Raw genomic sequence first — 72089 nt, forward strand, 5'->3', positions numbered from 1 at the left:
GTGCCCATCATCTGTAGAAGAGCACTGCTGACCGTGGAAGTACAGCAAGGCGAGACAACGGATTCGGCACAGACCAACTCAGTTGAACGAGTCGTACTCAGTCCAGTGGCAGTGTCGGAGAGAAGACATCGACTTAGCGTGCGCAGCTATCGTCTGGCAACCCAAAGATAATTCTCTTCCGCTGGCCAGTTACAGAGTTATTTTTGTGGTTCCCCAAGGCGCCCGGCTTGCATGGATGGTTGACACGTTGCATAGTTATCGGCACTTCCACTCACACCTACATCTATATGCATAGTCCAAAAGCCTCCGTACGGTACGTGGCGAAGGGAACCACGTACCACTAATAGTTATGATCTTTCCTGTGCCACTCGCAAACAGAGCGAGGGAGAAACGACTGTATAAAGGGGTCCGCACGAGCCCTAATTTCTCACACCTTATATTTCTTACCCTTACGCGAAACGTGTGTTTGCGGCAGTGGAATCGTTCTGCAGTCGGCCTCCAATATCTGTTCTCTAAACTTCCGCAAGAGCGCATCGCGAAAACAGCGTCGTCTTCCTTCGAAGGAGTTCAGGAAGCACTTTCGCAATGTCTGCGTGCTGATGGAACTTACCAGTAACAAATCTAGCAGAATATCTCTGAACTACTTCGATGTATTTCTTCAGCCCGAACTGATGAGGATCCCAAACACTGGAATAGTACTTGAGAGTGGGTCCACTAGCGTTTTACGTATATTCCTGCCCCTTTATGGAGTTACCCTTTCCCAAAATTCTTCTTATTAAACTAAGTCGACAATTTACCTTCTCTACTACCTACCTGACGTCCTCATTCTATTTCACATCGCTTTGCGATGTTGGGCCTAGATATTTCAACAAAGTGGCTGTGTCACTCCACACGCTGCTAATGCTGTATTCGAACGTTAAAAATAGTTTTTCCTGCTCATTTTTCTGCATTTGGAGAAAACTGCCGTTCATCACACAAACAGGTGTGTAAATCATCTTGCATCCTCCTAGAGTCACCTAGCCACGACATCTTCCCGTACTACACTACTGGCCATTAAAATTGCTACACCAAGAAGAAATGCAGATGATAAACGGGTATTCATTGGACAAATATATTATACTAGAACTGACATGTGATTACATTTTCACGCAATTTGGGTGCATAGATCCGGAGAAATCAGTACCCAGAACAACCACCTCTGGCCGTAATAACGGCCTTGATACGCCTGGGCATTGAGTCAAACAGAGCTTGGATAGCGTGGACAGGTACAGCTGCCCATGCAGCTTCAACACGATACCACAGTTCATCAAGAGTAGTGACTGGCATATTGTGCCGAGCCAGTTGCTCGGTCATCATTGACCAGACGTTTTCAATTGGTGAGAGATCTGGAGAATGTGCTGGCCAGGGCAGCAGTCGAACATTTTCTGTATCCAGAAAGGCCCGTGCAGGACCTACAACATGCGGTCGTGCATAATCCTGCTGAAATGTAGGGTTCCGAAGGGATCGAATGAAGGGTAGAGCCACGGGTCATAACACATCTGAAACGTAACATCCACTCTTCAAGGTGCCGTCAATTCGAACAAGAGGCGAGCGAGACGTGTAACCACTGGCAAACCATACCATCACGCCGGGTCATACGCCAGTGTGGCGATGACGAATACACGCTTCCAATGTGCGTTCACCGCGATATCGCCAAACACGGATACGACCATCATGATGCTGTAAACAGAACCTGGATTCATCCGAGAAAATGACATTTTGCCATTCGTGCACCCAGGCTCGTCGTTGAGTACACCATCGCAGGCGCTCCTGTCTGTGAAGCAGCGTCAAGGGTAACCGCAGCCATGGTCTCCGAGCTGATAGTCCATGCTGCTGCAAACGTCGTCGAACTGTTCGTGCAGACGGTTGTTGTCTTGCAAGCGTCCCCATCTGTTGACTCAGGGATCGAGACGTGGCTGCACGATCCGTTACAGCCATGCGGATAAGATGCCTGTCATCTCGACTGCTAGTGATACGAGGCCGTTGAGATGCAGCACGGCGTTCCTTATTACCCTCCTGAACCCACCGATTCTCCTAACAGTCACTGGATCACGACCAACGCGAGCAGCAATGTCGCGATACGATAAACCGCAATCGCGATCGGCTACAATCCGACCTTTATCAAAGTCGGAAACCTGATGGTATGCATTTCTCCTCCTTACACGAGGCATCACGACAACGTTTCACCAGGCAATGCCGGTCAATTGCTGTTTATGTATGAGAAATCGGTTGGAGACTTTCCTCACGTCAGCACATTGTAGGTGTCGCCTGCGGCGCCAACCTTGTGTGAATGCTCTGAAAAGCTAATCATTTGCATATTACAGCGTCTTCTTCCTGTCGGTTAAATTTCGCGTCTGTAGCACGTCATCTTCGGGTGTATTAATTTTAATGGCCAGTAGTGCATATGTAAATGGAAGGGGTACCATTACAGTCACCTGCAGCGGGACGTTAAGCGAAATCAGCGGCGACGACCGAAAATGTGTACCGGACCGGGATTCTAACCCGGGATCTCCTACTTACTAGGCAGGTGTGGTAATCACTGCGGCATTCTGGGCACAACGTTGTCGTCACTACACGAACTATGTCGGTACGCCTCATGGCCAATCCACCCTCCTACCGAGCGCCACTTATCCGCTTCTTTGTCTGTTTATACTCCCGTCTTGGATATTCACAGGAGGTCGGACGTCTTTCGTGCATTCGCACTGAAGGAAGTGGATCCATTTCCCAGCCAGGTTCTTCAATTATATGAATGTTCTTTCATATAACCTTCCCGTACCCCACAGCGTCACCACCAAATAGCCATAAATTGCTGCTCAGCTTGCCCATCAGGTCATGTACGTATGTAGAGAATACGAGCGCTCCTATCGCTCTTCCCTGGGCACTTCTGACGATACCATTGTCTCTAATAAACACACGCCGTCGAGGACCACGTACTGAATTCTACTACTTAAAAACCCTTAAAATCACTCACATCTTTGGGTAGCTAAACAGTTTGCTACGACTTTCAGCAGTCTGCAGTGGAGCCACGTCTCAAATGTTTTCCGAAAATCTAGTAATACGGAATCTGCCCCTTGCGCCCCATCCAGGGCTCGCAGGATATCATATGAGAAATGAGCAAGCTGAGTTTCTTACGAGTGATGGTTTCTAAATTTGTGCTGATTAGCCACGTATTTGTTTTCAACTCTTTCACTTGCTTCTCTTCGCCACGGACGTCTATTTCTGCGTCCACCATGCGAGGGTCTGTACGACAGTCAAACGACGGTGTGTTTGTGCAATCCTCTTGCTCGAATGATTTCTTAAACGTGAAACTGAAGACTTCAGCTATCCTTTTGGTGTTCTGTTGCCACCCAAGACTGATCAACGAATGACCGGATAGAGAGGCCTTCAATTCGCTTAGTGATTTTACGTAGGAGCAGAATTTTCTCAGCTTCTTGGCAAGATCTTTCGATGAGGTATGACGGTGGATGTTGTTGTATGTTCTGGTAATTGACCTTTTTAAGGGCACACTAATTTCTGCTAACTAACTTCCATCTGTCAACATCTGTGCGTTCTTTTTCTGAACCAGGAGCCCAACAAACCCTGTTTCCTCGGCATTTTCCGAATTTGATTATTAAACCACAGGGTGTCCTTCCCATCCTTAAACTGCTTATTTGGTACATACGTCTACAGAGCGCATAATCTGTCAGATCAGAGCTAAATGATTCCCATTCATTGTATAAATGGGATTCTAACAACCGATTATTTGCTTTTTCTAGCACAAATGCTCCCCTAGCCTTCTTGATGGTTTTATTGTCTTTAGTAAATATAGCTCCAACCTGGGTTCATTAGCGTCGGACAGCAGCTGGACTATGGAATGTAATAAAACTGTAGCAACAGCAGGTACATTAATAGTGTTTTATTAGGCAACCGGTACCGACGTTACAGTCACGTCGGCCTATAGTTCCGTAGGTATCTGAACTTCTTGAGTATGTGTGCTGTTCCACATCTACAGCGACTGTTGCTGTAGAATGAAAGTTCATTCTCAATCTCCATACATGAGTAAAACTGAAAGCATGTAGCTTTACGTTTCATTATTAATAACATTGTAAATTACAGTACTTCATGTCGATTTTCCTGCAGCAATGCTCGTTTTGCAGTAGAGCTTTTTTTTTTTTTTTTTTGACATATTAAAACCACTGTGGTACTTTTAGCGTTGTAGATAGTCGAACTCTATTCAGTAAACATCACACAAAATTCTCGTATAACATAATTAGCCATGGATAAAAGTTTTAAGTTTGCATAGCTTCCATTGCTCAGATGAAACTATGTCTTCAACAAATCTAATTACTAACTGCACTCTTCAGCATAATAGGTTCTTGCGGTTCGTTATTTTTTTACTGCAGTTCCTACCAGATTAATTGAATAGATCGAGATATAAGGAATGTTTCTGACGTGACATATTACTGCGCCGCACACGCTAACACCGCAAATTCTTCCTCACTATCTTCTGCATGCCGAAGGCGACAACTCGTAACGAGGAACTCCTGCAAACTTCTTGCAGCTACCCCAGGTCAACAGCAACAGGTTTGCTTACCTCGTGTCCTGTAAAGCTGTCTCGATGACGCCACTGGTTTTCATCTTCGTCGGTCACTGATTCTAACACGAATACAATAAATTGCGAGTGATACTGTGGCACGTGGATAGTTCAGTGAAAGTCTCGAAGAGAAGGGATGCCACCTTACTGTTTAATGAAAATAAGGGAAAGAGGGTCTTTTGAGCCCATCTAACCACAGTACCTGATTATGAGTTCGCGAAATATAATCTTCCCTTAACGAGCACAATTGCAAGTATGCTTACATCAGAAACTCCACACAACTTTAATGACCACAGGATGTCGCACGCACGTGACACTGCACAAAACGTTTTCGGAGGCCGAAAAATATTTGCACTCAACTTGAAGAACATAAAATATTAACTCGCGGTAAGTACATGATGTCGGCCTCAATATTTATTTTTAGTCATCAGTCTTCTGTTTGGTTTGATGTGAGCCTACCACGAATTCCTTATCTACGCCAAACTTTTCAACTCAGAGTAGCACTTTCGACCTACGCCATCAGTTATTAGCTGTATATATTCCAATCTCTGTCTTCTCCTACCGGTTTTTCCCTCTACAGCTCCCTCTAGTACCGTGGTAGTTATTCCCTTATGTCTTAACAGATGTCCTATGATCTTGATCAGTGTTTTCTCTATATTCCTTTCCTTGCCAATTAGGTGGAGAACCTCCTCGTTCCTTATCAGTTCACCTGATTTTCAACATTATTCTGTAGCACCACATCTCAAATGATTCTACTCTCTTCTGTTCCGGTTTTTCACTACCATGCAATGCTGTGCTCCACACGTACAGCCTCAGAAATATTTACCTCTAACTAAGGCCTAGGTTTGATACTACTAGATTTCCCGTGCACAGGAGCGCCATTTAGACTGTGCTAGTCTGCTTTTAATGTCCTCCTTGTTTCGTCCGTCATGGGTTATTTTGCCGCCTAGGAAGTAGAATTCTTTAACTTCATCTACTTCGTGACGACCAGTTCTGACGTTAAGTCTCTAGGCATTCTCATTTCTCCTACTTCTCATTATGTTCGTCTTTCTTCGTTTTATTCTCAAATTATTTCATTCTGAATTTTAAACTCACTCTTCAACCTTTCTTCTATTTCCGTCACTACATCATCTTTGTTCAAACTGCATGGTAGCAACGAAAGGCCACATTCCTGCCTTACGCCATTTCATTTACGAGCATTTCATTTTCTGTGTTCCATTCTTCTTGTTCCGTCTTGGTTTTAGTACATATTATATAGGAGCCGTTATTCTCTATAGCTCACCCCCATTTTTCTCAGAAATTCTGATCTTGCACCATTTCACATTGTCGAACGCTTTTTCCAGGCCGACAAACCTTGCGAACGTATCGTGATTTTTCTTCAGTCTTGCTTCCATTATCAACCACAACGTGAATACTGTCTTTCTGGTGCCTTTACCTTGCCTAAAGCCTAACTGCTCGTCATCTAGCACATCCCCAATTTTCTTTTCCATTCTCCCGCATTTTACTCTTGTGAGCAACTGGGACGCATGAACTGTGAGCTGATTATGCGATAATTCTGGTACTGTTCGGCTCTTGGAATGCTAGAAACTGTGCGGAGAATTTTTTTGAAATATGTGTCTTGGTTTCAAAATTTTTTTATCTATTTATTGGCAATGACGCTCACCCTTCTGGGGCATCTTCAGATTGATTTAGTGGTCTAAAACAACATTAAAACTGGAGGATAGGAAAATTAAGACGCAAAGTTTCAGGCTTGTAGCCGTCTGTACAACTGATAATATCTGTGAACTTATGTAAGAAGTGATATGAGGCCAACATCCGTCCACCAGGATAGGGCACTGAGATAAAAATTACAAGGAAACATCGTCCTATCATCATTAGGGAAACACAGCAAACGATAGATACAGCAAACGTGGCATTGCTAGTAAACAGATAAAACAATTTGCAGCCATGACTCCTTTATTTCAAGAAGTTCATAAGCGGTTGCTGTGCCAGGTGTCCAGCGTGGAATGGGATTAATTTTACTGGATGATTTTCTCGAAAGTCTGATGGTATATCGCCAGTCTCATACGTTCTTCGCACCAACATCAATAGTCGTTTTGTTGCCACTTCTTACAATTATTTTAGAAATTACGATGGAATATTGTCTATTCCTTCCTCCTTATTTGATATTAAGTCGTCTAAGACTCTATTGAATTCTGATACTAGATCCCCTGTCTCTTCCATATCGTATCCTGTTTGTTCTTCTATCGTGTCATCAGACAAGATCTACCATTCACAGAGGTCTTCAGTGTCGTATTTCCACGTATCTGCTCTCTCCTCTGCATTAACAGGGGAATTTGCACTGTTTTCTTAACGTTACCGCCCCTTGCTTTTAATTTCACCTAAGGTTGTTTCGACTTTTCTACACCCTGAGTCAGTCCTTCTGACAACTATTTCTTTTCCTATTTCTTCACATTTTTCATTCAGCCATTTCGCCTTAGCTTCCATGCACGTACTGTTTATTTAATTCCTAAGTATTTCTGTGATCTTGAAATTCCCTGAACATTTTTGTACTTCCCTCTTTCCTCGATCAGCTTAAGTGTTTCTTTTCTTACCTATGGTTTCCTCGCAGTTACCATCTTTGTGCCCATATTTTTCTCCCCAGCTACAGTAATTCCCCATTTTAGCAATGTCCATTTCTCTTCAAATGAACTATTTACTGAGATATTCATTGCCGCAGTATCTGCAGGCTCAGAGAACTTCAAGCGTATTTCTTCGTTCCTTAGCACTTCCGTATCCCATTTGTTTGCACATTGATTCTTCCTGACTAATCTCTTAAACTTCAGTCTGCTCTTCATCATTACTAAATTGTAATCCAAGTCTACATCTGCTTGGGGTATGCCTTACAATCCAGTACCTGATTTCGGAAACTCTACCTGACCATGACGTAATCTAACTGGAATCTTCCTGTTTCTCCCGACCTTTTCCAAATGAACCTCCTGCTTTTGTTATTCTCGAACAGAGCATTCGCTGTTACTAGCTACCACGACTATTAGATTTCCATCTTCCTTCACGTACTGAATTATCAGATGCATATCATCGTATTCTCCATTTCTACACCTTCGGCTTGCGGCTTCGGCGTGTATACTTGAATTCTTGCTCTTGGTATCCATATGCTGTCGGTTCTGATGAGAACAGTGCTATCACGGAACCGTTCATAGTAACTCACTCCTTGCCCTCACTTCCTATTCACAAGGAATCCTACTGTCGTGATATCATTTTCTGCTGTTGATGGTATTACCCTATATTCATCTGACAGTAAATCCTTCACTTCTTTCCATTTAACTTCACTAACTGACACTGTACCTAGCTTGGGCTTTCGCATTTCGCGTTTCAGATTTTCTAGCTTCCGTACCACGTTCAAAATTATTATGTAACACAATCATACACTCGCATCAAGCAGACTAATTGATGTTGGGGCGAAAGTTAGTTCTAGACGAGTATTTAGCTAGCGCCTGCCTGCTCAGAGGACGTCTCTGGGTTTTTGGCTTGGTTAGCCAATTATTGATACCATCATATAAAATTTTAACCAAAATGAGAGCTTAATTTTGAAGCTACTGAAATCATGGTTATAGATCTGGCAGACCAGATAACGTCGACATTTAAAAAGTTAATTAACAGTGTGAAGTGTTTCCCAGCAAGCCTTGCAGTGTGAGTCCTCTGTACATTCTAGTACAGCATAGCTCTTACCCGCACCTCCAATTTCACGCTCTGTCACCATCTGCCATTTTGTGGGATAGGGACTGTCAGTGATCTCATATGCTACACTATATGATGAAATATACACTGAAGAGCCAGATAAACTGGTACACATTAATAATATCATGTAGGGCCCCCGCGAGCACGCAGCACGACGTGGCATGGACTCTACTAATGTTTGAGGTAGTGCTGGAGGGAACCGACAATATTAATTTTGCAGGGCTGTCCATAAATCCATCAGACAACGAGGGGTTGGAGATCTCTTCTCAACAGAATGTTGCAAGGCGTCCCAGATTGGGGAGACATGGCTTAGGCACAGCCTGGGGGATGTTTACAGAATGAGATTTTCACTCTGCAGCGGAGTGTGCGCTGATATGTAACTTTCTGGCAGATTAAAACTGTGTGGCGGATCGAGACTCGAACTCGGGACCTTTGCCTTTCGCGGGCAAGTGCTCTACCAACTGAGCTACCCAAGCACGACTCACGCCCCGTCCTCACAGCGAGTTCGAGTCTCGGTCCGCCACACAGTTTTAATCTGCCAGGAAGTTTCATATCAGCGCACACTCCGCTGCAGAGTGAAAATCTCATTCTGTAAACATCCCCCAGGCTGTGCCTAAGCCATGTCTCCGCAATATCCTTTCTTTCAGGAGTGCTAGTTCTGCAAGGTTCGCAGGTGAGCTTCTGTAAAGTTTGGAAGGTAGGAGACGAGGTACTGACAGAAGTAAAGCTGTGAGGACGGGGCGTGAGTCATGCTTGGGTAGCTCAGTTGGTAGAACACTTTCCCGTGAAAGGCAAAGGTCCCGAGTTCGAGTCTCGGTCCGGCACACAGTTTTAATCTGCCAGGAAGTTTCATGTTCAATAGTGTTTGTGTCTGGGGAGTTTGGTGGCCAGCAGAAGTGTTTAAACTCAGAAGAGTGTTCTTGGAGCCTCTCTGTAGAAATTCTGGACGTGTGGGGTGTCGCATTGCTCTGCTGGGCTTGCCCAAGTCCGGCGGAATGCACTATAGACAAGAATGGATGCCGACGATCAGTTAGAGCTTAGACGTATCAGGGATAGCATGTAACTCCAACTGCATGCGCCCCTCATCCTTACCGAGCCTTCACCAGCTTGAACAGTCCCCTGCTGAAATGCAGCGATTATGGATTCAGGAGATTGTCTCCATTTCCGTATACGTCCATCCGCTCGGTACAATTTGAAACGAGACTAGTCCGACCAGGCAACATGTTTCCAGTCATCAACAGTCCAGTGTCGTTGTTGACGGGCCCAGGCGAGGCGTAAAGCTTTGTGTCGTGCAATCTTCAAGGCTACACGAGTGGACCTGCTGCTTCGAAAGCCCACACTGATGACGTATCGCTGAATAGTTCGCACGCTAACACTTGTTGATGTCCCGCATAGAAATGTGCAGCGATTTGCGGAAGCGTTGCATATCTGTAACGTTGAACGTTTCACTTCAGTCGTCGTTGGTCCCGTTCTTGCACGTTCTTTTTTCGGCCGCAGCGATGTCGGAGATTTGACGTTTTACTGGATTCCTGATATTCGCGGTACATTCCTGAAATGGTCGTACGGGAAAATCCCCATTTCGTCGCTACCTCGGAGGTGATGTGTCCCATCACTCGTGCGTCGACTATAACACCACGTTCAAACTCACTCAAATCTTGATAACCTGCCATTGTAGCAGCACTAACTGATACAACAACTGCGCCAGACACTTGTCTTGTACAGGTGTTGCTGACCACAGCGCCGTATTCTGCCTGTTTATATATCTCTGTATTTGAATGCACGTACCTAACCAGTTTCTTTGGCACTTCACCGTAATAAAATGTTGGTTGACATGGCTCACAAAAGCTACAAGGTATTAGTCAGTATTAGGTACGGCAAGTGAGCTTCAGGTCGTCGCTGCCTGGACGTCGTTTTATGGCCAGAGCTCTACAGCGATGCATTTACCACCCACAATTATGTGAAATGTTTTGCTCGTTAAAGCGTTCCCTACACAGCTCTGAAATTAAAGTTCTCAGATAGTTCTTCTCCACTTATCAGCGGAAGACCTTAGGAAATGTAATGCATTACGTTGATATTCTCGACATGTTGTGCAACATAGTATTCATCCAAGGAATATTACTGAACTGAAATTATATGTCCAGAGTATTTACGTTTATTACTTGAACTTAGATTTCAAACTTTTCTCTTCAGTTTAGAGGAAACATTCCACTTAAAATTACGTTGTGCATCAGTTATAGTTATTTTATTGCTTATTAACAAATCTGAATATTGGTATACAGATATTTTGTTCGTAATTGCTTTAACAGTTTGTGTACTATATGGTTTTGTCATACTCAAAAGAAAACTTCAGGAGGACATACATTCTTTGTATGTAATGTGCTATATCGAGTTCAAAGTTCCATCTGTTGTGTCACTGTCTGTTCCGTCATGACAGTGCGCCGTGAATCAGCACTTCTTTTGTTTGAAGTAACCTATTCTAGATTCTACAGCCACCATCAGTAACTGGTGAGAAGCGCACTTGGCAGTCGCTGGGGCAGTTAGCATTACCCAGCAGTTTTAGAAAGACAGAAGGGACTTCATGCAAAAGTGTTGTCAGTTGGTTGTCGGACTCACCTGTGTATGCCAGCCGAGTGGACCTGCTGGATAATACATCTTCCAATGGTCTGGGAGGGACAGCTGCCCAGCTTATGTTCGATGGACACATTGTCAGAGTAAGCTCGTGGGACAGCCTGAAGGCTCAATTGCACGATGCAGTTGGACACCGTGTGTAAACGGGATGTGAATATTTTAAATAGATTTCATGCCAGTAGAGAGTACCTTCATTAGCTTTTTGTCTTATGTAGAGCAGATTCCATTGCAGATTACATCCTGTCTTTGTGTACAGTATGTTCAAGAGTGCTTGACTAATACAGCTCGAACAGGTATGTATGGTGCTATCTTTTAACGACAGGAGGGTGTTACCAGCGTAGTGACTGGACTCGTGCAACTGTTGTAATCTGTAGGCACCGGAACATCGTTTGTGAGCTCTTAGTGAACCTTGTGTGGCTCTTTCAGTTGTATCAGTTTACACTGAGACTGTGTGACGTTTCGTTTTGTGATATTGTCTACCACTGCCCCCAACCCAATATATATATATTGCATGTTGCGCATATATATATATATATATATATATATATATATATATATATATATATGTGTGTGTGTGTGTGTGTGTGTGTCTGTGTGTGTGTGTGTGTGTGTGTGTGTGTGTGTGTGTGTGTGTGTGCGTGCATGCAGTGATCTAGTGTAGATCTAATACAGTGGGTCACAGCAAGATAGTGTTACAAGCATATATGTGTATAACAGTGTATGCTAAATTATAAATAATATAAACTCTTTTAGAATGGTGGAAGATTGTATGATATTTGCTTGCTGAAAGGGCACTGTGCGGAAACTGGTATTCATGGTCGTGGTGAGAGTACCTATTAAGATTTTGGGGGATTATTTAATATGCTTTCAAACTGTGTCCAATTCGCTGTAAGCAAGTGCCAACACTATAGTCAATGTGTGTGGGTGATCACTAATTGTATGGCAAGACATAAATACTGTTTTCTTTGTAGATGAGCATATTACTGGCATTTAAATTGTAATTAACTTGTGTACTACCTGGTTACACGATGCAGTGGTCTGATGCAAATTGTATACTGATCAGGGGACCAAACAGAACAGATTGTGCTGTTATGTAAACGTCAGCTACTGCTTATTTGTCAGAATATCTACATCTACATCTACATGATTACTCTGCAATTCACATTCAAGTGCTTGGCAGAGGGTTTATCGAACCATAATCATACTATCTCTCTACCATTCCACTCCCGAACAGCGCGCGGGAAAAACGAACACCTAAACCATTCTGTTCGAGCTCTGATTTCTCTTATTTTATTTTGATGATCATTTCTATCTATATAGGTTGGGCTCAACAAAATATTTTCGCATTCGGAAGAGAAAGTTGGTGATTGCAATTTCGTTAATAGATTTCGCCGCGACGAAAAACCTCTTTGCTTTAATGACTTCCATCCCAACTCGCGTATCATATCTGCCACACTCTCTCCCCTGTTACGTGATAATACAAAACGAGCTGCCCTTTTTTGCACCCTTTCGATGTCCTCCGTCAGTCCCACCTGGTAAGGATTCCCCACCGCACAGCAATATTCTAACAGAGGACGAACGAGTGTAGTGTAAGCTGTCTCTTTAGTGGACTTGTTGCATCTTTTAAGTGTCCTACCAATGAAACGCAACCTTTGGCTCGCCTTCCCCACCATATTATCAACGTGGTCTTTCCAACTGACGTTGTTCGTAATTTTAACACCCAGGTACTTAGTTGAATTGACAGCATTGAGAATTGTACTATTTATCGAGTAATCGAATTCCAATGGATTTCATTTGGAACTCTTGTGGATCACATCACACTTTTCGTTATTTAGCGTCAACTGCCACCTGCCACACCATACAGCAATCTTTTATAAATCGCTTTGCAACTGATACTGGTCTTAGGACGACCTTACTAGTCGGTAAATTACAGCATCGTCTGCGAACAACCTAAGAGAACTGCTCAGATTGTCACCCAGGTCATTTATATAGATCAGGAACAGCAGAGGTCCCAGGACGCTTCCCTGGGGAACACCTGATATCATTTTAGTTTTACTCGATGATTTGCTGTCTATTACCACGAACTGCGACCTTCCTGACAGGAAATCACGAATCCAGTCGCACACCTGAGTCGATACCCCATAGGCCCGCAGCTTGATTAGAAGTCGCTTGTGAGGAACGGTGTCAAAAGCTTTCCGGAAATCTAGAAATACGGAATCAACTTGAGATCCCCTGTCGATAGCGGCCATTACTTCGTGCGAATAAAGAGCTAGCTGCGTTGCACAAGAACGATGTTTTCTGAAACCATGCTGATCAATAGATCGTTCCCTTCGAGGTGATTCATAATGTTTGAATGCAGTATATGCTCCATAGCCCTACTGCAAACCGACGTCAATGATACAGGTCTTTAGTTCGATGGATTACTCCTACTACCCTTCTTAAACACTGGTGCGACCTGCGCAATTTTCCAATCTGTAGGTACAGATCTATCGGTGAGCGAGCGGTTGTATATGATTGCTAAGTAGGGAGCTATTGTATCAGCGTAATCTGAAAGGAGCCTAATCGGTATACAATCTCGACCTGAAGACTTGCCCGTATCAAGCGATTTGAGTTGCTTCGCAACCCCTAAGGTATCTACTTCTGAGAGACTCATGCCAGCAGCTGTTCGTGTTTCAAATTCTGGAATATTCCATTCGTCTTCCCTGGTGAAGGAATTTCGGAAAACTGCGTTCAATAAGTCGGCTTTAGCGGCACAGTCGTCGGTAACAGTACCATCGGCATTGCGCAGCGAAGGTATTGACTGTGACTTGCCGCTTGTGTACTTTACATACGACCAGAATTTCTTCGGACTTACTACCAAAACAGTTTGTTTGACCGACCTGTGTTTAATGTATACACTACGATTAACTGTGTTTTAAAACTTTTTGTGTCCTATTCTCCAAGATTGTTAAGTTAAATCAAATGTGTAAAATTTAATCTCACAGATTATTAAAATAACATTTGTGTACACTGTCACTCAGAGCTTATTGTACTTAAAGCCTGCTCCACACCATCCAGTGATACAATGGTGGTTGAAGATTTTAATAAATTATATATGTTGATTATTATTATCATTCCTTTATGCATTTGGATATTCCTTATTTGTCAGTGTTATGGCAAAGCTTAGGAAATGGATCCAGCAAGCTATATGACCTAACGTTTGTTCTTTGTAATTCCATTATCCTGAGTCTATTGGGTAACTACTGATACTTACTTTACCTTGACTTTGAATATGGTTCAGGGAAACACAGTATGAGTGACATCAATGAATGTTATCACATAATGTGATGGATTCTAGTAAGTAATGGTTAATGAAGTATGTAATTTTGCTGTAGTTTGTACTCATATTTACAATTTTTTTACTATGTGATGATAAGACTTACCGGTGAATTTAATTACATGTTAAATACTATCTGTTATTACTTTATATACGCTTTTCCATTTTTATAATGAAATATTATACTTCTTTTCTCATCATCTGGAAATAGCTATTCTCTTCTTTTCGAGGAAGACTTTACCACACTGAAAACACTCACCATCTCTGCAAGATAAGACATAGTAATACCACCAACTTTATTGAATCTTTTGAGATGTCAGTTATTCATTCACAGTCGTATTTTTTATTTTATTGTTTCAGTCAACAGTTTTATAATATTGCGATTGTGTTACATTTAACATGGGAGATAATTTTGTTCACTTACTAGCATTATGACGTGTATTTTAAAATTATACTAATGTTAAATTGCTTAATGAGAGAAAAATCTCCAAATTATAGTTTCTGCAGTAAACACATACAGTGAAGTTAGTAACAAATGATTATTTTTATGGACAATAATAGAAGTTCTGGTAAAGTTACTGAGAAAACATGTCCTAGTAAGATTCATTAAGAAGCATCTCATTCATATTCATAAAGTAACTATAAAACTGGGAAAACTGATGTTGAAGTCAAACCACACATTGTGAGAATGGAAAGCCGAAAATGAAGTAAACTATGTAGGTGTTCACATGATCATGTTGTGGTAAAGATGAACATACAGAAGTAACAATATTTCTGTTCATCTACAATGAATTGATGGGTAGTAAAAATTACTGTCCTAATTTCATGATGTCTTAGATGTTCATGAGAACAGAGATTTATAGTACAATGTAGAGATGTTTCAGGAATAATTGTATGTGAAGGCTCTAGAAAGATGATGATAGTGCTCATGAAGATAATGATGTTTATACTTATAGTGTTATATGGAAAATACTGTGAGAGACCATGAGGGGGGGGTGGTAAGGATCTAAAGTCATGAAATGAAGTGTAGCAAATTAATTATGTTGTGTGGAATATAATTATATATATGTATTTACAATTTTTATGAGCAAGTAAATGTGTTATCATTGAAAAAATATATATGGTACTTTAACTGTGGTTCTGATGGTATGTCTCGTATACAGTTGCATTGCATGGAAGAATTATGATAAATACACTGTCGTCAACGTGTGAGGTGCTATATTGTTGAAAACTATTTGGAAACACCACAAAAATAATAAGATGTTGACGGGTATTAACTGACACCATAAAATGCTGTAGAAACTCATCCTGTCAAACATAATGAATAATTTTAAGTGAATTAACATCTGGCGTTCTACGGATCGGAGCGTGGAATGTCAGATCCCTTAATCGGGCAGGTAGGTTAGAAAATTTAAAAAGGGAAATGGATAGGTTGAAGTTAGATATAGTGGGAATTAGTGAAGTTCGGTGGCAGGAGGAACAAGACTTCTGGTCAGGTGACTACAGGGTTATAAACACAAAATCAAATAGGGGTAATGCAGGAGTAGGTTTAATAATGAATAGGAAAATAGGAATGCGGGTAAGCTACTAAAAACAGCATAGTGAACGCATTATTGTGGCCAAGATAGATACGAAGCCCACGCCTACTACAGTAGTACAAGTTTATATGCCAACTAGCTCAGCAGATGACGAAGAAATTGAAGAAATGTATGATGAAATAAAAGAAATTATTCAGATTGTGAAGGGAGACGAAAATTTAATAGTCATGGTTGACTGGAATTCGAGTGTAGGAAAAGGGAGAGAAGGAAACATAGTAGGTGAATATGGATTGGGGGACAGAAATGAAAGAGGAAGCCGCCTGGTCGAATTTTGCACAGAGCACAACATAATCATAACTAACACTTGGTTTAAGAATCATGAAAGAAGGTTGTATACATGGAAGAACCCTGGAGATACCAAAAGGTATCAGATAGATTATATAATGGTAAGACAGAGATTTAGGAACCAGGTTTTAAATTGTAAGACATTTCCAGGGGCAGATGTGGACTCTGACCACAATCTATTGGTTATGACCTGTAGATTAAAACTGAAGAAACTGCAAAAAGGTGGGAATTTAGGGAGATGGGACCTGGATAAACTAAAAGAACCAGAGGTTGTACAGAGATTCAGGGAGAGCATAAGGGAGCAATTGACAGGAATGGGGGAAATAAATACAGTAGAAGAAGAATGGGTAGCTTTGAGGGATGAAGTAGTGAAGGCAGCAGAGGATCAAGTAGGTAAAAAGACGAGGGCTAGTAGAAATCCTTGGGTAACAGAAGAAATATTGAATTTAATTGATGAAAGGAGAAAATATAAAAATGCAGTAAGTGAAACAGGCAAAAAGGAATACAAACGTCTCAAAAATGAGATCGACAGGAAGTGCAAAATGGCTAAGCAGGGATGGCTAGAGGACAAATGTAAGGATGTAGAGGCCTATCTCACTAGGGGTAAGATAGATACCGCCTACAGGAAAATTAAAGAGACCTTTGGAGATAAGAGAACGACTTGTATCAATATCAAGAGCTCAGATGGAAACCCAGTTCTAAGCAAAGAAGGGAAAGCAGAAAGGTGGAAGGAGTATATAGAGGGTCTATACAAGGGCGATGTACTTGAGGACAATATTATGGAAATGGAAGAGGATGTAGATGAAGATGAAATGGGAGATATGATACTGCGTGAAGAGTTTGACAGAGCACTGAAAGACCTGAGTCGAAACAAGGCCCCCGGAGTAGACAATATTCCATTGGAACTACTGACGGCCGTGGGAGAGCCAGTCCTGACAAAACTCTACCATCTGGTGAGCAAGATGTATGAAACAGGCGAAATACCCTCAGACTTCAAGAAGAATATAATAATTCCAATCCCAAAGAAAGCAGGTGTTGACAGATGTGAAAATTACCGAACTATCAGCTTAATAAGTCACAGCTGCAAAATACTAACACGAATTCTTTACAGACGAATGGAAAAACTAGTAGAAGCCAACCTCGGGGAAGATCACTTTGGATTCCGTAGAAACACTGGAACACGTGAGGCAATACTGACCTTACGACTTATCTTAGAAGAAAGATTAAGGAAAGGCAAACCTACGTTTCTAGCATTTGTAGACTTAGAGACAGCTTTTGACAGTGTTGACTGGAATACTCTCTTTCAAATTCTAAAGGTGGCAGGGGTAAAATACAGGGAGCGAAAGGCTATTTACAATTTGTACAGAAACCAGATGGCAGTTATAAGAGTCGAGGGACATGAAAGGGAAGCAGTGGTTGGGAAGGGAGTAAGACAGGGTTGTAGCCTCTCCCCGATGTTGTTCAATCTGTATATTGAGCAAGCAGTAAAGGAAACAAAAGAAAAATTCGGAGTAGGTATTAAAATTCATGGAGAAGAAATAAAAACTTTGAGGTTCGCCGATGACATTGTAATTCTGTCAGAGACAGCAAAGGACTTGGAAGAGCAGTTGAATGGAATGGACAGTGTCTTGAAAGGAGGATATAAGATGAACATCAACAAAAGCAAAACAAGGATAATGGAATGTAGTCTAATTAAGTCAGGTGATGCTGAAGGAATTAGATTAGGAAATGAGGCACTTAAAGTAGTAAAGGAGTTTTGCTATTTGGGGAGCAAAATAACTGATGATGGTCGAAGTAGAGAGGATATAAAATGTAGGCTGGCAATGGCAAGGAAAGCGTTTCTGAAGAAGAGAAATTTGTTAACATCCAGTATTGATTTAAGTGTTAGGAAGTCATTTCTGAAAGTATTTGTATGGAGTGTAGCCATGTATGGAAGTGAAACATGGACGATAAATAGTTTGGACAAGAAGAGAATAGAAGCTTTCGAAATGTGGTGCTACAGAAGAATGCTGAAGATTAGATGGGTAGATCACATAACAAATGAGGAAGTATTGAATAGGATTGGGGAGAAGAGAAGATTGTGGCACAACTTGACCAGAAGAAGGGATCGGTTGGTAGGACATGTTCTGAGGCATCAAGGGATCACCAATTTAGTATTGGAGGGCAGCATGGAGGGTAAAAATCGTAGAGGGAGACCAAGAGATGAATACCCTAAGCAGATTCAGAAGGATGTAGGTTGCAGTAGGTACTGGGAGATGAAAAAGCTTGCACAGGATAGAGTAGCATGGAGAGCTGCATCAAACCAGTCTCAGGACTGAAGACCACAACAACAACAACATCTTATTATTTTGTGGTGTTTCCAAATTGTTTTCAACAATATAGCACCTCACATGTTTACGACAGTGTATTTATCATAATTCTTCCATGCAATACAACTGTATACGAGACATACCATCAGAACCACAGTTAAAGTACCATATATATTTTTTCTATTTTGTCATGTAACAGGAAAACCCATTTTCTTTATTGATATTGACCCTCACCACACCTGATGCTGTGTTCTTCATTATAGTCATATGTATTTATCATACATGAACAGATTACATATATTGAAAAACACACTTAAATGATTACAAGTCATATTCTCTACTGTTTCAGTGCACTGTCACTATTATTTACTTATTCACTGGTAAAAACTTATACAGTATTTTATGGTAGTGTTTTCTTGAATGTATATGGAACTAACCTGCACTTGAAGTTGTTTGGTTGTTATTTGAAAATGCTATAACATAGCTTAATGAGATCTATTGCTTGATGTAGGTACTTAGAGACTATGATTAATCACCTAACTTCATACATGAAACTATTTTTAGTTAATAATTAGTGATAATGATTTCTGTCTCGTTGTCAATCTGTTAAGAAATTTTGCCGCATATTATTTGACAGGTTCATCTATCAATATCAGTTTTTCAGTTTCAGTTAATTGTTTTATTTTGTTTCTATTTTGTCATGTAACAGGAAAACCCATTCCTGTTTACTAAAGCTGGCAATGTATTTTGCAGAAAAAGTTTATGGTAACACAGTAAGGTGAAACTACTTCCTTTATGTTTGAACAGATGGTCACTCCAATGAGGTTATAATAAAAGACTGAAGTGCAGAGTAAAGACTGAAACCGTTGGTAAAGCATTGTGAGTCAGTACAAAAAAAATACAACAGTTGTAATCCACGAATTTCAGAAATTTTCTCTTTTTTGTTAAGAAATTATTAATGTTGGCTTGTTCTATCACTGTGCTAGCAGATTCACAAACATATATGTTTATTTTGTAATTCTGTTGTAATCAAGTCTGATATGCATTTTCAACCCTCCAATACTATGGGTATCGATAGTTTCATTTATAAATAGGAAAGATTGCATGAAATAACTTCACTATAATTGATAACTATTTATATTTTATGTGATGTTGGTAATTTTGATGTTTGAAATAAGAATCCACAGATTTTAGTAAGCATTAATAAGTGTATATGAACTAACTGGCACAATGACTTTGGTAATGATGAAAATAATTTTCTTCATACCTTATCTTTTCCCTTCTTTTTGTTGGTACTTGGTGGAAGTGTTGCATAAAGAAATCAAGTCATGTTTGAGATGCTGTAGATAGCAGTAGTATTTGATTGGAATTTTTATTTCAAAGGAACCAACAGATCTTACATAATGTCAATTTGATATTTAAAGAGTTCAAAACATATTTAATTTCGTAGCTAGTTATTTATCAGACATCATCTGACATCCTCGAATCTGTGGAATTTCTTTGTACAAGGAAGACCTGCAGATATTATAGCTCTGAATAGAATATAATATAATAATGCTAACTTCAAGTTAATCAGTTAAGTAAAAAGTTGTATTTTGGTAGAGTCATCACACCTTCAATGACACTTCCTTCAGTATAACGTTACTCAAGTGGTATGCTACATCCTTCATTTTTTACTGTCTACAGCTTTTTGCATGGCCGGACTCGTGTCCTAAAAATCTATCCACTGTGCTTGTTAATGTACTCCACATAATCCTCTCTTCACCGATTCCACAAAATAAATTCTCACTTCGTAGCTTATCAGTTCACCTAATTTTAAACATCCTCCTGCAGAACATTTTAAACGTTTATATTCTCTCCAATTCCGGTTTTCATGCAGCTCATGTCTCACTACTGGATAGTCCTGTGCTCCTAAGGCACACATACTCGAAATTTCTTTTCCAAATTAAGAGCTATGCTTGATACTAATAGACTTCTTTAGATCAGGAATGCCCCACCTGCCTTTGCTAGTCTGCCCTTTATATCCTCCCAAGTTTGTATGTGTTAGTTTACGTTATTTTGCTCTTAAGGTGGCGAAATTCCTTCGCTTCAACTACTTAATGGTTTACAAGTTTGATGTTTAGTTTATTGCTAATCTAATTTCTAGTACAAGTCATTACTTTCTTCGCTATACCGTCTACCTACACTCCATTGAGTCGTAGTGTGTGTTTACTAGACTTCCATGTAACAGGTCCTATAATTCTTCCTTAATTTCACTGAGGATAGAAATATTGTCAGCGAATCTTATCGTTGATATTCTTTCACTCTGAATTCTTCGATGTACAGACTGGATCAGGGGGGCAAGACTTTATCCCTGTCTCACATCCTTTTCAGTCTGAGCACATCGAAATTTTTTTTCTCTTAGTTACTGTATCTTTGCTTATAGTTTACGCCTATTATTATGAGAATTTCGGACATCTTCCATCATTTTACACTGTTGGACGCTTGTCATACGTTAGTAGTACTCAATTGCTTTTACTTACTGCCAACTTTCGTATCACTGTTAGCAGTAAGATTTTCTATCCATCCGCTAGTTCCACAGTAATGGTGATTCAGAAAGTAGAGAAGTACCTTTAAGTTATGGAATTTATAGAGCAGAGATGTAGCAAGTTAAAGTATACAATAATAATTACTGACCAAATAATTTCCGTCAAAAGTTTATGGCAACCTAATGAAAATATCCTTAATCCCCTCGCCTACCACCCACCATGAAAGCTGGAAAGTCCAATAGTAGACGGTAGGGACCAGGTTGACTACCACTGTCGTATGTCGGTAAACCGTAAGAAACTAACTGTATTTCTTACTTCTTACGTCAGTTATTAAGATCTATGTGAGAACTGGCTGTCTCTGGTGCCTTTGTCTTTCCTGAAGCTAAACTTGTCGTCTTCTAATAGATCTTCAGTTTCCTTTCCCATTCTTCAGTATGTTACTCTCTTCAGAAACGTCATGTGATTTACTGTTAAGCTGACTTTTCGATAGTTCTCGCACATATCTACCCGCACTATACTAAGAATTTTGGGGAATATGTTTTCTGGAAGTCCGATGATATGTCTCGTTACTCATACATTCTGCAAATCATATTAAATAGTCGTTTATTTGCAGCTTCCACAATGTTTTTAGAAACTGCGAAGCCTTCCACATCTCTGTTAAGCTAAGAATATTTGACACTGGTTCACTTTGGTGTCGGCACAACGAAGCTGACTCCCTATACCGGTAGTTTTCGGCCAACATGGCTGATGACTTTTATTAAAAACCTATATACTCAGACAACTTAGAAAATGGAGTCTCCCTCCACCTTTTGGTCACATCTTACACGCCTAACGAAATTGCCCTCCTGGAAATTTGTCCTAAAGTTTCTCCAGGATGCTCAAGTAATTCTTCTGAAAAGTAAAATCTCGTCTTAGTAGAAGATGAGGTGCTCCATGGAAAATAAATAAATTCTTCATGTAAACGAATGAAATAAACACTTCATGGAAACAAAAATAGTAAATGTCATCACGTGAGGAAATAATACAACAAATTTCTCTTCTGGATGACAACAGAAACAAAAAAAAATTATCAACTCTCCTTGGGAAAAAGGCACATTAAAAAATCATGGAAAAAAGCGGAGTACAAAGACTGTTCAGACCATGGGGGCTCATAGGTACCACAAAACTTCCTCTCAGTCAACTCTACTTCATAGCTCGGCTTCAGATTTCCTTTCTCTTATCAGAAATATTCCCGTATGATTCTGTCCATCCTTGTCAAGTTTTTACCGATACTGGGCAACGCCATGTCTTCCAACAACAAAACGTCCTTGCAGAGGATTGCCGAAGCTAATGAAAAACCCTTAGAAAAGAGAGACAAGAGTTGCAGTGAGTTAGATACCTCTAAATTTTGCCTGGAAGATGGCCCAAGGCTTGGATGACTCTTCTTTCACGCCTGAAGAAGCGTGGCAACAAGAATGGTCTCACTGGCATCCTTACAGTCACGTCAATATCCACAAACCTGATGCTTCCCTTTTTCCATCTCTACCAAACGAAAGAGCGCACGCTGTGGTATCAGAAGAATGGCTTCTGCTCTATACCATTTGGGTTGGCTAATGTCTCCCGTTCGAAACCTGTCTGAAGTGCAAACTATCGTGAGTGCGGTAAGGAACTGTTGTCAAGTTAGATGGAGGAGGTAATTCAGATATCCCCTGCGGCATTCATATTGACGAATTACTCATTCGCTAGGGAAATACTGACTGGCATGATAAGTTGTCCTAGTTCACTATACTTAATTTTGTATTTTTCATTTGTGTCTACATCATTTGTTGGAATAGATAATTAACGTAAAGTCTTAAGCGAGATAAATGAGGAGGCGGCATATTTTACACTTACATTTTTTACAAATACACTGTTCTTGTGTAGAGATGTGGTGAATTGCGGCGTGGGTCTCTTGTTCATTGTTTACCAACGGCAAATCGCTCTAAGCGTCAGCAAATTTCAATACAAATTTTGCATCACTTTCATAACTTGCAAAGATTTATCAATCTTGATCGGAAACCTCCTCTAAGAATCCTTGAACTATTGTAATGGAGGTAAGAGTAAATCTTCATAATCATTACAGTACAGTGCACAGTACAGCCAGTTGTGATGCAGACAATACCGAGTCTGTCAACAAAGCTCCAAGATTCATTTCAGACTTGTCACTTGACAAGCATGAAAGACTGTCTTCGCAGGACGTTGCCCACCGTATTGATGTGAACCAAAGAAACGGCGTTTGGGCACATAAACGCTACCATGAGACCAAAAGCCCTGAAATTCTGCTTCGAAGTGGTCGTTCGCAGTTAATAACACCAGCTGATGGCAGGTACCTACATACTACGGCCCGTAAATACCCGAAGAGAGTACTACAGATCTGCGCAGAGCCTTTTGGTGGCAACAGGGAGGTGTGTGTTAACCGAGACAATACATAACCGTAACTCCACTGTCGATTTTCTGTACTTTTCCATTGTTAATATCAGTAAAACCCCCGCTGCCGCCTCCTCCACACAACTGTGGTGTGGGAAATACGTGGGAAAGTAAGTCAGGCTTGCATGTGACGCTTAAATCCAAATCCAAATTTTAGTGCAAGGCGGTACGCTATTGGTAATAACAAAGCCGTGAGGACAAGTTACGTCCCGCGTAACTAAATACAGGAAACGATAGCAAAGGAAAGTATTTGAGGGGTGCATGGGCTTTAAACCTTAATAATCTCTGTATCTATATAGTTAACAGTATCTGAATTTACTAATCAATTGCCACAACTCCGACTGCATATACAAGATTACGCAAGAAGGGTATCCAGCACTCAATTTACTAAAATGCGAAACTTTATATCCGACACGAACAGAATACAGGATCAAACAATCGACACTTCTGAATTTCACCAACTTTTAATAAATGTCCAGCCGCGGTGGCCGAGCGGTTCGAGGCGCTTCAGTCCGGGAAAAAACCCGGCTTCTACGGTCGCAGTTTCGAATCCTGCCTAGGGCATGGATATGTGTGATGTGCTTAGGTTACTTAGGTTTAAGTAGTTCTAAGTTTAGGGGACTGATGACCTCACCTGTTAAGTCCCACTGTGCTTAGAACCATTTGAACCATTTTTTTAAATAAAGAGGGCAAGAAACATTACACCAAAAATAATAACATAACAGTAAAAGGAGAACAAAACTACACAGAATAATCAATGTCAGCCCAGAAACAAAGCATAAAATATACCCTGAAACAGCCAGTACCCTATTTAATACGAAACGAACAGTTAACAAGAAATCTAAAATCAGCACTAGAATACGCCATCCCAGGTTGCCCTCCGATGGACACACTACATGAAAACATCAAAACAGTCATTGCCAGCATTAAGGAAGGATCAAAATGTTATTTACTACAATAATAAAATAAAACTGGCGCAGTTTTATAGACTGGACCCAAAAGACACCTCGCCAAGGTTGAAAATTGTGGCGTCTTGGTAACTTCATTTGGGCAACACAAACATTCTAATCTGCACTAGAAGATTGCACTGTCTCCTTTAAATGTCGTAGTCAAAAACACACTGCGACTAATGCTGCTAGATTCCTGATTGCACTGCATTTAGTTGATTCACTGAGCTAAGCACTGTCCACTACAGAGCTAACTGTCCAACTGCCCTATGTTGACACCAAGCCACCGTCAGTTCCAGCTGTAAGTCAACCAGGCTGCGTAGCTATTTGGCTCAATGACGTCCTGCTTCACTGCATCCTCGGAAGTCGTTAGCCCTGCGCCTTCTAGCTGTCTGTCATACTATATTCTTGCTCACATAAGGACAACAGCTGTAATCTCCGTCAACTACATGGAGCCACGATCACATAAACCTTCCTGGGCTAGCCATGCTTGGCCTGGTGCTGCACCCTAAGACTAGTAAACCAATGCCGGCAGCCTCCAAACACTAGTACCAAGTAGATGCCACTTCCCCCACTCAGTCGCCACTCCTACCTTGTTTAGCTTCCAATCCTCAACATGACGGTTGCCATCCAAATCTCCAAAGGTGCAGCTGCTTGTTGGACAACGTTATGAGTCAGCCAATCAGGACATAAACAAGACCAAGGAACAAAATAGTGCCTGAAAAATGAACTTATATCGCATTGTGATATTTGATGGTACTACGGCTCAAAATTATCATTGGCTTCACACTTCATAGAAAATGATCTTGCTGTGTTCCTCGTTATTTTTTGTCATATCTTCTGTTGATATCTCTTCACGAAAGCCACAGTAAGTCCTACAGTTCTCTTACCCTGATTCTGCTTTTAGAGTCGTAAGCCCTCTGACTGGTTTGATAAGGCCCGCCTCGAATTATTCTTCTGTGCCAGCCTTTACATATCAGAGAAGCACTTGCAACCTACGACCTCAGTTATGTTCTAGCTGTGTTCCACTTTCTGTCCTCCTCAACAGCTTTTACCCTCTATATTTACGTCTAGTAGCATGGAAATTATTACCTGTTGTCATAACAGATGTCCTACCATTCTGTCGCTTGTCTTTTCCTCGCCGATACAGCGGAGAACTTCATCATTAATTACCTTATCAGTCCACTTAATTTTCAACATTTTCCTGTAGCACCAAGTTTCAAATGTATATGAAGGTAGTATCTGTTCCCGAAAGAACAGGTACCATTGATGACCGTGGAGCTTCTCTAGAATGAAATGATAATTAAATCGACACCCAAGCTACAAACAGGCCCTGATATACATCATTGGGGACATGTTGAAAATTTGTGCCCCCACCAGGACTCGAATCCGGGATCTCCTGCTTAGGCCGGCCCGTGTGGCCGAGCGGTTCTAGGCGCTAGTCTGGAACCGCGCGACCGCTACTACGGCAGGTTCGAATCCTGCCTCGGACATGGATGTGTGTGATGTCCTTAGGTTAGTTAGGTTTGAGTAGTTCTAAGTTCTAGGGGACTGATGACCTCAGAAGTTAAGTCCCATAGTGCTCAAAGCCATTTGAACCATTTTTTTATCGCCTGCTTAAATAGCGGACGCTCTGTCCATCTGATCCACCGACGGCACAGAGGACAGTGCGCCTGCGGGGACTTATCCCTTGCACGCTCCCCGTGAGACCCAAATTCCAAACATGATGCACTACCAATTTAGTAGTGTGGACATGTTGGGAATGTGGGTCTCACTGGGAGCATACAAGGGATAAGTCCCTGCAGGCGCACTAACCTCTATGCCCTCGGTGGCTCAGATGGTAGTTCAGCGTGTTCGTTCAGAGGAATAGCTATATTCTGTAACAAAAGACTGAGCGAACAGATCAACGGAGCACCTAAATGGGTGTCATGGGATGTCCGCCCCGAACAAATTCAACAAAAAAAAAAAAAAAAATAAAGATGGATAGAGTGTCTGCCATGTAAGCTGCAGATCCCGGGTTCGAGTCCCGGTCGGGGCACACATTTTCAACATGTCCCCAGTGATGTATATCAACGCCTGTTTGCAGCTAGGGTGTCGATGTAATTATCACATTTCAAATGCTTCTGTTCTCTTCTTTACGGTTTTTCCAAAGTACGTATTGAACTACCATACAATGATGTGCTATAAACGTACAGTCTCAGAAATTTCTTCCTCAAATTAAGGGCTATGATACTAGTAGACTTCGATTAGCCAGGAATGCCCTTTTGCCAGTGCTAATCTGTTTTTCATGTCCTTGTTACTCCGAGTGTCAAATATTGGCTGGTTCAAATGGCTCTGAGCACTATGGGACTCAACAGCTGAAGTCATTAGTCCCCTAGAACTTAGAACTAGTTAAACCTATGCCCTCGGTGGCTCAGATGGTAGTTCAGCGTGTTCGTTCAGAGGAATAGCTATATTCTGTAACAAAAAACTGAGTGAACAGATCAACGGAGCACCTAAATGGGTGTCATGGGATGTCCGCTCCGAACAAATTCAACGAAAAAAAAAAAAAAAAAAAAAGGATGGATAGAGTGTCTGCCATGTAAGCTGCAGATCCCGGGTTCGAGTCCCGGTCAGGGCACGCATTTTCAACATGTCCCCAGTGATGTATATCAACGCCTGTTTGCAGCTAAGGACATCACAAACATCCATGCCCGAGGCAGGATTCGAACCTGCGACCGTAGTGGTCTTGCGGTTCCAGACTGCAGCGCCTTTAACCGCACGGCCACTTCGGCCGGCAGTGTCAAATATTATTTTGTGGTCTAGATAGCAGAATTTTTTACCATCACCTGCTTCGTTATTAACAATCCTGACGTCAATTCACTGGCTGTTCTCATTATCTTCGACTTTGTACGATTTACTCTCAATCCACAATATGTATTTGTTAGACTGTTCATTCCAGTTAAGAGATGCTGGATTTCTTCTTCACTTTCACTGAGGATAGCAACGACATTAGCGAATCTTATCACTTATATCCTGTCACCTTGAATTTGAATTCCACGCTTGAATCATTCTTTTATATCCGTCACTGGTTTTTCGATGTATAGATTGATCAGTAGGGGCTAAGGATACGTCCCCGTTTTAAACCGAACACTTCGTTCTTTGTCTTCCACTCTTATTCTTCCATCTTGGCACATTTACATATTGAATACTACCGGTCTCTCCCCATAGCTTACCCCTATTTTTCTTAGAATTTCCAACATCTTGCACCATTTATCGTTGTCCAACGTTTTTCCAGGTCGAAAAACACCATGAACGTGTTTTGATTTTCCTTTAGTCTTGTTTCCACTATCAACCGCAACGCCAGAATGCCTCTCTGTTATTCTATTGGAAACTAAATCACTCCAATTTTGTTGAGGTCTTTAAAAGGCATTTGGCTTCATAGGACTCAACCAATGGTAGATCCTTATTGTCATCTTCCTTGTAGATCATCACTACTGCTATTTTCCTTTATAATCACACCTAATAGCTTTTCTTTAATTACTGTAGAGCATCTTTCATTTTTCCCTCAGCAAACGGCGTAACTGAAATATGAAGGCCATAACTCTCATCCAGGACTTCACGCAATGTTCTCGAGTTTTCTCTTCTATACGCCCCGTTAGTAACAATTCCAAAAGAAATTCAGAAATCTCTTTACTATTAGTTACAGTCCCTACCTTCTCTCAAAGTTTACATATGTGTTTCTCTTTTTGAATAATAATTAATGAACTCCATACACTAAGCCTCTATTGAACTGAAACAAGCTTCGTTTTACGTTATTGTCTCCTCCTTTGAATATATGTCGTTTTGCTGAGCGATTTGTTTCTCTTTCCCTCATCTAAAGTACGTTGATAAATTATTTGCTGTTACCACATTCTCCTTCGCATGGCACCTTCGATGACATCTTATTATTCCTGATAATGTACATCATTGTATGCATTTTAAGCTTAACTGCATTTTAGAAATTTATTTACCATAATTTACTGTAATTCTCCTTAAATTATTGGTTAAGAACTACAAATTACAATTGAAGAGACTTGCAAGAAGGTAGTATTTTAAGGATATGGAATCCGGATAAACTGAAAAACTCATAAGCTGTTGAGGGTTTCAGAGGGAGCATTAAGCAACGTTGGACCAAAGTGAGGGAAGGTGAGTAACGTGTAATTCAAGGAGAGAAATGTTCCACGTCCTTGACATCCATTGCCTTACGAAAGATGTTAGTAGGTTAAGTAGTTAGTAAGTAGGAAGCATATCACTTCTGGAAAGTTTTTGATGACTTGTGCAGATCGGAAATTTACCGACCCTGTGCTATCGGTCATGCGAGGCGCGGACTGGCGTTCGTGCCTGGTGGACGGAATCGTTTGCTCAGTGGGGCCGCGAGGGAAAGGCATGGAGCGCACATGACGTCAATGATGCCTAAAGAATCATCATGGAAATGATGTTCAGACTTTATTGTACTATTGTTCTCAGCCTCATATGAGACGGACGCATGACAATATCCAACTGGGATGCAATGCATTTGTAGTCGGTTAATTAAGAGAAGTTAGAATTTTATGTTACAGGAAATACATTGAGTTTAACTTTTCTGAGTGTGTTGTTACGCTGGAACAAGGAAAATCTCTTTCAGCATCTTCCACTCAACGGATCTAAATCCACGGAGAAAAGCTGTGTCAAGGTTCAAGAGTAATGAATAGCATAACTCTTGCAGCATTGGTTTTGTACGGCGACCACGAAAAAAAGTAAGGGAAGCACGAAACCTATCGCAATACAGAATTTACAAATTGGCTACTGGACTGTTTCAACGGTCTGTTCCTAACATTTACATTAGGAAAATAAAAATCTATGAAACATTTGATGTGGCAACGTCGGTGCTTGGCGCGAAGAGAATGTACAAAGAAAGACACAAGACGGAAGGATTTAAAAAAAAAAAAAAAAACAATTTTAAAGCGAAAGACATCTGTGTGGGCTGAGAGAGAAGAGGAAGAAATTTGTGGGGAACTGGAGGATATAAATTGTGGTGGTGTTTATTGATGTAGTCATCCGGTATATATATTGCTTATAATCGCAAACTTCCGTGGCTGTTGTAACTGTCAATATAATTCTTCTCGGCTGTTGATCGCATCGGCCACTGTTGCCTATAGCTTTCCTCGATCTTTGTTCAAAAATGGCTCTGAATCACACACACACCCATGCCCGAGGCACGATTCGAACCTGCGAACGTAGCGGTCGCGCGGTTCCAGACTGTAGCGCCTAGAACAGCTCGGCCACCTCGGCAGGATCGGGCTTTATGGTGAGATGACAATTTTATACAATGAGAATGCGGTCAGCAGCCCAGAAGACTTTTATTGCCGTTATTGTTCTTCTTTACGAAATAGTGTACACGAGTCACGCACGTACAATACAACTTACAACACGGAAGAGCTTACATCGGACTCGGAGAAGAAGAGTAACGCTGCCTTAGCATCTGATGGACCTCGCGAGAGCAGTTAAAATCGGCGCCCGGTTTACGGCACCGCGCATTTACGTGTCGCCGGTCACACAATAGGATTTCCAGCGGCAGACTGCTACAGCAGAAAAACACGATGTGTTCACAGCGAGCCAGCAGCCTGCCGCAGTCAACTGCAGCACTCGGTAACGAAGTATGGTGAGCTAAGTTAGTTACAGATTTGTTACAGAACTGTATTATTTGTATTTCATTTTGAGAAGGCTGAGTTCGGTCTCCTTCACGTATACGGGCTTACATGTTTCACTGACGTGTGTACACCTGAAGATGTGATTTGAAATCACGAAACCGGTCGTTTTCCTCTAACAGCGTTTTATTTCAGAAATATGTGTTATTTGTATGTCCGTAGCGAACGTTATTAAGGAGTGACATAGATGAAATGCTGAGTAAGGCGAACTCGGAATTATAATTTTTGTAATATCCTGCGCCTGTAACTGGGAGTGCGATGGCAAATGAGGCACAGAAATGGCTTTATTGACTAAATTTCGATAGGATATCTTTAAAAATTTCCAGGAAGCTTTTAAATCTCCAGGGAATAGTATTAAGGCAAAAATGGCTAATAATAATACTGAACAAGAGAAACTCTTGAAGCAGAACTAACTATTATGAGGAAGCTCTTCATGAACACGAGGACAGAATTATTGCTAATAAATAGGAAGCTCTTTGAGTTCAAAGGAACTGAATAAATGAGACCAGAAGAAATAATAAGTGTAATATCAACACACGGAATAGAATTTCTACCTTGGAAAATGCAATCACTAATTTACCTCAGACGTTTCGAAACGAAATAACAGATCAGTGTGATTTAGTTCGCAATCAAGCTTGCGAACATTTTAAAAAGTATTCGCAAAAACAATTGAGAACAGTAAACAAGGAAATCTGTAATATCAAAGAAAAGGTAGAGGCATAGATGGTAGGGCATTCGGTGAAATTTTGTGTCCTCATAGCACCTTATATGCCTTTGAGGGACGATTGCAATAGCTCGTAGAAAAAAAGTACAGGAAAGAAGTGATCCCTCTATTACACATAATCCTCCTGGCTAGTCTAATCAGCAAGAGTTGCAGGGAACCTGGGAGGAGATAGAACAAACAAACAGGATTTCTCGATTAAGAGTACAGTATGTCAAAATAGTACAGGAAATCCGAAAGAATGGTTAGAAGAACCTCCATTATGGACGGGTATGAACGTGGAAAAGCAATTCCCAATGTTTAAACGAGATGGACAGGTACATCCCACACATTTCTTACGCGTCCTTTTGAGGACTTTATCTTAGAAATGGGGAGACCAAACAAAAACAAAAAACAAAAAACTAGATTCAGCACTCAGTTATTTAGTCGGGGACACGTCATAGTCGGGAACAGCCCATGCTACGGATTTAAAATTGTTCGAAGACTTATAGAACAGTTTGAAAGCAAATGTTGATCGAAGAGTAAATAGGAGGAGAGAACACTAGAACTATTACTCCCCCAAGTATTATAATAAGTCACTGTGGAGGCTATGTATCCCCCACACAGTAGAGAGAGATCTAATATGTTTTATCTATAAGGGCTGAGGTCATTATGGCATACAAAAATGTATATACCACACGAAAAACTTTAGTATTTCAAGAATCGGAATAGAAAAATTAGGGAGGGCATACGACGATGTGTCAGAGGATGAAGGAAAATAATATAGCTACCTATTATAAATTGTATTCTATAACACATAAGGCACAATACAACTTACCTGCCGCCGAATATTTTAGTAAGCTACCTCGTAATCGCGGCGAGTCATCTATATATTTGTGCTTATAGAGTGTTGGTCAAAAGATGTTAAGCTTTATCCAGTCTAGCAGGGCGATGGTTCAAATGGTTCTAAGCACTATGGGACTTAACATCTGAGGTCAACAGTCCCCTAGACTTAGAACTACTTAAACCTAACTAACCTAAGGATATCACACACATCCACGCCCGAGGCAGGATTCGAACCTGCGACCGTAGCAGCAGCGCGGTTCCGGACTGAAGCGCCTAGAACCGCTCGGTCACAAAGGCCGGCGCAGAGCAATGAACTCACCTTGATATACAATACTTTAAACAGAGCTTTAAGGATATAGGGAAACCGCGACGATTGTTAACAGAAAATGGCCCACAATATATCAGTAACAATTTTAAACAGTTTCTCGCATGGGAAGGAGAGAGACATGTGTGCAACTTAGGAACTGGAGATGAAGATGGAAGGTCAAGGCCACTGTAATGTCACTCCTTAAACAACAACTACCAAATTCATTGTTTATTCAAAGCAGGTAAGAGACAATCAACGTGGCCATCTTTTATAAAATATTACAGATATCTTGCTTCTCAAGCAAGACAGCAGATAACAATAACCAAAAGACTTAAAGAGATGTGCAACAGAGATTTCAAATAAATTACAATCTGATGCTGATTTAAGGAAATGGAACAATTAAAAAAAATTACAATATGAAGGTAATTTACGAAAAGCATCAGTTCGTTTAGAACCCCCAGAAACTCAGTCAGCACAACACGTGACTATAATTGCAAGTCATTCTCAACAAATTTGAAACCTTTTTTATTAAAAAAAGGCAATACATGAAATAGGAAAATGTTTATCAAACGGGCAGTGACCCCAGGCTGCCCTGGGCAAAGATGACTTAAATGCCGGAAGCAGAAGCAGCAGACCAGCCGTCCAAACAACACATAAAAGCCGGGGCCCAACGGCAGTCACTTCCCTTTAGACGGCACGTCACAGCTTCTGTGCACCGAAGCCACGCAGCACCCACTCACCCCAATTGGAACCCAAACAGACCGCGGAAGACATGGCAAACACCAACCAAACATCAATCAATATACGTTAAGACATCGATAAACAATAAAATACACAAACCAATTGCTGTTGAGTGAGTGCATTCAATAAGTGCATGTATATAAAGAAGTACATATAAATGACTAGCTTTACAAAATACAAGTTTTACTAATAACAGAATTACTACTTGCAATAGAAGTGGGTCAATTTTTTTTTTCATTTAAGGCAATGTACCAGGGACGTCGCTTGATGGCAATTACCCAAAATCACACGCACGCTGGTGTCCATAATAAGTTCACGTATACCAAGAAGTACATATAAATGACTATATTTACCAAATACAAGTTTTACTAATGACACAATACGTGGTTGCAATAGAAATGAGTCAAAAATTTCTTTTACAGCAATATACTAGGGACATCGCTTGATGGCAATAAACCCAAAATCACAAGCACGCCTTCGTGCTAATCTGCCCTTTAATAGTAATCCAACCAGCGAATTTTAAAGCAAATTGTAACTGCTGGTCTCCATACAGTCACACAGACTCTTCTGGCTGCTCTTACTTCGACAAGATGTTCATTAGAACCAACCGACCAACAGGTGCACTTGCTGCAACGCCAATTGTTTGACGAAACGAAGGCACCAAAACCACTTACACGTACGATGGAGAGCGTTGTCCGATATGGTCTCGGGGGATGGGTCTCTCCGACAAAAGAGGCCACAAAGCAATGCGACGAGCAGCGCCCTAAGTTGACATCCGACAGGTCCACCACAAACTCGCGACCGTCTTCCAATGTAGACCGGCCGCGCCACCACGAGCCGAGCCCGCGTGTTTCGCTCCGTCGTCCCCTCGAGCACGTCCTAGCACCTCGTAGCAAGTCCGGCGACCAACTCCCCTACCGCCAATACCCACAGCCAGATCACGGCAGTGGCAAAGATCGTAGTACAGCCGGGTAATCGATAGTCCTCCCAAAGAGCTGGTGAACCAGAAAATGCGCACCACTGCTCGATGTGGCTATCTGAATGCACCTCCCTCGATCCGACCCATTTGAGAGTAATGAAAGAATTGGGAACGTTTTATAGAACATACTGCGTGGACACAACTGGTTTCTAAATTTCAGGTAATGATATGTGAGCTACCACACGTGTCTACTGTATTACATATAGTAGAATTCTTGAATAGAATCTTTGTGGGAGAACCGTTATTGAAATTAGTTAAGTGACTGCACCTACAGAACAGTAGTCCCCCATAGAACAGTAGAACAGCGATTACATGTGAAATACTGCCTATAAAACTCGCCGTTACTGACTAGTGGATTATAACCTAGCAGTTTAAAGTAGTTTGACAGTGTGTAACTGATAAAAGCTGTTCGGTTAATATTTGCACGGGAGTTGTTTCGTATCAAATCCAAAAAAGCTAATTAGGCTGTCAGGTAGCAATAATCGGCACATACTTTGTGGCTAATGTTCTGTATCTTTTGTCTAAACAGCACGAATGAGGCAGTTACTCCCTTCGTCTGACAAAGTAATAACGTTTAACTCACAACAGGTCGCCTATTATTGTCGTCACACGATAATTTTCTTCATGTGGCACTGAATACTCAATCCTCACTGCAATCCAAATCGTGGATGTCCGGTGCGGTTGTCACGTAATCACGGTGCACAAATGAACACTTAAATACATCACTCAATTAACGCATTTTATGTATTTGTAGGAGGCCAGGCTCAAGGCTTTGGTTGACACACACAGCCGTTAAACAATTGTAAACGCGGTAGGCCGTTCTGCCGAAATCCGCCCTGCTCGCTTAGCAGCCAACAACGTACTTGCTCGGAGGCTCAACACTGACTCCTCTCTAGCGCACTGGGTGCGCGACTATCAATAGTACATACTACGACCTGTGTGAGGCGAAGATATATAGTTCTCAATACGTAAGGGGCGTTTGACCCCTTACACATAGACTTGAAGATGTGAGGGGATACAAATTCAATAGAGAATCACAGACTCCAGCATTCAGTGCTGATTAGTTCGTGCTTATTCAAGATCATCGCCACAGTTCCCATATAAATAAAGAAACTGGACAATTTTCCCTGAAGTATTGTGGACCCTACAAAATTGCGAGTGTACCACGCCCAAAGGCATTTACGTATCCTGTAGACCACACAACAGGCCGAAATATACAGTCGGTCTATATAATATTGATGTGATAAAACGATTTAAGCCCTCAAAAGAAGCAATGTTCCAAGTAAGTTCGGCAGGGAGATGTCTGCCAGGCGTGTTCTGTTATACCCTGCTGGTCGACGTCGGAGCCACGTACTCCTTGCTTCCCGTGGAGTGTGTGCAAGATACGGGCAGTTGGATGAATGAGGAACAACAGTCCATTGAATTCTTGTGGACGCGACTGTGGTGCATAAACTTATATGAGGCCTTACATTATCATGGAGAAGGAGAAGGTCGTTTGCATTTTGTTTCGACGAACACGCTGTAGTACCTGAGGGTAGCATTGCAAGAATCACAGCCGTGCGCGGCCGACCGGCAGGCGGGGGATCGGACAGGACTGCGCTACCATGTTGCGTATCGGTCTCCACCCTGACAACACTGAGACTCGTGTGTGATGGCAAGGGGGACTACGTTTACACCTTAACTGATTCGTAGACGTCCACTCTTATCGAGACGGTTCCATCATGTTTTGGGGTGCAATCATGTATTGCTGTAGGGCACTCCTTATGCCAATACATGAGAGGATGACTAGTGTGAAGTATTGAGAAGACATCCTTGCTTGCATTGTGCCTTGTGGCTCAATTTGTTGAACATCTTGGATTCATCAGAACGAGATTTTCACTTTGCAGCGGAGTGTGAACTGATATGAAACATGGTGGCAGATTAAAACAGTGTGCTGGACGGAGACTCGAACTCGGGTCCATTGCCTTTCGCGAGCAAGTGCAACTGAGCTACCCAAGCACGACTCACGCCCCGTCCTCGACCCGTCCTCGCAGGAGAGCTTCTGTAATGTTTGGAAGGTAGAAGACGAGGTACTGGCCCGCGAAAGGAAAAGGTCCCGAGTTCGAGCCTCGGTACGGCACACAGTTTTAATCTGCCAGGAAGTGTCATTTTGGATTCACGCCCGCAGCATCACAGTTTTGTGAACCTTCCTATTGGTGCATAGAAACAGTTGGATGGAATGACCTCTATGTTCCCCAGATCACATCTTCATTGATAATCCATGGGGCCACGTTAATGCGAGCGGTTCGCAAGGATCCTTTTCCACCAGATAGCTTATAGGGCCCGCTGTGTAGGAATGAGACAATGTCCCACAAGGTTATCTGGGCTATCTGGCAAGGAGTATGCCTAACCGCATTCAAAATTGCCTCCGATAACGCGGAGGGCCAATTGGTCCACAATGCAGTACGCAATATGACAATGAGGAGAAACTGTATTGCTTACAGCGGAATCTTTTGTAAAATTTCGTTTGTGGTTTTTTGCTTCTGTTTATCAAGCGGATATGTGTTTATCTTTGTTGCTTTTGTTTTTTCATGACTGTGCCTGATAGAAGAAAAGGAGTTTTGGTTGAAATTACGTATAGTATTAACAATAAAGCAATTTGCACCATTTATTTTGACAGCTGTATTTATGGTCTGTCCAGGTGCATCGTTTGTCGAGTTTGAAAGAACGAGTTTCCTTCATCAACAATATAGTTATAGTGTTGTAAGCCCTACGCACAACAACCTGCCGAGACGACTAGATAATTAGTCTTCGAGGTTTTGGAGTACAACGTCCTAACAACATGGCTGTAGCCGTTTGTACTGATCTTTTCCAAATGCTTTAATTTCCGGATATCCATCAAGCCTGCTAACCTTTACTGTACCTGGCGCGTCTAGATGGCTCCCAGGAGATTCCAGAACTCCTTGTTAAAGCAAGTGTTTTTAAGCAGCGTGGTGTCTACTACTCATATCTGCCATTTCTTTGACATTTTCCCCAGTTATTACGGTGTTCGTTATTTGCTTCTAATTTAGCGACACCATCGTTGTTACTTGTGGAAGTATGACTACAGGTGTAAAGAGAAAAGCACAGAAACAACTGTCCGTCAGTTGGAGGAGGGTCTCGTAGTAAATATGCATGAGGAGAGACGGACTCCTGACTGTGTTGGTTTTTATTATGATATGCAAAACAGGGCTCGACTTCCAATGAGTACATCTAGTGACCTGAAAATATGACCGTTGTCTCCATCGTCTCTTCAGGTGAGACCTTTACGGAGAAAGACACACTGGTCAGTGCCGGTCGAATTATGGAGAGAACACGCGTCTACGGCGTCGTTACTTTTGCTTAAGAAAGATTTACTGCTCTAAATACACCCCTCTAAGTGAGCGGTACACGTCGAGATCGATAGCGCATTTAGCGAGTCTCGTTTGACGAAACCGGCTCCCGTAGCGCCTGCTGCTGCCGCCGCCGCCGCCTCACCTTCTGTTTCTTATTACGGCCCTCGCTACGCCCTCGTTTGCCGTACGGCGGCGGGCAATTTAGAAATGTAACTAAGGCGCAGAAGCTGTGCAGCATCTGATAATGCTGTCTGTTGGCGTAAATTGGCGGCTGCAGACCTCTCGTTGGCCAGGTGCTCCATTTCATCTCTATTTCGCCCATCGCTGTCGCATGAAACAAGCCGTCTCCGAAACGAGATCACGGGTAGAAGAGAGAGAGACAGAGGGAGAGGATGGTTGAGACGGAGGGGTCTTCCGAGAGCGAGCAGTGGTCTAGAAAGCGAAAGGAAGGCAACCAGAGGCTGCGGTGACATCAGCGGCGCGAGATGGCGTTGCGGCAGCGGTGCACCTGCGGCGAAGCGCCCACGCGCTGACACACCCGTTCGCCACGCCTGGGAGGACGCAACGTAGTCGCAGTAGCTAGGTTCGCCGTGTTAGCTACAACGTATTCGAAGGACGCAGCATGTCCGACAACAACTTAAGTAGGCAGCTCGCATTGGGAAGGTCCAACGCCTTTTGAGAGCCATACTCATAGATTTATTGAAGAACTATACCGTTTTCAACCCTTGTTGTTATAAAATCACTGTTGCTTTCACTACGAACAGCTGATTTAGGCAGTTAGCCATTTCCAAGTGGGTACAAAGAAAAGGCTCTGAGCACTATGGGACTTAACTTTTGAGGTCATCAGTCCCCTAGAACTTAGAACTACTTAAACCTAACTAACCTAAGGACATCACACACATACATGCCCGAGGCAGGATTCGAACCTGCGACCGTAGCGGTCGCGCGGTTCCAGACTGTAGCGCCTACAACTGCTCGGCCACCCCGGCCGGCCAAGTGGGTACACCTTTATTCTTAAACACACGAGTGAAAACAGCGTTCTACACTCGTCAACATTAAAAGACAACTACTGCCGTAGTGGCAGAAACATAAAACTCAGTTAAAACTGTCTTTGCCACTGCCACAAAGTCCCACGTAGGAAAACTTTCTGTGTGAATAAAAAGACGAGTTTTATGTTCACGTACGTTCGCCACTGCGGTAGTAGTTGTTTTAAAACGTAGTAGTGGAAGCGTTGTTCACGCTCGTGTTTTTAACAATGTAGGAAAACCCATTCCAAAAAGACTAACAGTTGATCGTGATGTAAGTAACAGTGACTCTACGACAGGCAGCGTGGAAACTGGAAGTGTCCTTTAAAGGTCCATTGTGCTACGTAAAAGTCGTTATCACTTTACTTATCTGAGGTCTGAGAACTATTTGATTCAAATGTGACAAGTGTTCTCCAAGGAGTAACATATCTTTTCACTACCTGGTTAACTCATTAAGATGATGAACGGTGAGAGGTGGCTACGAACGTTGCAACCTGCAGGCAACGAATATCGACCTAAGTAGACAAGAATTATTTGTTGCCACTTGCTATAAAGCAACTGTGTGTTGGAGTGTTCAGTGTGATGAATATAGGAGATGGTCACATTTTTATCGTGTAAAATCAAAATTTTCTAAGACATAAGCTAGAAAAGTCACAGCGTGTCATTCATCCCAAAGAAGCACACGAATTATCAGAAAACTCACCTCTAGTTCCCCCATTAAACGCCATTGGTGCGAATGACGGAAAGGTGGATAATGATTTTTAAAGATGCCATTCCATTAATAGACGTGGGAAGTACAGAGAATTCTGTTGCAATACATGAGACGAAAGGAAAATTTCTATAAAATTAACTGAATTAAACACCTTAAAATACAAAAGGATGTTCGTGTTTTACCCGGGAGATTTATTTACGTTCGTCTATTATTAATCTATTCTTCACAGTATTTTTTTACTAGCTGACAATCCGTAAATTTGCACTATATGTGTATTAATGTTGCTCTTAGTACCATTCTCCCTTACTCATTTAGTACGTTATTTTCCAAAGTGGTCTATTTAAAAAAAAAAAAAAAAACAGAAATGTCCTGAGAACGCTGGTCGATGACGGTCTGTATCGGAAATGTAACCTCATTTACACAGTTATTTCTGAAAACGCTTTACACTGAAATAATTTTCACTAACTGATTGAAATGAAATATATTTTACCTATACCGAGGCAAATAAAGCATATAAAGCAGAGAGTAATCAAACAGTGCTGCATGTGTGAAATTAATATTTACTGACACCATCACTCTTTTACATAAGATACATAAAATTGTGGTACTGAACTTGACGGTTTAAATTTCTTATAATAAGAGACTATAAAGAGCGATCTGTATTTACTTTCAAGACACTTTTAATAGTCAAGGTCGCATTCAATATTATTTCTCCCTGAAGACGGGCTTCAAAAATTAAGACTGTCAACTTCTGATTTTCAAAAGTACTTGTTGTTATCCTTCCTTCTCCATTATGACCGTATCACACGTACCATGTTGACATTATAGTGGATAGTATGTAGTACATTCCACACAGCTTTCTGAAAAGTGAAAAGAGGTGTGTCAAAAATAAAAACAGTACAGCTGATTTAACTAAGGATGTCCACACACACACAATATTCCACTGATGATTCCACTGATGTTTGTTAGATGCTGAATTGTGTAACGGTGCACATTTTCTCTAATGTTTATATTTATATGATGTATTTAACTCGTCGTCTAAAAGTAAACGTATGCACAAATGTGCACTGTTACTCAGTTCATCTAATAAGCAACAATGGAAAGTTCTGTGCTTGGATATGCCTACTTATATAAGTTGCTTTTTACGTGATCTTAACAGTATTTGCTGTAAACTTCCACCCATTACTCACGACTAATCGCCGAATGAATAGCATCGACTTAGTTTCAATAGACCACCAAGTAGTATGGTAGGGTAAACCGTAGGACAGGTCTCGAGTCTCTCCCACCACAATACCCGCCACCGTCATTATTCTGTGCAGCTACACAAATCTGTTGAACTTACGAGTCTTACCACTTGTCTGATGGAGCATTCATCGTCCAGAGTGATACTGACTTGGATAGTCAACGGTAACTGACATAAGTCCAGACCGTCACAGAAGCCGTTCGTCCACTATGATGTGGTTGAGCTCTTACAAACGTCTAAGATTCTCATAAAAATGGCCTGTTAGCTGACTCGACTCACATTTTTCATATTATATGGGAGCTGGGCAGAGGGGGATGTGGACTCGCAGCTGTAGCAGATGGAAGTTGTTCAGGGTACGTACTCGCAGTCACCTCAGTTTAAGAGAAAAAATGTGCTCAGGTCTGAAAGAGTCTTTGATAGCGAGTAACTGTAACCAGTCTCCCCAGTGTTCTATAGGATTCACATCTTATGTCGTCGAGAGCCAATCCATGCGTTCGATAACTTCATTGACCAGAAATTCATCTGCTATAGACATTCTAGATTGCACCCGTGGTCTAAGGGCAGCGACCTTGATTAGTAATCAAAACTTCGTCGTCCCCGCGCTCGAGCCGCGCCACCACTTAAACTAGGAATGAAAATTATCAACCGCTGCGGCCGAAGACTTTCAGGTTACGCAGTCACCCCTCATCTAGCCAACGGCCTTGTCAGAGAGGGCAGAGGAGCGCACGGAGGTTCAGAGCGCTCACTTGCCCGTGGGAGGGGAAACTGCTCCTAAAGGCTGAAGAATCAGCAATGATCAACGGCATGAGGATGCAGAAATCAATGGAAACCACTGCATTAAAAAAACATAACGTGTATCCACAGGACATGTGGCATGTAACTGAAAGCGTCTAATGATAATCTCTAAATTGGGTAAAGATTCCGAACTAGTCCCCCATTCGGACCTCCCCTGCCAAGAGAACTACCCTCTGTCAGTAACGGGACCCTGAGACCACACCTTGAGTCCACCTTTCCAGCACAAAAGACGATAAGCTTTCCTTCCAAGCCCACATACCTAGTATTCAATAAAATAATCGAGAAATAGTCACATAAAATGGGCAATATCACTCTGCAATATGTGACAATAATATCATAATCTGTATTTGCTATTTGCCTGAGATAAACCTCTTATCAGTCTACTACACCCCATTTTCTTGTACATCTGAATAGAAATCATAGTCCTTGAAGTAACAGATCATATTTAGTATGCAGACTGTCACTAAAAGACCTCAGCAAACTACATCCTCTTCACCCTTAACCAGTTATCTTTCTCCACGTCACAAATCCTCCCACTCAGTCACCTCAAATAGTCCTTCCCTAGCTATTTAACTACTCCATTTTCAATCCCACTCAATTCTGCACTAAAAACCAAAATTCAAGTTCCCACAGAAGCCACCTACAACAACGAATCTACAGTAGCATCAAAATCTATCATATAAGAAATGTGGTGATTAAGAGAAGCAGTTTAAAAGAAATTTTCCTATCTAAATGGAAAATAGTGAACTTATACACGAACATCTGATGATTAAACTAAAAATAATAGCCAAAGGCAAAGACAATGTTGTGCGAAGCTCACTTCAGGCATGGCTCACAAAAAATAGCAAATGCATTCGCTGCATGATCAATGTTCAAATATCATCTTCTTCAAATATCAAGCGTTCCTTTAGAACCTAGTTTTTCGCTAGAACGAATTTGGATTAATGTTTCATGTATTTCTTCCTCCGTCAAGAAATCTATGAAATATAAATACAATAAAGCTGTACAACCGAATATTGCACACGTCTGGGATCAGATGGAGAGATATGATAAAATAGAAGAAAAAACTTTTACAAGAAAATACATATCAGATTCCTAATGATGAGGTATATTTCGATTGACTGACTTTCAAAATGTGCTCAATGCGTCTATGCAATCTGTAAACGTACGTAAAAAAATAGTTTTATGCAATTTATCAAATTCTCATATCTAAGTTTAATGTAAAACAAGAAGCTTTTGTTAGATGGCTATTCAGCTGTAGTGTAGAGCATTTATCATGTGTTTCTGCGAGTTAATTCAGAAGATATACTGCATAAATCAAACTGCATACCTACGTTAATCTGTTAGAATGAGAGAGGATTATGAAATATTCATATGTCCATGTTACGGAACGGTGTATGTTTCTCCACGATTTCTCGTAAAACAGTAAAATATATCTATTGTAGTTAATGTGTCGGTAACTGTCACGAATATCGGTAAAAGGTTTAAATATTTTTTAGTGTTGTTATACGAAATAGACGTAAAACTTTACGAAATAGTTTAAAAGCTAAACGATAGTCCAGCTGAAAATCAAGGGGAACATCCTCAGAGGATTAAGGAAAGATTACATAATTTCGCTGACTGTCAGTCGTCTGTCATTCTTTTTAAAGAAACATTGCAGATTCGAGATAAATGTGGGTCAGTATGAGACCTTCATTTACGCAATCTGAAGCAATGTGTTAAAGACCTGAAAATAATGGACGAAAATTAAAACAACAGAAGAATATCCAGTGTGTCCATGAAATTCAGTGTGAGGAGCGGAAGTGGCAATATTAACGTTTGTTATCAATAGTATAAAGCCTTTGTTGAAGATACTAGCTGTCAAAGAATTAGTGAACAACGTGAAAGAAAGTCTTACAACAAAAACCAAAGTGTGTTAGGGGTAGGTAGCAATGTTCCATTTGTAGATGGCATATCCGGCTCAAACGAAAATGGGGAAGAAGATCAGTGTTTCACATTTCGTCGAGAACGTTAGAGACGGACCACAAATGCGGATTAATGAAGGAACCAAATCAGCCGTGTACTTTCTAAGCAACCGTCCCGCTACTCGCTTCAAGCAATGTTGAGAAATCACAGAAAACCCGAGTCTGAATGGACGGACGAGAATTTGACAAACTAAAAACGAGCTTACGACTGAATTGAAGAATATCTCTAGAAGTAAGAAGTACTTACTACTTTGAATATCCAGCTGCTTTAGGCTGCCGTGTCCGAACTTCCTTTGTGGGTGTAGTATAGTCTTTCGCTGAAACTTGCAGAGTTTGTTCGGACACTGTTTTGTAGAGAACGATATTCAGACTCCTTGAACCACATCGGCACCATGTAGTGGGAGGTGAAATTGAATCGTCACCCATCCACCAGTGTCAGCCCAGTTTGCAGCTGAATATAAGTTTAATTTAGTTTTTGTTTATGTATTTTTGTAATATTTGTAATGATTGTGAATTGTCTAAAGTTTTTGTATTTATTTTTTATGTTTCATGTACGGAGAGGGCGGCGCAACGAACGGAGACAGCATATTCACTGCCGGGACCAGCGAGAAAATTGCTGGCCACTACACGTCGCGGGTCGACAGCCAAAGAGCAACAGAAGATCCTGAAACCGAGTTGTCGCGTCGAACTTCTAAAAATTGAAAAAAAAATTAAAATTTGTAATGTTTGTACAACAATGACGTCATAGAAAGTTAATCAGGTTGTAAATGTTCAGTTCTGTCTTGTCAAGGCTCAGGTTCACGTTTATATGTAGGAAGATTATTACGTAGGAAGTTATTATGTAGGAAGTTTATTACTAGTGGATGCCACTAAAGTTTAAATACGTGTTCCGAGAATTTATTTATGAAGAATTATGTTACGTAATTTATTTGACAAGATTATTAATTTTTGACAACGTTCATCGCGAGTTTGAATCTCGAAAGTTTATTCAATGTGGTTCTAATATTTATTGAAGCAGATCACTTGCATTAATATAATTTCTGAGAAGAAACAATCGACATCTAAACTGAAAAAAGTTTACGCAAACCAATTGGACTGAGTGACGTAATTCTGCGCATACAACTCAAATGATGATGTTTTAATTACAGTTTCGTTCAAGAACCATTCAACGAGCACTTTAAAAAGAGTTTAAACAATTTTGAAGTGTTGTGTAACTGACGTTGGTGACGAAGTCTGCACATGGTCATATGTCAAAAGAAAATCATTTATACAAAACTTACGTCGTTACACTACACCGTGGCGACCGTGACAGGACTTGTGTGCAACTAAGGCACACAGGTACGAAACAAAACATCAAGAGTCCCTTAGAAGTCAACGCGAGTTTTCGTGGAGCCTTCACCAGGCAGCGGCGACTTCGCTGGAGTGGGCAGCTGACGGAGCGCAGCCAAGCAGTACGGTCACGCAGTTATTCCACGAGAAGGCGCATCTGTTGGGCAGCAGCTGAACGCTGCAAACCCCGACAACCTTTTCTCCCTAAACTAACAGGCCCAGTACGTCAGCTGAGGGGCGTTCCTCCGGTTGGTATTAGAGGTGTTGCTGAGGGCTTCGCCTGTCTACGGTGCCGCCGGGCGTGGTTGCAGCCAGTGACGTCTCCGGGGTTCGACTCAGCGTCCTGCCGGTTGGGGAAGCGGGGTCGCAGCATATCAGCGGCTGCATCGACGGCTGTTACTTCTACAGCCCGTAGCAGCACACTGATCACCGAGAACTACAAACTACCATATTAGTGTCCGGTGAGTCTGTTTTAAGTTGGAAGTGGAGTGTTGTACATAGGGAGTGTGCTTTTAATAGGATTGTTGATTACAAGTCTGCGGGGTAACTAGTTAATATCTTACAATAATGTCGTGAAGTGAAATGTCAGACGAAGAGCAATCTGTGTCCGATAGGAGCATGAGATCCCTTTTTAGGGCGATCGCTAAATTAAAACACTCTAACGAAGAATCTACTGTTAGATTAAAAGAGGAACTAAAACAGGAATTAAAACAGTCTAACGAAGAATCTACTGCTAGATTAAAACAGGAATTAAAACAATCTAACGAAGAATCTACTGCTAGATTAAAACAGTCTAACGAAGAATCTACGGCTAGATTAAAAGAGGAACTTAAAGGGGAGCTAACAAAATCGACAGACAGGTTACAGGAACATCTTAATGAAACCAGTCGAGAATCAAGTGATAAAATAGAGGCTTCTAAAGTTGAAATGCAGGAAAAACTAGTAGGACTTAGTAATAAAATTGCTGATAATTGTAAAAGGTTAGAAGAACATATCAAAGAATCGCGTGAGGAAAAGGCTCGCATGCGAAATGATATTGCTGACTTAACCAAGAGACTAGATAATGTCAATGTCTTAGTTGTAAATGAAATAGAGAAAAATTACGATAAGTTACGAGATGAATTTTCTATGTAAACAGAAACTGTTCGTGAAGAATTATTAGAATCTATTATAGAGGTCTCTACCAAACCTGTAGAGATTTCTTCAATAGATAATGTAGAATTAGAGACATTAACTCATCGAGTAGAAAAAGATCATACTGAAATAGAAAACATGAAATTTTTAATTACCGAAATATGCAGTAACCTTGAGACTTCCAAACATAATAACATTGACGAAGGTACAGAGCGTTCACATCGTGAACACAGTGAAGAATCGATATTAGCTAACCGCGTATCCGATACAGAAATGCGAATACAGGAAATTACTACACGGTTATCGGAATTAGATAATAATGAAAACATTTCAAGTAGTAGAAGTAATAACGTAATCAGAGACAACAGTCGCATCGTGTTTGCTAGCTCGGACGACAACAACACAAATAAAGAAATCACGGCAAGCAAATCCGACGCAACTCCGTCTCTGCAATCTAAACAAAATCGAACTATGTCTCTCGCAGAATGTTGGGATGATATAACGACAAATTCAAATGTAGCAAGTCGATTTCCTGTATTCAAACCAGGAGGCGAACTTCACCCTATAATCTTTATAAAGGCTTTTGAAACTTCATTATCTCCTAAATGGAGTAATGCAAAACGGATTCAATTTGTAATAGGACATTTAGAAGCAGAAGCTGCGGAATGGGCAGTACTGCATAGAACTGAATTTAGGGACTGGGATGATTTTGTTAAGCAGTTTAAACAAAATTATTGGTCAAGAGGAAAACAACAACATTTAACTTTAGAGTTGTTAGACCCTCCTCCATATTATAAACGGTGGGGAGGTTATAGGAATTATTTCGAATGGCATTTAAACCGTGCTAAATTAATTGAAGAACCAATTATTGAAAGTCATCCAATACGAGTCCTAATTAGTAGGTTACCGTACTATGAAAAGGAAAGAATGATAGAAAGGGAATGGTCACAACCTTGTGAATTATTAGGATATTTAGAACAGTTTGATATACTTAATAGAGCACGGGAAGACGAGAAATTTAGATATGGTAGAAATGACAATCCTCGAAATAATAATAATTCAGAACCAAGAAAATTTAACAACAACAATCATAGCCGGTTTTGTTATATAAAACGGCAATCTAAAGATAAAGAGAGCCAACAAAATCGTGGTAATAACTCTAAAATGCGAAAATTACACAATAACGATAATGAGATAAATCATCCTCAAGTAATTAATGAAGGTCAAGTTGTAGGTGACGTTATCATAGAAAGTTCGGAAAACTAGTAAAGTCCTTTAGTACGGGTCGACTAAAGGGAACTTTTAGTCAGGATTATACAAGACCCAATTGCAATTTATCATTAAGCTGCCAAAAGAAAGGTGATTGGCAACAAGATTTACTTCATGAAGACAATCAGTTAAGGGAGAATATAACTTATAAACCCGTTATTGAAGGTTATATTAAAGATACCGAAGTAAATATTATAATCGATTCAGGTAGTGAAGTAAGTATTTTATCTAAAGAATTATTTCAACTTAAAAGAAGGTATTGGAATTTCCCAACCTTAACTGTAACTAGGGTGAAAATTATAGGAGTTACTGGTAAAAGAAGTCAAAATATTACTGAGGAAGTTTATTTAACTTTTGAAATTTCTAAACAATTAATTGCTCACTCTGTGCTTGTCGTAGCCAACTTAAATGTGGCCATCATTTTAGGTATAGATTGGCTGTGTAAATATAAAGCTATATTAGATTTTAAAGACTCTTCCTTAACCATCCATAAGGAGGCATGTGCTTTTAAAGTGAGGTTTTCTAATAATCAAGTACCTGAAATTTGCTACGAATCCTTACAGATTAAGTACACACAGACCACGAACCTATTAATAGATTCTAGTGATCTTGAATATGAAGTATACCAATGTGAGGCTAGTAATAGTATCGAAACCGAAGTGAAAGGAAAATGTTATTCTACGAATTGTCTATCCGAACGAGAGAAGGAAGAGTTGGAATCTTCATTGTTAGAATTTAGAGCCGTATTCTCAGATGAACCGGGGAGAATCAAAGATTACGTTTGTAAACTTCAGATTAAAGATCAAAAACCATTCTTTAAGAACCCTTATCCTATTCCAGTACAATTCAAAGAACCTGCTAGTAGAGAAATAAGTAAGATGCTAGAACAAAATATTATCGAACGATCATGTAGTGCTTTTAACAGTCTTTTGTGGGTAGTTAAGAAAGCTACTGGTGGGGTACGACTGGTTCTGGATGCCCGTGAATTAAATAAAATTACAGAGATGGAAAGAGACAGACCTATTCCTATGGAGGACGTACTTCTTAAGATTGCTGGTTCTCGTTATATGAGTACAATGGATTTAACTGCTGGCTACCATCAAGTAATATTACATCCGGATTCACGGCAATATACGGCTTTTCTTTTTGAAGGCAGATCATAACAGTTCCAAGTTTTACCTTTTGGACTTAATATACCAGTGTCAACTTTCATTAGGGCATTAGATTCTACTTTGGGTCAGCAATTATTACAAAAGATTATTTTATATGTAGATGATATTTTGGTAGCCACTAAAACGTGGGAAGAACACGTAACGATATTACGGGAATTGTTTGACCGTTTAATTGACAGAGGAATTACTTTAAAATTATCTAAGTCTTACTTCGGAAAGGAGGAAGTGAGATCTTTGGTGCAAATAGTGGACAGTAAAGGTATTAGGCCAGACCCAGCACGTATTGAAGCTATTGCTCGATGCCCGAGTCCTAGAAATCGGAAACAACTGAAATCATTCTTGGGAATGGTAGGATTTCTGAGAAGAATTCTTCCAGGGCAGAATGTTGTTAATCCTAAATTACTGGATTTATTAAAAGAGAAATCAGTATGGCTCTGGGGAAAAGAGGAAGAGGAAGTTTTTAATCAGATAAAAGGAGCGTTAACAGAAGCCAAAATGTTATACCATCCAGATTTCAATCAGGACTTTTGTATGTGTACGGATGCCTCTGATTATGATGTGTCTTGCGTAATATTGCAAGGTGATCTGACCAATGAAAAGGGATTATATCAGCCTATTGGATTCGCTAGTAGAACTTTAAATAAACATGAAAGAAATTATTTTGTAACCGAGAAGGAAGCTCTCGCAGTGGTATGGGGTTTTCAAAGATTTAGAGGATTATTAATGGGAAGAAAAACAATTGTATATCCTGATCATCTGTCTTTAACCTTTTTAAACAATTGTCGGTTTCTGCACCGTAGATTATTACGTTGGGTATTATGCTTGCAAGAATTTCAGTACGAAATTATGTATATAAAAGGATCTCAAAATGTAGTTTCGGATGCTTTGTCGAGACTTCCAGTAGCAATGGAGAATATTAACATTGCAGAAGAACCAGGAACAAATTACCATGTTTATTTCCTTTTAACTCAGGAGAACGAACGTAAGGTTAAACGGATAGTAACTGCTATTAGATGCAATCAAAGAAATGACGATCAATATAGGGACCTTATACAAAACCCTAATAATGGGAACGAAACAGTTAACACCCGGGGTGTGTGGTTATATTTCAACAACTTGTTGTATTGGAAAGCACAGAGGGAACACCAGAGATGGAAAATCTGCATCCCGAAAACTGTTGTGTACGAATTAATTACTTATATTCATGAATGTTACGGGCATTTTGGAATTCATAAATGTATTAAACATCTAATGAAGTATTATTATTTAAAAAATGTCCCGTATTGTGAGAAGTATTATTAGCGCTTGTGAAACCTGTCAAAAGGTTAAAGTTAATAGCAAATCTAAGCATTATAAATTATATGCTGTAATTCCTCGAGGTCTGTGGGATCTACTGTCATTAGATTTTTTTGGCCCTCTGCCTCGTAGTTCAGGAGGATTTACTTATGTGTTTGTTGTAATGGACTGTTGGTCCAAACATGTGAAGCTATATACTTTGAAACGAGCGAATACCGCAAGCGTTATACGCTGTCTTACCCGAAATTACTTTGTTGACTGGGGCATTCCTAAACGACTTATGTCTGACAACGGTAGTGCCTTTATTAGTCAACAGTTTCAAGATATGATAAAACAATATGGAATCAAACATATCTTAATTTCGAAATATCACCCTCAAAGTAATTTAGTAGAAAGAGTCATGAAAGAATTAGGACGATTATGTAGAACTTATTGTGCACATAAACATACTCGGTGGGCCAAACTAATGCCTGAATTCGAATAGATATTAAATGAATTGCCTCATCTAACGACGGGATTATCACCTATAGAAATTTTAGGCAAACGAATTATAGGTGAGCCTTTACTAGCTGCTCTACCTTGGCCACCAATAAATGAGATCCAACAATACATCCCAGACGAAAAAGTTTGCGAACAGATTGTTAAAAATGCTGAACGGAGAATTAAAAGTTATAATCAACATGCTATAGAACCCTCATTTCAGGTAGGAGATCTTGTATTAGTACGATCTCATCCTAAAAGTTCGAAGATCAATAAGGAATGTAGAAAATTCTTCCTTATCTTTGAAGGTCCGTATGTTGTACGTAAGATTGTACATCCCAAAGCGTTACTTCTTATGGAACCTTCATCAGGTGTAATTAAAGGATTATACAGTGTCGATCAATTGAAACCCTTCATTCCTAAATAGGTTAATATTTAGTATATGTTACATACGGACGAGCGTTCATAGTTTATTCATGTGAAGTTTTTCGTGATAGTTACGTGTTATTTTAAAGAAATAACAGAAAGTTTAAACAAGTGTTCTACAATAATGTACCGCTACTTCAAAGAGGGAAAGGTAACTAAAAAGGGGATTTATATGGAAGAAAGTTTTGTTATTTTATATTTACTCGAATAGTAGGAACCAAAGGGGATGGTTAATAATTTTAGGGACCATGGGCGTCCTGAGCTATATAGCTCACGAGAACATAGCAGAGTGCATTTAATAAAGATTTGTAATATTGTTAATATAGAACACACCAAACGGGGCTCTCTCGCTTGTTTCTCCTAAATAAATTGCCATTACCCAACAAAGTGTCTGAAGGTAAAGAAAGCCATGCCGAGATTCTAAAGAAAGTTTTGCTTGATTTCTTCTTGACCTCAGGCATGAATAAAGCATTAGGGAAAAGAACGACGTATAGTAAATAGTACTATTAGCTATTGTGAGAAACTTATTAGCAATATACATTTTTGGAAAGAATAACTCTAGTAAATGAATAAAACTGAAACTAACCTATCACAATTTGAACGCTCTGTGCTAATGTAACAACGTTAAAGAACGTACTAAATTATTATTTACTAGCAACTATTAAATGAAAAGGAGTAATCTCCATATATTCGGTTGTGAGTTACCATAATAGCACAATTGAAACTGAATGACAAATAGTCACAAAAATATTGTCGTAAAAGGATTGAATATATCTAAGAGCAAGGACTTTAGATTACGGAAAATGTGAGAAAAATGTATAATATTAACAGTTAAATATTGTATATAGAAGAAGTTTTATTTTCGGTTAATACCTGACAAACTGAGCTTGTGGGTGGGGTATGTAGTGGGACGTGAAATTGATGCGTCACCCATCCACCGGTGTCAGCCCAGTTTGCAGCTGAATATAAGTTTAATTTAGTTTTTATTTATGTATTTTTGTAATATTTGTAATGGTTGTGAATTGTCTAAAGTTTTTGTATTTATTTTTTATGTTTCATGTACGGAGAGGGCGGCGCAAAGAACGGAGGCAGCATCTTCACTACCGGGACCAGAGAGAAAATTGCTGGCCACTATACGTCGCGGGTCGACAGCCAAAGAGCAACAGAAGATCCTGAAACCGAGTTGTTGCGTCGAACTTCTAAAAATTGAAAAACAAAATAATAATTTGTAATGTTTGTACAACAATGACGTCATAGAAAGTTAATCAGGTTGTAAATGTTCAGTTCTGTCTTGTCAAGGCTCAGGTTCACGTCTATATGTAGGAAGATAATAAACTAGTGGATGCTACTAAAGTTCAAATACGTGTTCCGAGAATTTATTTATGAAGAATTATGTTACGTAATTTATTTGACAAGATTATTAATTTTTGACAACGTTCACCGCGATTTTGAATCTCGAAAGTTTATTCAATGTGGTTCTAATATTTATTAAAGCATATCACTTGCATTAATATAATTTCTCAGAAGAAACAATCGACATATAAATTGAAAAAAGTTTACGCAAACCAATTGGACTGAGTGACGTAATTCTGCGCATACAACTCAAATGATGATGTTTTAATTACAGTTTCGTTCAAGAAGCATTCAGCGAGCACTTTAAAAAGAGTTTAAACAATTTTGAAGTGTTGTGTAACTGACGTTGGTGACGAAGTCTGCACATGGTCATATGTCAAAAGAAAATCATGTATACAGAACTTACGTCGTTAAACTACAACCACTGCACATCAAAGAAACTGCGAACGTGCTACAAACGGATATTTCAGGACTTTAGTGATTATTCCTAGGCACAGGAAATGTTCATTATAAGAAAATAAAAGATCGATCAAGAGTAACCAGTTCACTGTAGCATCAGTATCTAACATTAAGTGCTTTATGAAATCTAAAAAGGTCTTCAAGGAAATAGTATCAAGTTTCTCGAAAATGTCTGCCAGGAAATTGTCTGCATTTTCCCAAAAAGTTGTTCATCGTTGCGAGCAGTAGGTGCATATTCCAGACGTCAGGCATTGTGTGGAAGGATCATGATTACTGAGGCGGACCCGTTTATTATGAGTCTACAACATCGACGTTGAACTAGAAATGAATAGAGGAACATTGTCATCCAATAATACGTTTCTGTATAAGGTTTGGAGAATCTTTCCCTCTACCCATTTCTTTGAAAGACTAGTGGCAGTCGCTACAATCACAAGAAAGTCGCGGAAAGACAACAGATTGATTGTAATGGAGATTTCGTCGGGTAGGTATGTGTGTGCGTACGCAGTTTTATTTCTGCTTCGACGATCATATAAACTTCTTGCAATCTGCGTCCTCAATTATTTGCTGGACGTATTCGAATCTTTATCTTCATCTACAGTTTTTACCCTCTACAGTTCCTTCAAGAACCATGGAAGTTATTACCTTAATTCTTAAAAATGTCTTCCATACCGTCCCTTCTCCTCATCAGAGTTTTCCATACATTCCTTTACTCGCAGATTCTACAGAGAATTTCATCATTCCTTATCATATCAGTTCATCTAACATTCAACAGTTTTCTGTAGCATCACATCTTAAACACTCCGACTCTCTTCTTTTATGGTTTTTCCAAAGCCCATGCTTCACAACCATACAATTCTGTGTTCCAAACGTACATTCTTAGAAATTTATTTCTCAAAGTAAGGCCTCTGTTTCATAGTAGTAGACTTCACTTGGCCTTGAATGCCCTTTTTGCCAGTGCAAGAGTATTTTGATGTCCTTGATGCTCCGTCCGTTATGGATTATTTTGCTGTCTAGGTAGCAGAATTACTTAACCTCACCTACTTCGTAATCAACAATCCTGATGTTAAGTTATTTGATGTTCTCATTTCTGCTAATTCTCACTACTTTCATCTTTCTTTGATTTAGTTTCAATCCATAATCTGTACCCGTTAAACTGTTCATTCCATTCAACTGATCCTGTAACTCTTCTTCACTTTAATTAATGATTGCAATGTCATCAGCGAATCTTATCACTGATATCCTTTCACCTTGAATTTTCATTCTATTCTTAAACCTTTCTTTTATTTCTGTCATTGCTTCTTCTATGCATAGATTCATCAATAGGGGCAAAAGACTACACCCCCGTCTTACACACTTTTTAAACCGTGCACTTCGATCTCGGTCTTCCATTCTTCTTGTTCCTTCTTGGTACATGTACATATGGTATATTACACGTCTTCCCCTATAGCTTCTCCTTTTTTTCTCAGAATTTCTACCGTCTTACACCCTTTTACATTGTCGAACGCTTTATCCAGGTCGATGAATCCTATTAACGTCTCTTGATTTTTCTTCCGTCTTGCTTCCATTATCCCCGCAATGTCAGAACTGCATCTCGATTCCTTTACTTTTCCTAAAGCCGGACTGGTCGTCATCTAATGTATCCTCAATTTTCTTTTTCATTCTTCTGTATATCATTCCTGTCAGCAACTTGGTTGCATGAGCTGTTAATCTCCGGGCATTTTCGATGCATACTTGGTCGTTTTGTGAGTGCTGAACTGAGTATTCGCTATTATCAGCTGACATTTAATGCATAACTCAATTAGTCATTCTCCTCTCTCGTTCCTAGTATACAGCCCATAATCAGTTCCCCATGGCTATTAGATTTTCATCTACATTTACGTACTGAGTTACCTTCACTATCTTCATATACTTCCTCTATGTCTTCATCTTTGGCTTGCGACGTCGGCACTATTGTTGTCGATGCTGGTTTGCTGTCGAGTTAATGAGAACAAACCTATCACTGAACTGTTCACAGTAACTCATTCTCCGCCCTACCATCCTGTTCATAACAAATCCTACTCCCGTTATATCATTTTCTGCGGTTGTTGATATTAGCCAGTACTCATATGACCAGAAACCATTGTCTTCTTTCCATGTCACAACATTGTCCCTCACTACTCTAGACTGAGCCTCTGCATTTCCCTTTTCAAATTTTCTGGCTTCTTCACCACTTTCAAACTTCCGACATTCCACGACCCGACTCCTTTCGTTGGTTATTCAATTCTTTTTTTTTTTTTGCCATTTCTTTATCAACATCAACGGTCAAGGTATAAAGGAACTACCTGGTCACCGTGAGAAAGGTGAATGGTTTCGCTCTAAAATTTTCGTCATCCAATCGCATTGAGTCGTCTCACCACTGTGCTTTGTGTGAAGAGACTAGCCAGTTGAGAAGGCACTGCTCTGGGCCGGGCTAGTACCAGTCCATTGTTTATCAGTGTGCGTTTTGTATGTCAAGTGCGGGAAGTTTCTCCTGTGTTCCCCTTTTTTTCATGAAATAAGCGACATCCTCGTCCATCACATTGACAACAACATTGGCTCACCCAGCTCATATAGATTTCCTTGAAAGTAGAGAGACGAGGGGGAAGAAAGAAGATTCTTGTCTGAATCACCATGTGATTCGCGTCCCACCCATCATCTAGTGCCGAAGGAATACACCCTTTGTTGATATTTGGGAAATTCGAGTTTCACAGCCTGCACCAGCCGCTCCATACTCTGAACAGCTCGTTACTTTATAAAAGACATCATATTTACGCCAGTGACTGGAACACTTTATTTATTTCACGATTGAAATTTCGGCCTTACGCCATTACCAAGTGAAGATGTTATGGCTATTAGGCCATGTCAACCTAAAATGAGTTGACATATTTATATATCGTATTCATTACTATTAAATACATTGGTGACGCTGTTACATAGCGCGAGCACACATATCCATCTGTCGTAAAACAACATAGTCTGTAGACACTCATGTTCGTTAGCCGATCACTAGTCACATATGCATTAATCTGCAGCAGCAGATTACTGTTTACAGGCTACTGGTCAAAAGCTTGTTACTTCCTTGTTCTGGAACGGAATATGAGCTGCCTATTTGGTTACAATTTGTGGCTTCAACTCTGAAGTCGTGATCTGTCCAGGTAAGTATACCTTGTTGTGTTTTCTCCATGCACTCTTCCATTTTAATTGAAACCACAACACAGTTTTAGCGACATTTTGTGTCAATTACCTATAGATTTTTAGAAAATTTTGCTGTGTGTTAACTAAGTGTGTGCTGTGTCCAATAGTTAGAGTAAATAAAAATGTGTGATTCTCAGACTTTTCCATGGTTAGGCGACCCACTAACAATAAATATAACCTTTTGCACACATAAGCTTGCTGATCGCACTGCGACGCTGTTGTCGCAGTGCACAGTGGACATATTCAACGATAATTCTCTTATTATTCGGTGAAGGTAACGAGTATTGTACTCACACGTCTTGTTTGAATATGAATGTTTATTGACTGGGGAGAACTACGTCGATATCCCATAGGACTATAAGTTTGTGGGTGTTCATTCATGAATATTTGACTGACGACGTAGCAACATTCAGACGTAATAAGCAACAACATTTTGTTGCAACGTGGTACCATAACGGAAGTCTAGGGTTAAATGTCCACGAAATCAGCTAACATTTTAAAAGCGCACAGGGAAAGAAAGGTGTAGTTACTAGGTGATAGTCATAGCAATGGTGTACAATTGCAGTATCACGATCATTGTTCGCTTTACAAATATTCTGAACCTAATTCTTAGCCTCGGCCTGGTCATAGAGAATAAGATATTAACTACCAGTCTGAGTGAAGACGATCAGGTGGTGAGTATGGAAGAGCAGGTAACACCCTCGCCACGAATGACAGGTATAGCATCATACGTGACGTAGGCATACTAAGAGCAACAGCTGTGGACAAAAGTGTCATGTTGTTGACGTTCTGCAGCGGCTTGATCAGCGTCGCTTGAATGAAGCTTTACAGTGAGCTAACAGGGAACGCAGGTGGTTAGCTTGTTTCGAAGGCAGTGCACACTGTAGATGGAACAATTAGTGTCCATGAGCGTGAAACTACATAAATATTAAAAATTCCTCACTGAGAAGGGGAAATACAGGTTAGAAGACTTAATTCTTGAGCAGGGGTGGAAGGAGGATGTTGGGAGGGGGGGGAGGCAGGGGGGAATCGCATAGGGGAATAGACTGCATATTTTCTGAGAAAACGTGTATGTATAAAAATGTATAATGGAAACACGAAACGTAGCGTTTACGTCCGACTTAAGTAACAGATGAATTGACAACAGAAGAAAATGCTTTGAGACCAGGTGATCAGTATATACGACACTCCCAATCTAAAGTTCTGGTCGCGTCGGACTGTTTTGCTCCAGGGTGTATAGAGAGGCCATTGCAACTGAAATCGGTAAGAATCATTTCGATGAAAAAGGAACAGGATTTAAACTAGCCAAGTTGTAGGTCCTGGTGCTAAACAGAGCAAGCAGCGCTAGCTCGTCTGTAGAACTACACCATTACCCACATCGCGATGACTCGGTGTACTGCGGCGATGTTCGAATGATGACACGATGCCATTAGTGTTACACGATTGAAAAATAATGGTTTGACCTATTCGGTTGTTGTTTGAGCAAGGCATTCTATGTTTTTGTTTTTGAAGTGGTAAAAGGCGGTAAATACGACCATCAAACTTCACGGAGTGTGGCGATGCAATTCGCAGCAAAAGATGCAGAAGTGAAATAGCAGACAGAAAATTATGACTCAGAGTACATTTTAAATCGTAGAAACCATACGGTGCTAGTTCCACGCAGACCACTAACTTACGAGCATTTGGTTAATCTTAGTCCACGTGTGTATTCACGAATATTGTGAAAAGCTCCCTGTAGAACTACGACTGTTAAACTGTCATATATAGATGCAAGCATGAATTAAATATTACGTGTTGAGTGTACCTTTCTAACATTTATATTGCACAGTCTAGAAATCGGTTACCCTGTAATTTACTTCTGTTGGCCCATCAGCTCCAGTAATTTTTTTGTCTGAGTTATCAGCCCCTACTACCACATCCCGTAACTATCGACGTTCCATCTCCATTTTATCAATACCTCTGTTGCCTCATTTTCAATGTACAGTGTTTCTAACTGCTTATGACTTATGAACTTAAATCTGTGAAACATTGGCTGGTACTGGCATCTTTCCAGCGCTGAGAATTATAAGCCTGGCATTTTGTTACGCATACTAACAGAGCCTCTTAAACAGCTCCCTACTCATAATTTTGCCTACATCCGTTAACCCGTTCACAGAAGCTGTGTGATTACCTAGTAATCACCTGATCTGAATTCATTTTCTCTGCTTCCATTTCACTTCACAACACCTGTTAAATAACACTTGCCTATGACCTTCCCTTTTCGGATGCTCTGTTTCTTTACGGAGACGCATACATTAGAATCGCCAATGTATAGGACATTAGCTTTATTCAGTCGTATTCCGATAATTCGGTCTTGAGCTGTCCCACCAGTGAAATTACATCTTGTGGGTGTGCTTGAGTGTTTTTAATGTAGTTATTACTTCATACTTCCGCATATCTGTCATTGCAGATTCTTCCCCTTGTGTACAGTCCCAATAAAAGGAGCTCCTTGAGATTCTTTTGAAACGAGTATTGGCTATTCCAAGAAAAAGGGTTTATTTATCGATAGTGGGAAAAGCAGACACTAGACTCAGATTCATCGGAAGAATCTTAAGGAAATGTAAATCATCCACGAATGAAGTGGCTTATAAGGCGCTAGTCCGCCCGATTTTTGAATGTTGTTCATCTACCTGGGATCCCTATCAGGTAGGACTGATAGAGGAGATAGGGGAGATCCAACGAAGAGCGGCGTGTTTTGTCACGGATTCGTTTAGCTGGTGAGTGAGCGTTACGGTTCAAAATGGTTCAAATGGCTCTGAGCACTATGGGACTTAACTGCTGAGGTCATCAGTCCCCTTGAACTTAGAACTACTTAAACCTAACTAACATAAAGACATCACACACATCCATGCCCGAGGCAGGATTTGAACCTGAGACGGTAGCCAACGCGCTGTGCCAGACTGTAGCGACTACAACCACTCAGTCACTGCGGCGTGCAGCGTTACGGAGACGCTAAACAAACTCCACTGGTAGACGTTACAAGAGAGGCGTTGTGCATCACGGAGAGATTTACTGTTGAAATTTCGGCACAGCATTTTTCAGGAAGAGTTGGACAACATATTATTTCTTCCCACATACATCTTGCCTACTGACCGCGGATGGAAAATTCGAGAAGTTAGAGCCAATACAGAGGCTTACCGGCAATCATTCTTCCCACGCACTATTCGCGAGTGGAACAGGTGTAGAGGGATCAGATAGTGGTACCGAAAGTATCCTCCGCTGCACACCGTTAGGTGACTTGCGCAGTATGATGTATGTGTAGATGTAGATCAATATCAAAACGTAACTCTGGCGTCGGACATTTTTTTCTTTTTATTTTACATTTAGAAAATTTATACTAACTGAACTCTCTGATGACACACTATGCAAAGAGGCAAAGAAACTGTATAAAATTACTTCTTTCCGAATTTGTTATCTTCCTTAGAGTATTTCGTCGTAACGTTGCAAAAGTCACCATCTCCCTTTTATTGGCGAGGACGGTACTATAAAAGGACAAGGAAGAATTATGGCAGCAGTTCTCGAATAGCTGAATGCGCATTCGTTTACGATCAGCTGTCTTCAGACCGCTGCCTAGTTGTGTAAAGGACCAGAGAATATGGTTTGTCGCAGTGGACTCCCCATGATCCTGTTGCTTCGCCGAAGGTCTTTGCTGCCGAGGCATCTTCTGCTGTACAGCAGGCTGAATGGAGGGTGGTAACTATTTCGTGTCGATCGCATAGGAGGGCCAACGTGGAGACTGGCTATCTGGCCTCATCTACTTGTGTTGCGTGTTGACAATGGCCTTTCTTTCAGCAGGGTGTGGACAAGTACATGCGGCCAGGGATTTGCTAGTTTTTTGGAGCTCCAACATTAGGAGCGTTTTGGAACCTCTTAGGGAAATAGCGTTCAGGGCCTAAACGAAAAGCAATTGGCACTCGATATTTCTACCAGGCTTCTCGTCCGAAATTAAGGAGGTCTTGCATTCGACTATCGTGCGTGCACGGTGTCATCGTCTGCAGGTTGTCGCCCACGTCGGCACCAGATACACCTGCTGCTTGGGTTCTGAGGTCATCCACAATTCATATGGGCGACTGGAGAAAGTGGTGAAGGCTGGTGGCGTCAAACGTGGGGTGCAAGCAGAGCTCGCAATTTGCAGGATTTTTGCCAGAGTTATTCAGGGTCCTTTGTTTTGAAGTAGAGTACTTGTAGAGTGTACAGTTTTTTTTTTGTACTGTGCGTGCTGGACATGCCAGGAGAGGAAAAAAAGCGGGAAGTTGGGCGTCCGGAGGTGGTGTTAGCAAAAATCCTTCGAAAGAAGAGAAAACTGTTTCCAGCCACCAGTGAAGCTTTTATTTCTCTGAAACCCTACGTGTAAGAGATAAAGAAAACTCATATTCGCTACGGCAACAAGTGGTAGTCGCAGTTAAACTAAGATACATTGTGCCCCCAATGGAGGAACTATAGTGGCCAGCACGAAAATAGGGCTTCAAGGTCTTACAGCATTCCCAGTTTTTTCTGTAGTTATAATTCCAAATGTTCGTAAAAATTAAAAAAAATTGGGTAAGTCTGTTTTTTCTTTAGAATATGATGGAGTACTTCCTCAAAGAAAAATTCTCACTAGCTGCTTGGAAAGAAAATGAAAACTTATGTTACAAGAAATTTTGGAGGAAAATAATTTTTTGCTCCAACCTGTGGTAGTAACAGAATCGCTAACGTAATTGGACTGAAAAAAATATGAACATCCTCAAAGTTTACAAATGCATGTTCTGTGTCGTTTATTTCAGAAACATAAAAGTATTCTGAGATAAAAAATATATTATAATAGATGTGAAACTGTGCCGAGTAGGTAGCGAAAAATGTAGTCGCTGAAAAATATTCATTCTGTAGGACTGCAAAGAAACTTGCCGTGAGAAAGTGGTTAAGAAAACTACAAAATGATTTTTGGCAACATTTCAGACATCATTATTGTAACGTATCACGTACAGAGGCAAGTTACTTCTGCGATATTCAATGCGTAGAAACGCGCGAGTCTTTGTAGGCCATCGCTAAAAGTTTTGTTCGGACAGCCCGCTTTAATATGACTTCGGAGAAAATATTTTACTGGCTGCTAATACATATCCTTCGTCATTGCATCCATCACTTAAAACGCCAATATACGCTACGGAAAAGAAATTATAGTTATTTTGAAAACAATATTTTCTCTGAAGTCGAGCAAAATATTTGTTCGAAAGGTTATGTGAAACTCAGGTTTTATGTAAATTTGTTGTACGCTAAGCACGCAGTACGTGTTTGCTACACAAAAACCTCGTTCTCAGTACTGCAATGTCCCTCATTACAGTTTCTGAATTAAAAACCAATTGGGCGCAAAAGACAGTGCATTGAAGTGACTGGTCAAAATAAAGCTTTATCACGGACATTACCCTGTATTTCTCTAGCCATCTGATACTATCCTCTGTCGTACTAAAGTAATACAATTCTACGTTCTATCTTTTTACAAAATTCGTCAAACAGCATAGATTTCTATGCTCTTCTTGGAGAATCAAAATAGATGCTGGGACCGCTCTGATGTTACTGCTCCGTTTATATATACAGTGGATACAGAAGCACCACAACGTTTTGTCAAATTTATGAACTGCATTACCCTTACTACGAAACAGCCAGTAAAGCCTTCTATGAAGTAAGATTATATCCGAATGTAAAGACATTCGACAGGTTTTTAGGAAAAACTATTGTTAATTCATGCAGAATCGACAATCGTATTTTAATTGACAGTTACTGTCGAGTAAACTAATCGCCACCACTTGCGATAAATTTATCAGACGTCTAATGCAAGGGGAAAACACTCGCAGTATGTCCTCTATAATTGAGATGAATAGACAAACGTTTAAATCAAGTCAGTTTTTTACATAGACGGCACTTACCTAAACTAAAGGATCTTCTGGCTCCGTGTCTTCAGATTCACTGTCGCTTGTTTCAGACAGGCGAATCATCACAGATTCCACTATGGTGTCTCTGAAACCCTTGCTCAAGAATTCAGTTTCTTGCAATGCTTCTGCGTGGTTTACACACCTCTCCCAGTCCGACTGAGTAACGTTGTCAAGAGATTCGTGTGTTAGCTTCTCGACATCAGCAAGTACTCGTAGTATTTCTTTTCGCTACTTCTCGCTTTACTTGGACCCATATCAATTCAATGGCATTATACTGGCAGTTATAAGGTGGTAGATGTACCACTTGGTGTCCCATTCCGTTTGCCAGTTGATCTAATTCGTAAGTCTTCTTGGCATCTACGATTTGTTCCTTAGACAGATGTTCAGCCTTCGTTTTATCGACTGAAAATGAAACGTTCTTTCTCTTTAACTACTCCTTAATTTGTGCCTTGCACCAATATGAATGGAGTGGTAGCTAGCGTTATCCATCACGATACTTGACCCTTCTTCCACCGCAGACAACAATCGAATAAACCAATTCTTAAAAGCCTCTCTATACATTTCTGAATGGTAAACGGATTGGCAAGAACTTTTCCCACCATGAAAAACAAGCTTGGCTTCTGGTATGAAGCCTGCGGTTAATGAACCAGCGTGGGCGATGATTAATCGATCACCTCTTCCAGTAGGCACTTTTAAACCGCCGTTTCCTTTGGAGTCTGTGGCAATATACTTATTGGTGTGGTTCTGTGAAACCCAAGTTTTATCCAGGTACACTACAGGCTTGGTGACTTCAGCATGCAAGAAGTTCATTGTACGCAAAAACTTCGCTCTTGCTGCTAGAATGTCTCTGCAGTCCATTAAGAATTTCCGTCTGTCATTACACGTCTTGAATCGGAAACCAAGGGAGTGGAGAAGACGAAGAACAGAGGTCTCAGACCCGAGTAATTAATGCTTTCACGGAGGTCAGCCTGTACGTTTTTAGCCGTTGGATACTCTGCTCTGTCGTAATAGCCAAGTACAGTTCTACACACGAGCTCTTTGTTAAAGTCGTCAAAGTCGGTTGATTTCTTTTCACATTCATATTCCTTTCTTGGAGAATTGAAACACTCATTCATGTCTGGAGATTCTGCCAGTGACACAGATTTGATAATATGGCCTACAGTTGACTTGGAGACACCACACGCTTTAGCAGTAGGTTTATGAATTTGCGCAAAACATTATTCCTCGCTTCTTCATTGTCGGTCAGATCAGTAAAAAACTTGAGTACATTCGATATGACAATTTTTGATTGTATACGAATGTCTTTCCACCCTTTACACACACCGACCTGAGGCGTGCTACAAGTAGGTCATTGCTCCTGCACTGTTGTTCGTCATCGAACACGTCAAAGCACTTTTCTAAAGACAGTAAGATACTGAGACGTGAACACTAGATACAGCTTTCAGCTGCTCAGATCTACCACACTGCTAACGGTACCTACATGGCAGCAAAGCCGAGAGGCGGGCGAATCACAGCCAACAGCCCCTGCTGCGGCAGGCAGCGGCCGTGACCTTGAGGACTCTTACTTTCGTGCCAACCACTATAGTGGACACATCAGATGGCGGACCGAACTGGCAGGGAAGAGACCGTTCACAATACCGAAGAATTCTCACCATACCGTCCGGCACACCCTGTGTGATTACCGCCAGTCCTCCTAATGGTGGCTAGAGGGTGCTTAAGTGGGTGTCCTTCCATCAGTGGTACGCAGCGTAACGCCCCAGTCAGCGTTACTACCGTGGGATGATGTTTAAGTGACTGAGTGTGTATGTTAAACAAATCACCCGACATTCTGCCGGCCCAGGGTTTACCATTGTCTTACCAAAAAGGCGGTACTCTTCATAAGATGAAAGAGAATTAAAATGGAAACTTCGAAAAAATTTTGGAAAAACTGTTTTTCCTCTCAATTAAACTCCTTGCCACGTGCAGTGCTCTGGTGATTATGTGCCAGATGATATCAGATAACGATCAGACCACGTTGAGGGAAATGCACTTCGATTGTGGAAGTTTTATCAGCAAACTGTCGAAGAATTCGTAGCAAAGTTCCCAAATTACTTCCCTCCTTGAAATTTCTTGCACTCTGCTCGGAAACGAGAGCTGTTTGGTGTTCACTGCGGTTGACAAAAATATTGAAGTAGAATATTTGAGTGTGACACTGAAGTTATCTGGTCGCGTACAACAGGTATAGGTGAAATAAAGTTAATTGGATGTTTTTTACAGGTCACCCGTTTCCGCTGTGACAGGTTACGAGTCATTCAGAGAAAGTCTACGGTCCCAGATCACGCAATAGCGAGTATAGATGTGGTGTCTCTGGATTCATTGCAGAGAACATAGACAGACTTTCCTGTGAAGTACTTTTGAATACGGTTTCCGAAAATAGTCTTGATCAGATAGGTCGGCAGTCCTACGCAACTGTTATGTTTTAGGCCTTGTAGCTACAGGCAGGAGTGACCTGCTAGAAAGAGTAGATAAGCTGTTGTTAACATCCCACTTCGACAACGACTAGACATAATTTAGTTCTAATGCAGTGGTCGTAGAGGAATTATGGAAAAAATTTGAACGGATTTTAAATCGTGCAGTGGAGGATTATGCGCCGAATATGTGGTTTAAGGACGAAAAACACCCACCGTGATTTAAAAGTGAAATTTCGAAAGTGCTTATGCAGGAAAGGCTGTTGCACTCTTGGTTCAAAAGAGAACACGCAAATGATGAGGACCAAAATTAGTAAAAATAAATCTATGCGCAAAGCATACAGCAACCATCACCGTCATATCTTAGAACAAGAACGTGCCAAGAACTCGAGAAAATTCTGGTCCCCCATAAAATCGCTAAGTGAGTTTAAAGCTTCTATCAAATCACTCGTTGGCCAGTCTGGTGTGACAGTAGAAAACAGCAAAAGAAAAGCCAAAGTTTTACATTTCGCGTTTAAGAAATCATTCACTCAGGAGAATCGTACATGCGTAGTGTCGTTTGACCATCGAACCGACTTCCAAAAGGAGGACACAGTAAAAGGCATCCATGGTATACAGAAACGACTGAAAGTGGTGAACACGAATAAGTCGCTGGGTCCGGATGGAAATCTAGTTCATTTTTACAAAGAGTAGTCCACGGCATTGGCCCCTTACTTAACCTGCATTTGCAGCAAATCTCTCGCGAAGCGCAGAGTCCCAAGTGACTGCAAAAAGCACAGGTGACTCCTGTATATAAGAAGAGTAAAATAAATTACCCGAAACGTAACATCGTTTAGCTGTACAATTCTTGAACACAGTTTGAGCCCGAATACAACGAAATTCCTTGAGACGAAAAAGTTTCCGCCCACGGATAAGCACGGTTTTAGGAAGCAACCCTTGTTCGAAACTCAGCTTGCCCTTTTCTCACAAGACATCTTGCGAGCTATGGATGAAGGGCAACAGGCAGATTTCATATTCCTAGATTACCGAAAAGCATTTGACCCGGTGCCCCACCGCAAACAGTTAAGGAAGATACGTCTCAGATACGTGTGTTGCTCAAAACCTAGTACATTGTTGTTTACGGCGAGTGTTCAGAGACAAGGATATCGTGAGGTGTACCCCTGGAAGTGTGATAAGATGACTATTATTTTCTATGTACATAAATGATTTAGCGGACAGGGTGAACAGCAACATACGGCTGTTCGCTGACGATGCGGTGGTGCACGGGAAGGTGTCGTCGTTGAGTGAATATAAGTGGATACAAAACAAGTCTGACAAAATTGCTAGTTCCAGTTTGCTCTAAAAGGTGAGAAATGGAAAATAGTGCAGATGAGGAGAAAAAACAAACCTGTAATATTCGAATGCAGCGTTACTATTGTGCTGTCTAACACAATCACGTCGATTAAGTATACAGTGTGTAACAAAAATGTACGGCACAAATTGCAGTACACAGTCTTCACACATAGACGAAGAAATTATGTTGTATGAAGATGGGTCTGGAAACGCTTTGTTTCCATTTTACAGATCATTTTCTCCAACTTATTAACCGTGGAAAAACGGGCGAGAACAGAACTTTAGAACCATGTGACCGGTTACGTTGTTCATCGCCAGTGTTTTATTTTGCATGTTCCTGTTGCCAAGCGACGTACGTCATTGCTTGTTTACAGGCACCTTCGACCCTTCCAGCGATTAGTACGACCGGTGTAAGCATACAGGTTACTATGTGGAGTTAATCACTGGCTTGGCTCGAGCAATGGCAGTGTACGCAGATACAGAGATGGCAGATAACCCATTTGATATATGGATTAGCTGACGGCAAAGGCGCTCGCACTCTCTGTTTGTACCGGGAGAGATTCCCAGGACGAATGTACGCCGACAGGAAAACCTTTGAAGCCATTGATTGTCGACTTAGGTAAAATGGTGGCTACGAAGTCTTTCGCGACGTATTTCTTGAATAAAAATCTCTCGGTGTACATGCCGCGTCAATTCAGACGACCATGGAGGTAGTGGTCGAAAACTTGGAGTTTTATCCTGAACTGACGCGGCATGTACACCGAGAGATTGTTATTCTAGGTAACATGGTGTTTATAAGCCCGATATTCGCGACCAGGGGAGGCCTAGAAGGACGGGGACTCCGCAATGAGAGGCGGTAATTTTTCATCTAGTTCAAGACGACCCTAGTGTCAGTATAGGACATGTAGGAGCAACACTGATTGTGACCATATGACTGTCTGGCTAGTGTTACACGAGCACCAGCTGTATCTAAGCCATTTACAGCGTGTGCAGGCTCTATCAGCATCTCATTTTCCCGCACAGGTACGTTTTGCGAATGGTTTGTGCAACCATAATTTAAGTGCAACGGTGCAGTTCACAGATGAGGCGTCCGTTCAACGAAATCAGATAGTAAATTCTCACAATAGGAATGTTTGGGCAGACGTCAACCGTCACATCATCAACAAATATTTTCTGTCAATGTTTGGCCCTGAATTGTTGGTGACTTTTTGGCAGGGTCTCACTTCCTTCTGCCCGGTCCCAACGGACAAAGTTATCATAATTTCATACAGAAAGTTCTACCTGATATGTTAGCAGATGAGCCGTTACTTGTGCGACAAAACGTGTACTTTATTAGCGATGGAGCACTCCTCATTTTAGTGTTGATGTCCGTCGGCTTGTAAATAACGGATTCGGTGACAGGATGGATAGGGAGAAGTGGAGTAACTGCCTGGCCTCCACGCTCTCCTGATTTAAACCAACTTGCTTCTATTTGTGGGGCATTTGAAAGCTTTTGTGTATGGAGCCCCAGTACAAGATGTTTCCAGTCTTCGTGCCCGTATTATGGAAGGATGCGATACCATACTCAGTACTCCATGGATACATAAGCGCATCAGCGATTCACTACGACGGCGAGCTGCTGGATATATCAATGTTCACGGAGAGCATATTGAACATCTCTTGAGAGAAATAGTTGCATGTGGTATGCCGGTACGCTGGTGCGTTCTGTTTATTGTGTGTTTCCTATGATTAATGAGTTGAGAAAATGAGCTGTAAAATGGAAACAAAGCGTTTCCAGATCGATGTTCATATAAAATAATTTCTTCGTCCATGTGTGCTCTGCAATTTATGCAGTACATTTTCGTTACATCCTGTGTAGGCGTAACGTTGTAAAGCGACATGAAATGGAACGAGATGTAACGATAGTAGTTGGGAAGGAGAATGGCCGATTTCGGTTTATAGGGAGAATTTTGGGAATGTGTGGTTCATCTCCAAAGGAGACCCCATTTGGACCCACCCATTCTTGAGTACTGCTCGAGTGTTTGGTATCCGCACCAGGTCGTATTAAAGGAAGAAATGGAAGCAATTAAAAGGCGGGCTGCTATATTTGTTATCCTTAGGTTCCAACAACACACAAGTATTAAGGAGATGTTTTGGGAACTCAAATGGGAATCCCCGGAGAAGGGGCCACGATCATTTCGAAGAACACTTCCGAGAAAATTTTGGGAATTGGCATTTGAAGCTGGCTGCAGAAATCTGCTGTCGCCAATTATATTTCGCATAAGGCCCACGAGGATAAGCGAAATTAGGGCTCATGCGGTGTCATATAGAGAGAGAGTCATTTTTTCCTCCCTCTATTTTCGAGTGGAACAAGAAAAGGAAATGTCAAGTAGTTGTTCAGGGTACTCTCCGCCAAGGACAGAGAGTAGTTTGCTGAGTACGTACATAGGGTTAGATATACAGCAGCCTGTGACACGTTCAAGGCAACTATCCTGGAATTTTATTGATGTTAGGGAAACCTAAAACTGGATGATGGGCATATGGGTGCCTGTAAATTGTCCATCCAGAACGTCAGCCATAATCGAATCGACTGCTTGAAATATGGGCGCTATTCGATGCTCGTTGTATCTGTTATGAGTGCTGCATGACTATCAGATACTGGAAGCCATTTTATGTTTCGTGAAAAATCACGAGTGGTATCTACAGTATCCGTAATGCTTGCGTAACGAAATGCTTTGAGGACCGATGTTGCATCACATCCCCCCTCCCCCTTTTTTTTCAGCTTAGTCTCACTGATGAAAACCAACCGTCTACAAATTATTAACAGATTTTGATCCGACAGTGTGCAATAAATGGCAACATGATTAATTTCTTCCGATACAGTGTAACCGAGTATATGATCTGGAGAAAATGTCTAACATATTACACTTCCTGGAATGAATTGACGTAATGACATGCAGGGAGCTGTTTCGATTAGACGCTGGCATCTGTAATTAGGACTGCCGATCCAACATTAAGGCGGTTCTCCACATCCTTGAGGGACTGGATATTTCCGATGTATACAGTGACTTTCATCTCAGGAAAAGAAAGACTTTTTCTCATGGGTTGAGGATTATTTTTAAAGCTACATGTAAAGCAGTTGACTAACTGCTCTCCGGTAACAGTGTGAAGCTTCGCACTTTCCGCAATGTGATTTACGTTTCCGTTTAAAATTTCTTTCATATTATTTATTTTTAGATTTAACTGAAATGGGGCAGTGAGCTTGTTTGTTCCCAAGGTTCGCGTTTTCTGGAGTATATCGTGTTCTCATTTTTTTTTTCGACCACAGACAGATCAAAAATCGATGTAAGATTTTTACTTTTAGGAAGTCAGTGACTTGTGCGATATCGCTGCGAAGAGAATCGGCTTCTTGCCTGAAATAGATGGAAACATCTGTGAAAGATTTCCGGTAAATCTACTGCTCAGACCGAGGGAGAAAAGAGCTAGTACTCGATGTTGCATGCCTAATGTTGCTTTCTGCAATTAAGTGTCGTTACATTGCGATGATATAGATGCTATGTTTTTCTTTCTTTTTCGTTGCAGCTATGTTAGTTTAAAGCATTATTAATTTTGACGTAACTTCTGACTTTCCTTTTCTTCTATGAAGTTCGGTAAATTTTCTTCTTAGCGATCATTGAATATACACATATCTACACGAACATCTGTACTCCGCGTTTCACTGTGCAGTAATGATGAAGGACATACAAAGTATCAGTATCAGTTTAACGTTTCCTGTAGCACATTTGGATTTTCCGCAAGAAAGACATATAAACCCAGATTTCTCTAATTTTAGGGTAGTGATAATTGCGTCAGGCGTAGGAAAAGAAGAAGAGTGTTTTGGTCAGGTCTTCAGGCTGATGAAAAAGAGTTTTCTTGACGTAGATTTGCAAGCTACATCATTACATCATGTATATGTGGATAACCCTTACTTAGTATTCTTCCAATGAATGACAAGTCAGATAACTGTCTTTACATGAACTAGATTTATATGGTAGGTTTAACTAAATAATCGACAAATCAGTAACGCTTTATATTTAATTGTGGTAACTGACATCGTTAATCAATCGAGAAGATGTGATGGAGTAGGTTATATACCTTCTTTATTAGTTCTCTGAAACATTTACGTGAATTTGATGTCAGTAACCGTAGTGGTAGTTGTTTGAGCAACTTTCTCCGTTTCACACAACGTTTCTAATGATACAGAATTCCTGCATAGGACCACTGCGTCCGTCACCAATAATCTCACAGAGCTACTGGTTTCTGTCAGAACGAATTTTGTGCGACGCCCAGCATCGACGGAATATGTGGGTTTGTTTCTCGTTACAATCATAATGATTTTAAGTGGATTTTTATATGATCATTCGGTAGAGCAGTCGCATGGTAGTCTAGTGTTATATTTAGCTTAACGATATTTCCTTTCGCACTAGTCATATCTGTAACTATAGTTCTCCATCATGTCTTGGTTCTTTGAATTGTCTCGGGTGTCAGCTGTCTCCGCACTCTTGTTTCCTCGCGCCATGCTGCATTACGACGTTCACAGTCAGCACGGGACTACTCGTTGCTTTCGCATTTTTCCATGTCTGTTAGTGCAAATTGTTAAAACACATACACCACTAGACAAGCCCGTGACCACCCAAAATTAACAGAGGGCCAGTAAAATTCCACACTAAAAGTAGCTTGGTTCTAATGAGAAACAAACCGACGATTATGTCAACTCAGAGTGTTTCGAGAAATAACTGATGGGCAGTATCTGATAGGTATGACTCTATACATGCACTGCATAAGCGGAATTGCTAATTATCTGCCGTCACGCAAGAGAAAATACACCTTACTTCCAGAGACAATCGGTGCATAAGGTTTCGTGATGCACCCAATGTCTCCAATTGAAAATGATTTATTGACTTTTGTTTGGAACGCACCTTGTACGACGTAATTTGAGACGGAGGACAAGGTTCGATTTGCAATGGATTGTGAAGGAATTTGACGATACTGTTCTCGATGCATTAAGTGTTTTAGCGAAACCAGACAAAACGTAAAGTTGATGGGTTGACAGGATTTGAAGGATATGAAATTCGTCCCTCCAGAAAGCGAGATAGTGTTTTAATTACTGAACAACCTCGCTAGAAGAATTTTATTTGGTAACAACTCTTCAGAGTATTGCATACCATCTGTTATCCTACAAGCACGTACACAAGGTCATTCAGTCAACTCGTAGAACACACATCAAATATATCCGAAATCGTAAATATCGTAATTCTTTCCTCATCTTTAAATCTTCACAAAATGGCTTCCAGTCTCTTTTCATAGCTACATTAATTATAGAGATATCGGTATCAGTGTCGTTTTTCAAACTTAAGAGAATTTACAATGTAGGATTTATCTGTTAGGAACACTAAACCGAATTCTGTCTTACGCTGAAGTGGGTGATTTCATACCCGAATAACGAAATACGTCATACCGAATAACAAGGAAACAGAGTTCACTGCCGCTATACCGGTTGTAAAAGGAGCGCAGAGAAACATCAATCTTCATTTCTGTCTCGTTCACCTGTGACAACTGCTGGTTGTTTTGAAGAAATAAATAACTTCAACAAATTAAGAGATACTCGGTAAGCTACTTATGCAGAAGGAACGTGAAGAGACCAACTGATTTGTACGCACTAACCTATCACTAGCAACGATGACCAACAAGAATGAGAATTAAATGAATGTGTGAAATGTTCTTGGAATGGTAATGAATTCTATTATGCAGAGGGTAAGGAGGAAGGCAGCAACGAGAGGAGATCACAAAATAGATGTTCTGGCAGCTGTTGCTTATAATCTACATGCACGTACGTTTCTCCGGAGAGAAATTGAGAGTGCGTCTGCGATAAGCAATGGCTGAGTTGTTCGCGTTCTGTGCGCAAACAACTTCCATCCGTATCACGCTGCCACTTCACTAGCAGATTAGCTAGTGGGATTGCTAAATACGCAAGGAATTGTGTCACATGATTCTGGTGCGAAATCGGATCAACAGGTTCTCTCTTCGAAGAATTGCTTTTACCAATTGTTAAATACTTGCAAATAATGGAAAGTTGAATGAAACATACATCTATTGTCGAACTGCTGAAGATTCACACGGGGCAGACAGTTCGGTTCACCACTCGCATGGGACTAGGATAGGGTGAGCAAACGAGACACATTCACCTGGGTGCCAATGGACACCTCATTCCACATGTACCCAGGTTTCTTAATTTTAAATATAAATGTTTTGTTGATACATTTTGTTAACCTGATTATTGTAACTAATAATAGGATGCAAAAGATTGATATAATCTAGATTATCTGTATAATTAATGACACATTTATTTTTCTTAAGATCAAACATTTCGATAGTATTCATACAAAACCTTGAAATTTCGTCAGATGTTTCATTAGGTAGGGAACTCACCTTCAAAAGTTTGGTCTGAATTCCCTGATTAAAATCGAAAAACCGAACAACAAACGAAAATATTTTAATGGCCTTATGATTGCTGGCATCAGTAGATATCCCGTAGAAAGAAGACTTTTTGATGTATTCAAGGCTTTCCTTTACACTCTGGGGAGCAATAACTCCTTTCACTAAGGCCGACACTTTAGTTCTTGCGGAACTAAACTTTTTTTTGCAGTGGGAGAATCATCAAGCATAATGCTGTTAAGCTTATTAGTACAATCACTAGATCTATAAGTTTGTGGGGATGTTTTACCGTATGGTAGGCTAGTGTAAGCTCGGCTGCTCGAACTTTCGACTCTTCACTTGACAGATGTTTCTCAAAATAATTTTGTACAGTTTTACTGCAGCTCGGGGCACTGTATCTGTTAATTTGTTTCTGTGACCTGATGTGATCAACTATGTCAGAACGTCCACCATGACTTATACTAATAAAACAGTTACATACGGAACACTCTGCTTCGTAATCAAAACGACCTTTCTTGATGAAATTCCATTCCTTGGAATAACAGTCACTGAACTTGCACGAACGTTTCGGCATTGCGTTTCACAGTACTACAGCAATAATACCACTAATATGAGAAAAAACTATTGCAGTTTGTCTGACAAAACATCAACTACTACACTGTTCTGACAATGAATGTGTGAGTAAGTGGCGCGAGAATCGGACGGTTTCATAGCTCTGTTACAATAATACAACTTACTACTTGTTGGCCAAAGTACCGCTCAAAGTAAATTATTGCCTGAGTGTTAAAAAACTGGATCAAATGGCTCTGAGCACTATGGGACTCAACTGCTGTGGTCATCAGTCCCCTAGAACTTAGAACTACTTAAACCTAACTAACCTAAGGACATCACACACACCCACGCCCGAGACAGGATTCGAACCTGCGACCGTAGCAGCAGCGCGGTTCCGGCCTGGAGCGCCTAGAACCGCACGGCCACCCCGGCCGGCATTGCCTGAGTGTA

Source organism: Schistocerca piceifrons, chromosome 2, assembly GCF_021461385.2.
Source record: "Schistocerca piceifrons isolate TAMUIC-IGC-003096 chromosome 2, iqSchPice1.1, whole genome shotgun sequence".
In the NCBI taxonomy this organism is placed as follows: domain Eukaryota; kingdom Metazoa; phylum Arthropoda; class Insecta; order Orthoptera; family Acrididae; genus Schistocerca; species Schistocerca piceifrons.